Here is a 70,920-nt window from a genome sequence, read left to right as displayed (position 1 = left end):
AAAAAAAAAAAAAAAAAAAAAGAATATTGTCCAAGGTGGTAAAGCTGTGGAGCAGTGGAGCTGAAAGTAAACTCAAACCCCAGAGCTGTTTTCCTTTAAAAAAAAAAAAATTTGCATATGTTTAAAGTGTACATGTTTTGATATACATAGTAAAAAGATTAGGACATGCAGGCAACTTAATATATCCATCACCTACCACTGTTACCTCTTGTTTTGTGTGGTAAAAGCACCTGCATTTACCACACCTGCATTAAAAAATCTCCACTCTGCAAAACTTCAGTATACAATATTAATAACTATAGCTCTGTGGCACATTGGACCTCTAGACTTATTCATCCTACATAACTGCAAGTTTCTACCCTTTGAACTACATCTCCCCATTTCCTCCTCCTCTCTGCCCTTGGTAACTACCATTCTACGATGTGTGTGTGACTCTTTTTCGATCCCATATATAAATGAGATCATGCAATATTTTTCTGTGTCTGGCTTTTTTCACTTAGCATAATGTCCTCCAGTTTAATTCAGGTTTTTGCAAATGGCATATTTCCTCTTTAAGTCCAAATAGCATTCCATTGTATATATAGCACAACTGATCCATTCATCCATCAATGGACACTTAACGCTGTTTCCATATCTTGACTCTTGTGAATAATGCTGCAATTGATGTGGGAGCCCAGACACCTCTGTGGTGCTGATTTTATTTCCTTTGGGTATATACCCAACAGCGGGATTCTCTGGGTCATGTTGGTTCAATATAAATCAATTTGAAAATCAATTCATGTAATTTACCATTTTAACAAACTAAAGAAAAATCACATGATCACATTAATAGATGCAGAAAAAGCATTCGACCAAATATAACACTAAAGGGTTTAGTGAATCTTGGCCTAAACCTTACACATTATACAAAAATCAAAATATCATTTAAATATAAAATGTAAAATTATAAAACCTTTAGAAGATTACGTAGGAGAAAGTCTTTGGACAGTCTTAGTCCATTCAGGCTGCTAGAACAGAATCCCATAGACTGATGGCTTTACAAACAACAGAATTGTATTTTTTACAGTTCTGAAGGCTGGGAAGTCCAAGATCAAGGCATTAGCAGGTTCTTCATCTGGTGAGGGCCTACTTCCTGGTTCATAGAACAGAATAGTGCCTTCTTGCTGTGTCCTTACATGGTGGAAGAAGAAAGGGAACTCTCTGGAGTCTCTCTTGTAAGGGCCCTAATCCCATTCATGAGGACCCCACACTCATGACCTATTCACCTCCCAAAGGCCCCACCTCCTAACACTATCACACCAAAAATTAGGTTTCAACATATGAATTTTGGGGGAAACAAACATTTAACCTACAGCAGGATTGTGGGCCTTGGTGACAACTCAGGTATGACATTAAGAGCATAATCTGTAAAAAAGAAAATAAGTGGGCTTAATCAAAATTTAAAACCTTCCTCTAAGAGATCCTGTTAAGTGGATGAAAAGATAAACTAGAGATTGGAAGAAAATATTTGTAAATCGTATGTCTGACAAAGGACTCATATCGAGAATATATAAAGAACTCTGAAAACTCAACAATTGGCCAGGCATGGTGGCTCACACCTGCAATCCCAGCACTTTGGGAGGCTGAGGTGGGAGGATTGCTTGAGTCCAGGAGTTTGAGACCAAACTTGGCAACGTAGGGAGACTCCATCCTTAACAAAAAAAAAAAAAAATTTTTTTAATTAGCCAGGCGCGGTGGCATGCACCTGTAATCCCAGCTACCTGGGAGGCTGAGGTAGGAAGATCACTTGAGCCTAGAAGGTCGAGGCTGCAGTAAGCTGTGTTCACACCACTTGGGCGACCCCATATCAAAAAACAAAACAAAAAAAAAAAAACCCTCAACAGTTAAAACCAATAATCCAAACAGAAAATGGACAAAAGACATGAAGAGACATTTCACCAAAAAGTATATATGGATGGTAAATAAGAACATGGAAATATATTGAGATAGCCATTAGGGAAATACAAGTTAAGACTGCGATGAGATATCACTATCTACCTATTAGAATACCTAAAAAATAGTGACAACACCAAATGCTAGTGAGGATGTGTAGAAACTGGATTTCTCATACATTGCTGGTAGGCAAGTAAAATGGCATAACCATTTTGGAAAACAGATCGGCAGTTTCTTTAAAAAAAAAAAAAAACAACTAAACGAGCACTTACCATAAAGCCCAGCAATCACACTCCTGGGCATTTATCGGTAGAAAACCCTGTATACAAATAGTCATAACAGCTTTATCTGTAATAGCTAAAAGCCAGAAATAAGCAAAATGTCCTACAATTGGTGAATGGTTAAACTGTGGTACATTCATACTATGGAATACTACACCACGAAAAGGAACAGATAATTGATACAACAACTTGGATGATCTCAAGGGCATTGTAATGAAAACAGTCCATTTTAAAAGGTCATGTATCAGCCAGGCACGGTGGCTCATGCCTGTAATCTCAGCACTTTGGGAAGCTGAGGCAGGTGGATCACTGGAGGCCAGGAGTTTGAGACCAGTTTGGCCAACATGGCGAAACCTTGCCTCTACTAAAAATACGAAAATTAGCTGGGTGTGATGGCACATGCATGTGAACCCAGCTACTTGGGAGGCTGAGGCAGGAGAATCGCTTGAACCTGGGCGACAGAGCAGGACTCTGTCTCAAAAAAAAAAAAAAAAAAAAAAAAAAAGGTCATGTATCACATGATTCCATGTATATAACATTCTCAAAATGGAAAGCTACAGAGGTAGAAAAAAGCTTAGTGGTTGCCACAGGCCTGGGGTGGTGAAGGAGAGGTGGATGAATGTGACTACAAAGAGAGAGATCTGCTCACCTTTTCAGTCATCACTTCTTTTGTTGTGTTGAGTTGCCATTGCCTTATTTGCCTTCCAAATTTTCTGGTTTGGAAATTCCTCAGCTTCCGGTCTGCTGATGGCATCTTCCCTAATGTCCCATGCTGGTATGGATTTCGGGAGTAGGAAAGATGAATGTAATTCTTTGTAATTTGTCTTAACCTACTCTCCCCAAAAACAATTTTCGGCAAGTTCACCAATGGCCTCTATAAAGCTAAATCCAGTGGACAGTTTTCAGTTCTTGTTTTAAAGCAGAAGTCCCCAGCCTTTTTGGCACCAGGGACCAGTTTTGTGGGAGACAGTTTTTCCACAGGACAGGGCAGGGGATGGTTTTGGGATGAAACTGTCAACCTCAGATCATCAGGTATTAGTTAGATTCTCATAAGGAGCATGCAACCTAGATCCCTCCCATGTGCAATTCACAGTAGGGTTCACGCTCCTATGAGAAGCTAGTGCCTCGCTGATCTGACAGGAGGCAGAGCTCGGGGAGTAATGCTGGCTCACCAGCTGCTCACCTTCTGCTGTGTGGCCCTGTTCCTAACAGGCCACAGACCCATAATGGTCCATGACCTGGAAACTGGGGACCCCTGTTTTAAAGGATTCCCTGCTGCATTTGACATAGCTGATGGTATTAGTTTCCTGAGGCCACTGCAACCAATTACCACAGACCTGATGACTTCAAACAACAGAAGTTTATTCTCTTACCATTCTAGAGGCCAGAAATCCAAAACCAGTTTTACCGGGCCAAACCCTACTACAAAGTGTAGTAGGGGTGTGCTCCCTTCAGAGTTTGTAGAGAAGAATCTGCCAGCATTCCTTGGCTTGTGGCTGCACCACCCAATCTCTGCCTCTGTGGTTACATTGCCTCCTTCTCTAATGTATGTATCAAACATTCCTCTGCCTGTGCCTTATAAGGACATTAGTGATGGCATTTAGGGTCTATCTGGATAATCCAGGATAATCTCCCTGTCTCAATATTCTTAATCACATCTGTAAACATTTTCCCATAGAAGGTAATATTCACAGGTTCCAGAGGAAAGAACCAGGTATCTTTGGGTGGCCATTATTCAGCTTGCTACACTGACCGTTCTCATTCTTTCTCAAAACTCCACCCCTCTGAATTCTGGCACATTGTTCTGTACTCTTGTTTTGCTACCTGACAAGTGCATCTTGGCTTCCTTTGTGGGCCCTTCCTTTTCTGTTTAATCCCACATGGGGGCCATCCTTTGCTCACCTAGCACACTTTTCTCATTGGGACAATTTCATGGACTTCTGTGATTCATCACTCCCCCATCTGTATCTTTTTTTTTTTTTCCCCCATCTGTATCTTTTTTTTTTTTTTTTCCTTGACACAGAGTCTCGCTCTGTCGCCCAGGCTGGAGTGCAGTGGTATGATCTTGGCTCACTGGCGCAAGCTCCGCCTCCGGAGTTCACACCATTCTCCTGCCTCAGCCTCCCAAGTAGCTGGGACTACAGGCTCCCACCATCACGCCCGGCTGATTTTTTGTATTATCAGTAGAGACAGGCTTTCACCGTGTTAGCCAGGATGGTCTCGATCTCCTGACCTCGTGATATGCCCACCTCGGCCTCCCAAAGTGCTAGGATTACAGGCATGAGCCACCACACCCATCCCCCCCATCTCTATCTTTAGCCCTGATTGCTCCCCGTAATTATCAGACTCAGTCTGTAGCTGGTCAGATGCTTACCAAAAATATATCTATCTGGATGTTCCTCAAGTCCCTCACACTTAATAATCTTCTAAAATGAAATTCATGTTCTCCCTCTCACCAAAAGCAGAAGTGTAACTAGGTTCTCACACTGTGGAGCAAACATGTACAAAAGGAATTCCCCTGAATGGATATGGGGGGATCTAGGGGCAGGGAAGGGCCCATACTAATCACTGACAGAGGGCCTCTCACATAAAAAAGCGATGTCCCTTTTACTGCCTTCTCCACCATCTCCCACATGGACTCACCATTGTGTCTCAGTTAAGTAGTAAACTGACAAATTGTGATTTTCTCACTTTAGTAGGCATCACTATGAGATACACACTTTTTGCTAGGCCCAGTGCAAAATGGAAATGCAGAACCTCTTGTTCAAAGATTAGCAGGAATTTCAAGAGTAGCAAAAGCTGAGTATTAAGCCCTTCTATGCCCAGGACCCTGTATGACTACACAGGTCACATGCCTATAAAGTTGGCCCTGCCTGGAAGTCATTTCTTCTCTCTCTTCCCAATGCCTGGATCTAACCAGTCTCCAAGACCTGCCATGCTATTCCTCAAATGTCTCCTGATTCTGTTCTTTCTCATTCTCTTCCATCATTGCCTTAGTGCAACCCCTCATTCCCTCCACTTGTTCTTTCTGGGTCAGGTCTTTAGATCCAGATGAATCATCTAAAAATGTAAATCTAGTCAGGTCGCTCCCCAGCCTGAAATGCTCCAGTGGCCTCTCGTAACCATGAGGATAAAGTCCCAGGTACTTAGTAAGGTCCACCATGGTGAACTCAAAGTGACGATAATATCAAACCTCTTTTAGTGCTTGTGTATGTCATAGTGTGACACATCTCTGTGCCTTTCCTATTCTGCTACTCCCACTCTTTACCTGGACAATGTATTCTTTTGAGTCTCACAGCTCAACTAATTGTGCGTGTGTGAATGTGTGTACATAAACATTTTTATAACAGTGCCTGGAATATAATTAGCACAGTACGTATTAGCTATTATTATTATTCCAAGAAACTCTCTTAGACAAATTGGGCTGAAAAGACTTCTTTCATGTCACCATAGCACACTGTGTATATTTTATCTTACCACATTATAGTGAAGATGTGTCTCCTCTGTCTGCCTCCACAGCTACAGTGCAAGCTCCTTGAGGCAGGGACCATGTCTTACTCATCCTTTCATCCTAGTGCCAAAGTGGTATAGTGTCCTGTGCATCTTATGCATTCAAAAATTCTTTGTGTATTCAACTGATCCCCAGCATACCTTCCAATCATTTTTAGTCCTAGAGGGGTTTCTTAAAAAGCATTTTCATCAGATGAGACCCCACCCCTGAGGGGACAAGGAGAAAGAGAAGGAGTGTTTTCAGCCACCACCTGAGGCCACCATGTTCTTCCTCTCTTACACATCTAGTACATACCCCCTTAGGTTTCCCATAAACCCTGTCTTCCCTGTGGACAATTTCTTCAATCATTAGTGGTGTGTTTCTTCTTTCTCTCTCTCTCTCTCTTTATTTTATTTTATTTTATTTTTTTGAGACGGAGTCCCACTGTGTCACCCAGGCTGGAGTGCAGTGGTGTAATCTCAGCTCACTGCAACCTCAGCCTCCCAGGTTCAAGCAATTCTCCAGCCTCAGCCTCTCAAGTAGCTGGGATTACAGGCATGTACCACCACGTCCAGCTATCATTAGTGGTGTGTTTCTCCAATGATGTCCCTAAATCTTCTTCCCTGGGGCCTGCGCCTCCCTTGAACCTCCCCATTCTACACCTAGTGCATGCTTTGCCAGGGTAATTCCAAAAGAGTCTGGGGGTCGGGGCTGGTGGTAGAAATCCTACATGTCATGGCTCGATCTTTCCTGGAAGTCTGGGTTGGAACAGGTATTAAAGAGGCCACTCTGAATGTATAAATCTAACTAAAAATGTATGTGATTGGTGGGCATTTTTTCCAACCTAATAAAGTCCCTTTCCATCTCCCAGCTCTTTGTATTTTAAAAGCCAGGTCACTAGATTTGATAATTCTGGAGAGAACTGACTGAAAAGAGTTGGTTTGATTAGAAATAGAGGTTCAACACTTTTACACTGTTGGTGGGAATGTAAATTAGTTCAACCATTGTGGAAGACAATGTGGTGAATCCTCAAAGACCGAAAACCAGAAATACCATTTGACCCAGCAATCCCATTACTGGGTACATACCCAGAGGAACATAAATCATTTTATTACAAAGATACATGCACGCATATGTTCATTACAGTACTATTCACAATAGCAAAGACATAGAAACCACCCAAATGCCCATCAATGATAGACTGGATTAAAAAAATGTGGTGCATATACACCATAGAATACTATATAGCCATAAAAAGGAACGAGTTAACGTCCTTTGCAGGGACATGGATGGAACTGGAAGCCATTATCTTCAGCAAATTAACACAGAAACAGAAAACCAAATACTGCGTATTCTCCCTTATAAGTAGGAGCTGAACAATGAGAACACATGGGCACAGGGAGGGGAACAACACACACTGGGGCCTGTAGGGGGAGGAGCTGGGGGGAAGGAGAGCATTGGGAAGAATAGCTTAATAGATGCAGGGCTTAATGGGTTGATAGGCGTAGCAAACCACCATGGCACACGTTTACCTATGTAACAAAACTGCACATCCTGCAAATGTACCCTGGAACAAAATAAATAAAATAAAATAAAATAAAGAGGTCTGAGTCTTTCCTGGTAAGCTTATTTATGCTCTATCACAGACGGTTCAGCCTTGGGGCAAGATAGTCTTTCTCCTAATTTTTGTAGTTTTGAACATTCTAAAGTTTTTGTTGTTGCTGTTGCTTTCCCTGAGGACAGAGGCAACTTCGGGGAAGTACTCTGTGGGGTAGGATGGAATTTGGGGCCTTTAGTATTCCTTCCAAGAGCCCGTAGGAGGTTTTGGGTGCCTTCTCAATGCTGGCATGAGAAAATATAAAGCAGATGGACGAGGGCCGGGCGTAGTGGCTCACGCCTGTAATCCCAGCACTTTAGGAGGCCAAGGCGGGCGAATCACGAGGTCAGGAGATCGAGACCATCCTGGCTAAGACGGTGAAACCCCGTCTCTACTAAAAATACAAAAAAATTGGCCGGGCGTGGTAGCGGGCGCCTATAGTCCCAGCTACTCGGGGGGCTGAGGCAGGAGAATGGCGTGAACCCGGGAGGCGGAGCTTGCAGTGAGCGGAGATCGCGCCACTGCACTCCAGCCTGGGCGACAGAGAAAGACGGTGAACTTTAGTATATTCACTGCTTATAAATGTTATGTGGAAAAACATAAGCTGTTTGCTATGTTTACAATTGGTTTGCTGTATTTTGTGCATGTGGACAAAAATGGGGGAAAAAAATGAACGATGTGTTAGGATAATGAGTATACGGCTGAATTTTCCAGGAATTTCTATAGTAATACCAAATCGCATGTTTTAATGCCCACCGTGAACAAAAGAAGACCGGAACCCTCGCGACTCATTTTGACGTTTTCTGGTCGGCGGTAAAAGCTCGGTTCCCGGCCCTCCCGGAAGTTGTTGCACAGTTGTTTCCGGGAAGCGGGACTCCAAATGGGTCGCAGTCGTAGCCGCTCCCCACGGAGGGGTGAGTCCTGTAGCATTTCGGAGGATGTGGGGCTCTGTTGGAGGCCCGTCCCTTTTGTTTTATTTTGTTTTGTTTTTGGTAGCCGGGTAGCAGAGAGGCGGGCTCTTTTCCCCAGGAGGAGAGCGAGGGGTGGATAAAGGAACGTAGACCTGGGCCCTGCCCTCTTCAGCCCACCCTCTCCGGTTTGAAGGCAGTGTCTCTGAATTCGTTTCATTAAGTCTTTGTCACCTTCATACAATAACCTTTATTACACTGTGGCCGGTGGGTTTAGAATTAGGCCTCAGTTCCTTTGCTGAATTTCTGGGCGACGGTGGGCAAGTCACTACTCAGCCTTTCTGAATCGAATTCCCAGAATTAGTCATTGAGGGTACTATTGCCAGCTTTTAAAAACTGATGTGATCATTAATGTCACATCCCATAAGATACAGTATGTGATTCTGCCTAGTTCTTAAATACTTAATAAATGTTAGATTCCTGCCCAAGTCATGACAGGGAAATCGATGTTAAGAATTTTGAGTCCTGGGAGCTCACTTCGTAATGTTTTCTGGCTCCTGGCCCCATAAATGAGGCAGCGCGATGTAAAGAAAGCTGGACTTCCATCAGGAGATCTAACTTAGACCCTCGGTTCTGCCCCTGATTCGTTTGTTTGTTTGTTTGTTTGTTTGTTTATCAATTTATTTACTTTTAATGAGACAGAGTCTCGTTCTGTCGCCCGCCCAGGCTGGAGTGCAGTGGCCGATCTCAGCTCACTGCAACCTCCACCTGCCGGGGTCAAGCGATTCTTCTGCCTCAGCCTTCCTAGTAGCTGGGATTACCCGTCCATGCCACTACGCCTGGCTAATTTTTGTATTTTTATTAGAGACGGGGTTTCGCCGCATTGGCCAGGCTGGTCTTGAACTCCTGACCTTGTGATCCGCCCGCCTGGGCTTCACAAAGTGCTGGGATTAAAGGCGTGAGCCACCGCGCCCGGCCTCTTTTTACCTTTTTAATGTGACTAGTAATGGTATGCATTATTTTTCTACTGGACGGCGCAGCTCTAGATATTTGAGGTAATTTTCAGTTCTGCAATTTGTGTGCGATTCCATTAGAACGTAGGCGTTCCCGGTCCACATCCCGGGAGAGAGAACGCAGGCGCCGAGAAAGGTCCAGGTCTCGGGAGAGAGATCGGAGAAGGAGCCGTTCGCGATCCCCGCACCGAAGACGCTCCCGGTAAGGGTAGAAAATAAACCAAGAGCTTTATTTACCGAAAGTCCCTAAGAAACTGGTCGCTGCTCTTAACTTTGTTTTGATCGCTTATAAGGGGATTTACAGTTTCCTGAAATGGAGGAAACTTAATCCAACCTTATTCTAAAGCTAACATTCAGCTTGGTTAAATGGGATTAACAGTACTCTACATCGCAAAATTGTCTTGAGGAGTAAATAAGAAATAATGCATGCAAACCCCAGAGCATGGTGCTTGGCAAGAAGAAGAAGTAAGTATTTTGCATTTTTGTTTCTTTCTTTTTTTTTTTTTTTTTTTTTGAGATGGAGTCTCACTCTGTCACCCATGCTGGAGTGCAGCGGCGCAATATGGCTCACTGCAACCTCTGCCTCCCCTGGTTCAAGCGATTCTCCTGCCTCAGCCTCCCGAGTAGTGGGGACTACAGGCATGTGCCACCACACCCGGCTATTTATTTATTTATTTTTTTTGTATTTTTAGTAGAGACGGGGTTTCAACGTGTTAGCCGGAATGGTCTTAATCTCCTGACCTCGTGATCCACCCACCTCGGCCTCCCAGAGTGCTGGGATTACAGATGTGAGCCACTGCACCCAGCCTTTTGTTTCTTTTTTATTAACTTTTGGTGATAATGATTTATTCAAGTATGTGATCAAGAATGGATGATCTTGAAAGAACTTCAGAAATGGGTTCTGAGTCTTTTTTTGTTTTTGTTTTTGTTTTTTTTTGAGAGAGAGAGAGAGAGCGTCTCCCTGTGTTGCCCAGGCTGGTCTTAAATTCCTAGGCTCAAGCCATCCTCCTGCCTCAGCTTTCCAAAGTGCTGGATTTACATTTTTCTGCCTTCCAGAAAGCTTTCTAGCTCTAACTGTACTGAAGGCAACTGATGATTAAGCAGTAAACTACATTTAAAATTTTTTTTGTTAACAAGGCCTTGGCAGAACCTTTTTCCTCACTTTGCCATAGGGAATGACTGGTGGTTCTGTGGAGCTCGGCTCCTGTATATCTGTGCTGATTGATACAAAGTTGATATGTCTGTTTCTAACATCTTTACTTGTAAATGTTAGATCTCCAAGACGACATAGATCCACATCTCCTTCCCCTTCTCGACTGAAAGAAAGAAGAGATGAGGAAAAGAAAGAAACAAAAGAAACAAAGAGCAAAGAACGGCAGATTACTGGTAATGTTATTAGATAAATAACTGTAGTAAAAGTACAGTGATGATCAAATTATAAAAGTTTCATTTTGAACATTTAAATGTTAAGCCTTTTATAATGTTCATTGCATATGGTTTTGAGTTTTTTGTTTTTTTTTTTTTGAGATAGAGTTTCATTCTTGTCACTCAGACTGGAGTACAATGGCACGATCTTGGCTCACTGCAACTGCCACCTCCTGGGTTCAAGCAATTCTCGTGCCTCAGCCTCCCAGAGTAGTTGGGATTACAGGCACCCGCCGCTATGCCAGCTAATTTTTGTACTTTTAGTAGAAACGAGTTCTCACCATTTTGGCCAGGCTGGTCTCAAACTCCTGACCTCAGATGATCCTCCCACCTGGGCCTGCCAAAGTGCTAGGATTATAGGCATGAACCATCGTGCCCAGCGTGAGATTTCGTTTTAATTACACCCTAGCAAGTTGCTGGTTATCTGTGGTGCTCCTGATATAGAAGGGTAGTTACAAACATGAGAATATTCTATTTTGGAAGTATCTTGATAGTGTCATGCCTGATATTAAAGGTAGTCCTTAATATGAAACCCAGATTTTTTTTAAAAAGGTAATCCTGTCTAAAGGCTTCAAGGAGAGGACTTTTTCTTTGTGCCATAAGTTACATTCTGTCCAAATGTAAGAGGAATTTTTTCATTAGACGCATCTTCAGCTAATTGTTTTGTGTATTCTCTGCTAGTGAGGTGGAATGATAATTAATCTGTTACCACCTCTCTTTTTGTTTTTGTATATATATGAAATGATAGAGAGGTCACAAAATTATTCATTTTTGCAGAGGAAGACTTAGAGGGCAAAACAGAGGAAGAAATAGAAATGATGAAGTTAATGGGATTTGCCTCCTTTGACTCCACAAAAGTAAGTAAAACGTGCAACATTCTGATTTGAATTAATCTGTTATGACTGTCCTGTCTTTCCATGTTCTTTTCCATTTATACAAATGTGTTGGATTATAAGACAATAACTATCTGTTTGAAGGACTTTGAGAATACAGAGGAGGAAATAGTGAACTGCCATTGGAATTCGGGGAGTGGTTGCCAGGGACGATGTTTGAGTTAGATCTTAAAGGGCAAGTAGAAGTGATCAGACAAAAAGAGGAAGATGATTATTTCAGGTAGAGGGAAGAGCTCATGAAAATGCCATGTAGCTGTAAAGGAGCACAGTGTATTGTGGGAATTTCAAATTCTGCCAAGGATAAAGGGGTGCTGATGGGCTAGTGACTTAGACTAGAAATAGAGGTAGGAGGCAAATCACAGAGGGCTTTTGATGCCCTTAGTCATGGTAAGGAATTCAGAGTTGATTCTTTAGGTGTTGAGGAGAGGAAGTAGTGATTTTTAAATAAGGGAGTGGCATGATTATATGTGTGTTTTAGAACAATAACTCTGGGGGCAGCATGGAGGACAGATGGGAGGTGGGTTAGATTGGAGGCAGGGAGAACTGCTGATTTGTGCAAGTGAAAGATGATGAAGGCCTGAACTGAGTTGAGAACGATTCAGGAGCTGGGGGAATTGGGAGTGAGTAGTTAGTAATGCCTCTCAGGTGTCAGGCTGGGCCCCTGAGTGATACAGTTAACCCGGAACAGAGTTTCTGGAAGGGGAACTGCTGGGAAATGGAAGAAGAAAATCCAGCTGCCAGATAGAGATGACATTGGGCAGCTGCATACATGTCTCACAGCTTAGAAGTAGGGTGGATAGGGGAGTGAATGCTGTCTAGCCTTCATAATAGCAGAGAGATGAGGGAAGAGGAGAAAGAGGGAGGGATTAGGTAGAGGAGGGAGAGCATAGAGAGAGAGATGGGGGAAGAGAGAGAGAGGTATAGAGAGAGGAAAGAGGAGAGGAGATGGAGAGAGGGAGGGTGTGTGGAAAGAAAAATATATTTTCAAAATCTCTTTTCTAGAATTTTAAGTCTTTCTATTTAGTTTTGCAAATGGAAATAGAGATATCTGAGAAAAAATTGTCAAAAATAATCCACTTTCCCAAGTCTTGTGTTCCATGGAGTTGCTAATGGAGTGGGGTAATCGCAGTTGCTGTAAGACTTTCTTTCTAACTAATGTGACTGTGTAGGGCTCACATGTTTTAAAATGACAGTGTGTAACTTAGGAGTACTGAGGCATGACTGTTTTGAGGTGAGAAATTAAGAACAAGCTCTCGTTCTTGCAATGGTTATGTGAACTCTGTTTTGGAATTCAATGAAGTTTATTTATCAGCTTTTTTTCCCTTGAATGCCCTAAATCCTTATTTGTTTTCCAAAGAGTATTTTATAAATGAAAATTTATTAATATATATGTTGGGTGAATAAAATACATTAAAAGTAAAGCAACTATAGTTTTATTGTCTTTAGAAGAATGGGGAGGGAACTTTTCCCTAAAGAAAATGGAATTATTTTCTTTGTTTTTTGGTTTTCCTGTTGTTTGATGTCAGATTTGAAGTTCCTGAAAGTCAGATCTAAGGGTGGTGCCACCCATCACTTAAATGTAGTCAGTGTTGAGGATGTTTGCTTATAAAGGAAAAATTAGGTGAAAAGTCATAGATCTTATAAAAATTATGGAGTACCGTCACACTAATTGATGTCAGTTTTTAAAATGACATCTACAAGGATGTTAATTTAGCTTATATGCAGTTGGCTTCATGGCTATCAGTTATAAAGTCAGCTCATTTGTGTTTTTAAGTAATGTGTATCTTGTGATGTTTCATCATTGATCTATTGTGGGACCTCTTCATATGGCAGTGTAGTCACCCATTTTCCTTTCTATTTGGTTGTATTTTCATTTTTTTATTTTATTTTATTTTATTTTATTTTATTTTATTTTATTTTATTTTATTTTTTGAGACAGAGTGTCACTCTGTCATCCAGGCTGGAGTGCAGCGGGCGCCATCTCAGCTCACTGCTACCTCCACCTCCCAGGTTCAACCAATTCCCCTGCCTCGGCCTCCCAAGTTTCTGGGATTACAGGTGCCTGCCACCATGCCTGGCTAATTTTCGTATTTTTAGTAGAGATGGGATTTCGCCATGTTGGCCAGGCTGGTCTCGAACGCCTGGCCTCAAGGGATCCACCTGCCTTGGCCTCCCAAAGTGCTAGGATTACAGGAATGAGCCACTGCGCCCAGCCTCATTTTTTAGTTTTTTAGACAGGTTCTTGTTTTGTCACCCATACTGGAGATCATGGCTCACTGCAGCATGACCTCCTGGGCTGAAGCAATTTCCCCGCCTTAGCCTCTGGAGTAGCTGAGAGTATAGGCACATGCTGCCACGCCAGGATAATTTTTTTAATTTTTTCAGAGATAGAGTCTTGCTGTGCTGCCTAGGTTGGTCTTGAACTCATGACCTCAAGAAATCCTCCTGCCTCAGTCCATTTTTTTTTTTTTTATTACTTTTGAAGAGACGGAGTCTTCCTATGTTGCCCAGGCTATTCTCAAACTCCTTGGCTCAAGAAATCCTCTTGCCTCAGCCTTCCAAGTAGCTGGGACTATAGCCTCACAACAATGTGCTTGGCTTTTCCCTTTCATTTTATTAGATTGGTGCAAATGTAATTACAGTTTTTGCCATTGAAAATGATAGCCAAAACTGCAATTATTTCGATAACATTCTTCTAGGAAGTTTCAAAGTTTGGTTTTGTTTATTAATGGATAATTTTCTATGCCAGCATGTAAATAAATGAGGATAGAGCTAATAATATGCAACTCTGCAAATAGTTGCCAGAAATCAGTTAACCTTTAGGAATCGAACTTGGTAAAAAGGTTATCACCATTTACTTTTTTGTGCCCAAGACCAGTTTCTCAGTCATGCTTACTTCCTATTATTGGGAGTTCAAAATCATATACCTCAAGTAATTTGTTGAGGACTCACCCTCCACCCCCCAAAAAATACATGAAAATAGGTATAGAAAAGTAAGACCAAATACATTTATTTTAGCCCCATTTCAATTATATATAAATCTGTGTATGCCTTTTGGCCAGTGGGTCAGAATCGGTTTTTGCCCTGACACCAATATCTAATTAAGTACACTACACAGATAGGCTACTCTTGCATAGGTAGTAATGGGAGAGGGAGGCGGTGGGGGTCACTTGTGTGTGTCATGACATTAACTAATGATACTCATCTAAGTCATTTTCTGAATACCTGGGAGTGCAGTTACCTAGGATGTAAGAATGCAAAGGTGACTCTCAGACATATCCCTCCATCAAGAAGCTTGCAGTCTCATAGGGAAAATAACTTTATGATGTACGTCATGGTTTTATAGGGCAAAAAATAGAAGGTACTGGGCTGGGTGTGGTAGCTCATGCCTGTAATCCCAGCACTTTGGGAGGTGGCGGGGTGGGATCACGAGGTCAAGAGATCAAGACCACCCTGGCCAACATGGTGAAACCCCATCTCTACTTAAAATACAAAAATTAGCTGGGCGTGGTGGCGCATGCCTTTAGTCCCAGCTACTCGGTAGGCTGAGCAGGAGAATCGCTTGAACCCCGGGAGGCGGAGTTTGCAGTGAGCCGAGATCACACCACCGCACTCCAGCCTGGTGACAAAGCAAGTCTCCATCTCAAAAAAAAAAAAAAAAAAAAAAAAAAAAAAAAAAAAAAAAAAGGGGACTGTGAGGAAAGCACAGTTAACGTTTTTCTGCAGTTAGAGAAGATGGCACTTCCTAGCAACTGGAATGCTTGAATTGGGCCTTGAACAATAGATAATAACCAGATAGTTCAAGTTAGAGGTGGGGAAGGCAATTCAGGCATGAGGAACAACATGGGGGAAAGTGGGTATGTTGAGTTGACTTGGCTGGATTAGAAGACCTGAACAAGAATTTGTGAAAAAGAGAATGGGTGCTACATTCAGAAAGGTCAAGACAGAGTGACACATAACCTAGCATTTGTGTCTGTTATTCTGTTCTGATTCTTGATTTAAAGATCAAAATTGGGCTGGGCACAATGGCTCATGCCTGGGATTCCAGTACTTTGGGAGGCCAATGCAGGAGAATTGCTTGAGACCAAGAGTTCAAGACCAGCCTGGGCAACATAGTGAGAGCCCATCTCTACAGGAAAAAAAAGTTCAAAATTAGCCCAGATTGGTGGCATGTGCCTGTAGTCCCAGCTACTCGGGAGCTGAGGCAGGAAGATCACTTGAGCCCAGAAGTTTGAGGCTGCAGTGAGCTATGATCACGCCACTGCACTCCAACCTGGCGACAGCGAGACCCTGTGTCTAAAAAATAATAATTTTTAAAATGAACAAAAAATTGCAAGGGCAACCATTCCAGCCATGATATGAGAATATTATTAGCCAACGTTGTAAGTTAAATTTTGTGTGAATGTCAGTTTTTCTGGAGATTATGCCTTTTATCTGGTTTCAAAGTATTCTTTGACCAGAAAAGATTAGATTCTGCTACCCTACTTTCTCAGCATGCCTTGCACATAGTACATACACTGTGAATGTTTGTTGGTTTGAATATTAATTGCTTATGTACAATTGTAAAAGTGTGAGCAGAGAGTTGTACCGCTTGGGAGTTCATAGGATCTGGAAATTATCTCTCCCTCATTGGACTCTCCTCCTCCTCCTCCTCCTTCCTCCTTCCTTCTTCCTTCCTTTATTCTCCTTCCTTCTCCTCCTCCTTCCTCTTCCGCTGCTGCTGCTGCTCTTGCTGCTGCTGCTTCTGCTTCTGTTTCTGCTGCTGCTTCTTGTGCTGCTGCTGCTCTTGGCTTCTTCTGCTGCTGCTGCTGCTTCTGCTGCTGCTGCTCTTGCTTCTGCTTCTGCTGCTGCTGCTGCTGTTTCTGCTTCTTCCACTGCTGCTGCCGCTTCTTCTGCTACTTTTCCTTCTCTTCCTCCTCCCCCTCCTCCCCCCTTCTCCCCCACTTCCTTCTTCCTTCCTCCTTCTTTCTTCTTCTTCTTTTTTTTTTTTTTTTTGAGACTGGATCATGCTCAGTTGCCCAGGCTGGAGTGCATTGGATTGGTGTGATCATGGCTCCTTGCAGTCCCAAACTCCTGGATTCAAGCAATCCTCCCACCTTAGCCTGTCCCCAAGTAGCTGGGAGTACAGGTACATGCCACTGCCACCACACCTGCTTTCATGTATCCTGATTTAATGTATCCTCCCTGGTTTTTTGTTTGTTGTTTGTTTATTGTTTTTCTTCAGGGTAAGAAGGTGGATGGCTCTGTAAATGCCTATGCCATAAATGTCTCTCAGAAGAGGAAGTACCGGTATGCATGGCCCCCATTATTATGTTTGAACTAATAAATCAGTTTTGTACTTAGAACTTTATTATGGGATAATCATATTTGTAGGAAATGTAGCAGTTTTCCATACAGTTCCTTGTTTGAATGAAATATTATCTTCATTGCTTATATTCTGGCGTGTTAAAATTGTTTTCCCATTTACATGTGAGCTAATAGCTATTAGAGAGAGAGGGTAGTTGGCTTAAATATTTTAGGACTGTAGATAGTAATTTCCTCAGAAAAGCATAATTTCAAGTCTATGGGCTTTGATTTCATTATAATTTAGGTATAAAATAGATCCCTCCTGAACTAGATTGATTATGTAATGATTTCAACTGTAAATATATTCTTCTGTTACGTATAGGGATATTTTATTTGTACCACAGTTTTGGAACAAACCAATCCATACATGAATTCTTAATGAAAAAGTCAAGATATTTTCAAATATTGCCTTTCTCTCTAACTTTATCACTGATAAAAGATTAATAGTCCAGTTAATTTAGATTATGAATCATGTGATTGAAAATGCTATAAGCTAAGGTACTAGAATCATTTTGGACAATCTTTTGTAAAATTACCTTCCAATAAGGTCTTATGGGGAGAATCATTACAGTGTGCAATTGAATTGGCTCAACGGGTGCCTGTTTGGAACTCTTCTCTATTTCTAAATTACATGTTTCTTATTACCTAACATAAATAAGGATTTTCAATTGATTTTTTTTAAGTCCGTAGAATCTTCTCAAATAATTTCAAAATTAAACTTCCATACCACTATTTGGAGTTAAAAGAAATCTGAAAGTCTTTGGTTTATTTTGAAAGTAAAATAATCTCTAAATATACATTAAATTACTTTGAATAGTTTCTACCCTCGACTTTGCTATTATATAGATGGTTTATAGGTTTAATCTCTGAAGCATGCTATTTTTTTTTTATAAGAGGAGTATAGGATTAAAAAAATAAACAATGAATTTTCTCTTCTCATCACAGGCAGTACATGAATCGAAAAGGTGGATTCAACAGACCTTTGGATTTCATTGCATGAGAATTGAAATGTTGAAGAATGATTTTTTTCCCCCTCATCTTGGTCAGAGAGTGGATTTTGTATTTTGTATTTAACTTGCATTCAAAAAACAGGATCTCAGTTCTCCCTTCTTGTAAAGTAAGAAAATCTTATTTATGATGTATGCAGTTAACTTATCTTGCCTCAACAGAAGAAAGGTTAAATATTACATTTTTTTCTTTTAGGAAATATCATTTGTGGCAGGCGTCAGCCCCATTTTATTTGTCCTTATTCCTGTGGAAGCAGTATATGTTTTCTTCTTGAATGCTCATTAGGACTTCTTAAAAAACATGAAAGTAATTTGGAAGTAAGTTTATCCAATAAAGCAGTATTTCTACCCTTTTAGATTTGATAAATATTTTTTATTACTAAAGAATCTGCCTAGACATTTTCTTTTTTTTTTCATGCATAGATTTAAGTATATTGATTATTAGTAGTTTAAAAATAGGAAGAATGAAAAAGCGTAACTAGATTTTTCTATCTTCTATAGTCCCCCCCAAAAAAATGCCATTTAGGGTTCTCTCCCCAAGTATAAAAAGCGTTACATGCCAAAAAAAAAGATCTGAGAGAAACCAAAAAGTAAAAGAAAAGCAGAAAATCACCTGTTATCTACTCCCAGAAAAAATCAATTTCAACATTTTGGTATATGTCTTTCCAGACTTCTTTGGATTGATCCCATCTATGAGATCAGAATATGTATGCAGTTCTTTCTTTAACCCTTTTTTCTCCCATGTACTGTGAACATTTAAAAAGTATTTTTAAATATTCTTTGGAAATTTAGCTTTTAGTAGCTACTTGGTTGTATCATAATTTATTAACTAATGTTTTATTGGTAAACATTGGCTTGCCTCCCATGACTTGCCATTATAATTAAAACTGTGACTACTCTATCTCCATTACATACATATTTTTGTATGTTTCATTATTTCCTCAGGCTCCATACTTAGACGTGGCATTGCTGAGTGAGATTAAAAGGGCTATGTATACATATTTTAAGATGTTTGATATCTCTGGCTAGAAGGTAACAACCAACTCTATCCAGTAAAGTATGAGCATTCTTGTTTCAGACACATGTACAAATATTAAGTGTAAAATTTGTTTTAAAGTTTCCTACCTGATGGGTAAAATAATGGTACTATTTGGTTTTGTGTTTTTGTTTCGTTTCTAGGGAGGATGAATATTTTTTAAATGTATTAGCCATATTTCTTTTGTGACATGCTAATTTTAAATCTTGGATCTATTAATATTTGTCTTTTGTCAAGCTTTTCTTTTTTTCATTTGAAGAACACTCTTTTTATATTGAAGATAATAACCATCACCCATTCTGTTGTAGACTTTGCTGGTAGTTGAGGCTGGCTGGCTAGATTTTAACTTATTTTTCTGAGTAAGTACTACAAACGTGGAACAATTCAGATGATACAAAGGATATCTAGTGATGCATTAATTGTATATCCTTTCAGAGATATTCCACATATACACAACCATATATTTTTATATATATATATCTTATACATATAGATAGAAGCAAACTCTTCCTACTGTTCTGCACCTAGTCTTTGTTTACGTACATCTTATACATCTTATGATGGTTTCTTATTGGTACTTGTAAAATTGTGTTGCTAGAGATTTGACTTGAAATCCTTAAGGCAGCATACTTTGCAGATAAATAATCTGAGAGAATCTAGTAGGTCAACAGATCTGCTCCCTCTGAGCTAACACTAAAGAAATAGAGGAAGAGGAAATCTTTGAAAAATCAAGAAAAGATACCTTTGATCCCAAAAGTCTTGGTTTGAAGGAACTTTTATCCATTAGATCATCTAATTCTGGAAGAATAACCAAAGTGCAGCATCCTTGTATTCTTCCTCTAAGAGGGTCATCCTCATAGGGGATGTAAATTGAGCCAGATTTTCTAAGTGTCTAAATGTTAAGTGCTTCAGGGCTTAGTCCTTGAACTCTCCAATCTCTTCTTTGGTGAACTGTTAATTTGTGTGGCTTCAAACACCTTCTGCCATGGCTCTCAAATTTATACTCTTCCAGTCGGACCATTTTACTGAATTACAATCACATGTATGCAGCTAGACTATTAGGCACCTCAAATTTAAGATTAACTGAACTGAACTCTGCCCAGTCTTCTTTTTTGAGGCTTCCCCATCACAGTAAATGGCCCTTTCATTCACTCCTTTGCTCAGACCATGGTCCTTGGAGTTGTCTTTGACTCCTTTATTTTATGCCTTACATCTGATTCATTAGCTGATTCTTTTGGCTTTAACATCAGAGTACATTTTGAATTTGACCACTTTTCACCACCTATGCTAACCTAAGCCATCTCTCTTGCCTGGACTACTGCAGTAGCCTCCTAACAAGTCTCCCTCCTTCCACTCTTGGTGCTGTTTATTCTTCACCCAGTGTCAGAGAGGAACCTTTTAAAATGTACATCAAGGCTGGGTCTGGTGGCTCATGCCTGTAATCCCAGCTCTTTGTGAGACTGAGACCGGCAGATCACTTGAGGTCAGGAGTTTGAGACCAGTCTGGCCAATGTGGTGAAACCCTGTCTCTACTAAATATTCAAAAATTAGCTGGGCGTGGTGGCATGCACCTGTAATCCCAGCTACTCGGGAGGCTGGGGCAGGAGAATTGCTTGAACTCTGGAGGCAGAGGCTGCAGCAAGCCAAGATCTTACCACTGCATTCCAGCCTGGGCAACAGCAAGATTTTGTCTCTAAATTAATTAATTAATTAAATATGCAACTAGTCATATTTCTCCTGGCTCCAGTGATTTTTTTTTTAATCATTTAGAATAAAGTCCAGTCCTCAGTGTGGTCTACAGGGCCTCCACATGACCTAGACCCTGGCTTTCTACAGCCTCACTCCCTTGCTCACTGCACTGAGCTACACTGGCCGGCCTCCTTGCTGTTCTTTCAAAACAGGCATATGTCTACTCCCAGAGTCTTCTCACTTGCTCTTTCTTCCTTCTGAAATGTTCCCCCACCTCCTTGATTTGCACAAGTAGCTTCTTTACATTGTTCAGATCGCTGCTCAAACTAAGGTCATTCCTGACCACCGTATCCAAAATAGCAAACTTTCTTCCCTATCTCTGCACTCTGTTTTACTTTTTTTTTTTCTTAACCTTTAAAAAGTTGAGATTAAATTTATATACCATAAAATTTACCCTTCTAAAGTTTACAATTCAGTGATTTTTAATATACTCAGAGTTACGCATCCATCATTCCTAATTCCAGAATGTTTTCATAACTCCAGAAAGAAACCTCATATCCATTAATAATCACTCCTCATCCCCCTCTCACCACTAGAATCCACTAATGTATTTCCTGTCTCTACAGATGTACCTATTTTGAACATTTCATATAAATGGAATAATACAATATGTAGCCTTTTGTGTCTGGCTTCTCTCATTTAGCATAGTGTTTTCAAAGTTCCTCTGTGTTGTAGCATGTATCAGTATATCCATCATTTTTTTGTCTCCAAATAATATTCCATTCTCTATTTATACCACATTTTGGTTTATAATTCATCAGTTGATGGGCATGTGAGTTGTTTTCACTTAGTGACTATTAAGAAATAATGGTGCCATGACCGGGCGCAGTGGCTTACACCAGTAATCCCAGCACTTTGGGAGGCCGAGGTGGGCAGATCACTTGAGGTCAGGAGTTCAAGACCAGCCTGGCCAACATGGTGAAACCCCGTCTCTACTAAAATACAAAAATTAGCCAGACATGGTGGCATGTGCCTGTAATCCCAGCTACTTGGGAGGCTGAGGCAGCAGAATTGCTTGAACCCGGGAGGCAGAGGTTGCAGTAAGCAGAGATCACACCATTGCACTCCAGCCTGGGCTACAGAGTGAGACTCCATCTCAGAAAAAAAAAAAAAAGAGAAAGAAATGGTGCCAGAACATTTGTATACAAGTTTTAGAATGAACATATTTTCAGTTCTCTTGGGAGTATGCTTAGGCGTGGAATTACCAAGTCATATGGAAACTATGTTTGACTTAAACATAAAGCACTGTCAAACTGTCTTTCAAAGCTGCTGCACTATTTTATAGTCCCATTTACAATATATGAGGGTTCCAGTTTCTCCATGTGGCTCTCCAAACCCTCCTTTACTTATCTTCACTGTATTTATCACTGCCTGACATACTCTATATTCTTTTATTATTGTCTGGTTCTTCCATTAGACAGCAAGCTCGGAGAAGTGGGGCATCTGTCTGGTTAGCTCTGCAGCCCCAGCACCGCACAGTGGCTGGCACAGAGTACAACACTCAATGCGTGTCTTGAATTTGTGAATATAGTTCTGTAACCTTTTTTCACTAACCGAGTCCCCTGATCTTCAGTTTACATCTGATTACCTTTAGTTACCCAAGGACTTTATTTTGTATATAACTTGCATTCAAAACACAGGATCTCAGTTCTTCTTTCCTGTAAAGTAAGAAAATCTTATTTTTGATATATGCAGTTCACTTATCTTGCTTCAACAGAAGAAAAGTTAAATATTACATTTTTTTCTTTTAGGAAATATCATTGTGGGAAGCCTCTTTCTTGTAACAGTCTTAAAACATTGTGACAAAGCCTTTCGAACAGTACTCAGAATGATATTGCCCATTCTTATTGCTGATCCTTTGCTTTGTATCCTTTGTCCATGCCTCTATGTATATAACAGAGTAGGAAATTGGGAAAATACATAGTTTGGGCCTTTAAAAAGAAAATGCTGTAAGGGTTATTTTACAATGTATTTACTCAACACTGTGCCTTGGGGATCTTTTCTTGCCAGTATATGTAAATCTACCTTTTAAAAAGCTGCTGCATAGTGTTTTGTGTGATGTACATATGACAGTTTAGCCATTGCTTTTTTTTTTTTTAACCGCTCTGGCTGGAGTGCTGTGTGGTGCGATCATGGCTCACTGGAGCCTCAACTTCCTGGGCTCAAACAGTCCTCCTGCCTCAGCCTCCCAAGTAGCTGGGACTACAGGCTGCACCACCACACCCAGCTAATTTATTTTCTGAGTAGAGATGAGGTCTCACTATGTTGTCCAGTCTGGTCTCAAACTCCTGAGCTCAAGTGATCCTCCCATTTCAGCCTCCCAAAGTGCTGGGATTACAGACATGAGTCACGGTCCCTGGCCATTGCCTCATTTTCTAAATCACAGATTTGTACAGTGACTAATTTTTGCAAAGCAGCGTTTTTAAAATTTAATATTATGATGTTAGGTATCATATTAGTGTGTCCAAAGTAGCCACAAAGAAAGAGATGATACTATTGAAGCAGAAACTTGAAATCCTGATTTACACTTCAAGGGACAAAATCAATTCCTCAAAACCTTATGAGGCAAAATTTATTTTAATGTCATAGTAGTTAGGTATCAAACTCAGTTATAAATAAGGGGCTTTAATTCTCATAGTGATAGAACTTTTTAGGCACTTCAGGATTATAATACAGTAACAGTTGTCTTCCCTGCCACTCTGGGGTGCTCTCTGAAGCGGCATCTCCGGCAAAGAACTCCATAGTGTGTGATGAGCCTGCTGCTTGTTCAGTATTGGCATTTACCTCTTAATATACTGTCCTGTGCCCATCTGGAGTATAAGCCCCCCAGAGGAGACTGGGCAGAGATTTACTTGGCAGTAAAGATTATCTGACAAGTCTAATATTTTAGGTCTTTGTAATTCCCCATTTTCAAGGTATATCTCAATTAGTTTATCTTGATATATGCTCAGAGATATAAACTATTGTCATCCCATGTTTATGCTATTACACATAGCTTTTTATTTAAAGTTCTGGTCATAATACTCAGGTTCAAATATCCTAGAATTCACAACTTCTATGTGTGGAGTTGTGACTCTCAGTCAGTCAATGCTTGTATCATGCCTTTGAGGCACTAGGTATTGAAAGTCATCACTTCTTCATTATCTTAGGATTCTCAGTTCTTTCTTCAAGACTTATACTTTCAGGTTTTCTTAATTAACTGGTCATCCCAAACATTTGTGTAAAATAATTTCTAGGAAACTCCGAATCTCAAAACCTTTGCTTTATACTTACTACTTCATTTCCAGTAGATGGCACCAAATACCCTTTGAAGGTCTTCGTTATACAGATTCCTAGTTGGTGTTGCTGGCTAATTGATAATTGCGTCCACCACCAAGGAACGAACATGGTCTATTCTTTAGTCTGATTCTCTAATTTTTATATAATGTAGTATTTTTGTTTGGAGTCTAAGCTAGACTTGTTGGCATTTAAATTATTTGCTGTTTCTGGGTCAGATTTCAACCTTTTTCCCCCCTTTTTAAGACAAAAATAAGTGTGACTTTCCAGTCAGGGTGATTGTAGAGGAAGGGTCATGATATTGAAATAGGACTTGGTTAAAATAAAGAGTTGAGAGTAAAATAATAAAGACATATGCCAAATGTTTGTAATAAAATCAAAGAGAAAATATAAATATACACAAAATCCAAAATGTTAGGATAAAGAAATCAAAGCATTTTTAGTATTATTGCTTTGGGTACTTTAGTAGAATTGCATTCGTTTATGATTTTCAAGTTTGTTTTACAAATAACATGCAGTTTAAAATACTCTTTAAAACTGTTAGATCCTTTTGTAGTTCATAAATACAGTAATTAGGTGTTCCCATTCATGTGTGAGACGTGCCCCCCCAAAGAGCTTGTTACAGCGTTGGCACATTACCTGTCTGATGGGGAGAGAAAAAAAGTTATATTTCTACCTTCATTTCCAACTTTGTATTGTGCTTTGAAAACCTTTACCTACGGTATGTGTATTTCATTAGTATTTTCCTAAAGAATCAGTTTTTAGATCCAGTTAACCACTGAAACCAGAATATGCCTATATGTCAGGCATGATTTACTACATGTTTATTCTATTTATTGAGTTGATTTAATTTTAGTGGGTTTGTGGACCATTAAAAAATACATGTTTAATATTTCCTACCATAATTACATTTACACCTTTGCCTTTCTTTTCTTCAGTACTTGAGTTGTCAGTGTTTTGTGACTCAGTCTGGAAATCTGTTTAAACCACCTTGTCTTTATACAACTACCAACAGGAGGATTGGTAATTTGGGCTCTGGGTGAGATAGACCTAGATTCAGTTTCCATGTCTGCAGCTGAATGCATGACAAGGAAAATCATTTAGCTTCCCTGGGCCTCAGTTTCTTCACTTGCAAAATGTAATTAACACAACCTACCTCATGGGGCTATGTTGAAGATTAGAGATAATGTAGGTATGATGCCTACACATAGTAAGCTATTATATATTGGCAACAATAATAAACTTAAAAAAAAAAGAAATATGTTCATGCTTTACTCATTTGTATTTTGGGGACTCAACCTACCAAGAACTTTATTTCTACTTTTAAAATTGGAGATGTCTGTCAGTACATTGGCAGTGTAGCTTGGTTTGCCATATAGCTTTCATCTCAAAAATTTTGATAGGTTTAGGGAACGATCTTTAACTTTTTAGTTTTCTATACATAACATTCTATTAAGCATTTATATTGGTACCACCCCATGCGGAAACACACCATTTGCAGACATCTTAAAGAGTATTCTTGGCCAGGCGCGGTGGCTCAGGCCTGAAATCCCAGCACTTTGGGAGGCCGAGGCTGGTGGGTCACCTGAGGTCAGGAGTTCGAGACCAGCCTGGGCAACATAGTGAAACCCCGTCTCTACTAAAATACAAAACAAGCTGGGCGTGGTGGTGGGCACCTGTAATCCCAGCTACTCAGGAGATTGAGGCAGGAGAATCGCTTGAACCGGGAGAAGCAGGTTGCCGTGAGCCGAGATTGCGCCATTGCACTCCAGCCTGGGCGACAAGAGCAAAACTCCCTTTCAAAACAAAAAACAAACAAAAAAACCCCAATAATCTTGTGAGTGTCTTCATCTAGAATTAAAGGGAGGGGAAAACCCTAAAAGAGATTTAAGTCAAAGAATCTTAGCGTTTAATGCCATCCTGTAGGTTCAGGAAGTCTCTGAGCTTTAAAAACCCACTCGCGTGAAAGTAATTAATTATTCCATCACTTCCCGGGGATGGAGAGGGGTGCGGAAAAGGCGCATGAGCTCAATGCTGTATACTGGAGCCCGATTCCAGCTCTTTCTTGAGGGCAGAAAAAACGCCAGGCGGCAAGCATTTAACAACGGCCAGGCTTTTCTTCTCAAGCCCCGCAGCAGCCACGTGGCGCCTGCCCGAGCTCCCGGCTCACCGGCCACTATCCTGCACCGCTCTACGGGATGATTCGCGGCTGGGCCCTCGCCAGCCGGAGTTCCGCGAAGCCCGGAACCTCCAGGGCCGCGACCACCAGACCCAGGGCTCCGGCCCCGAACCCAAGCGGGGCAGAGCGCCCAGGCGACGCGAGGTGCCAGCCTTCCATTCGAGAGACGCCTGGCAGGTCCCCGGAAGTTTTCCCCGGGGACAGGTCTTGGCAACAGGTCCGAGGCGAGGCCGGGTGGAGCCGAGCTCCGCGGCTGCCGGTGAATCAGCGCCGCCCAGCGCCGGACCGGCCCTCCCAGCCAATGCCACACCTGGTGAGGAGCAGGCAAGCCGCTGACCATCAGCCACTTAGGGCTCGCCTGGACTGGAGAAAGGTGACATCATCGTAGCTGGGAGGTTTCCGAAGGCTTCACCAATGGGAGACCGGCGAGGTTCTTGCCTGCTACAGCTCTTGGCCAATACTAACAAAGCAAAAGGGGGCCCGGGTTGTTGGTATAGAACCAATGGGAAACAAGGAAGGAGCACGAGGCGGAGTTGCGAATCCTGTCACCAATTGGGAAGAGGGGGTGGAGCCCGGGCCTTGTCAAGCGTGACCAACCAGCGAGAGGAGCGGACTTTGAGGGATGGAGCCGTGAAGCCCTCTCCCAATCGCACAAGCTTGGGGGCGGGGCATTCTTTGGGGGGCCCAATGAGGAACGCGGCCGAAGCTGGCCTGTCAAGAGAAGGGGCTGGGGGCGGGGAGATGGTGAGTCGGGGATAAACACTCCGCGGCGGTGGCGGCTGCTTCTGCTCCGGGTTCTGTCACGGTGTCGGCGGTGCCCAGCTCACTGGCCCCCCTCCCTCTCTTGTCGAGCGTGGTTGCCAGAGAGGCTCCCTCAGCCCTGCTTCGCGGTGTCCACAGCGGGCTCCATAGCGGTCCGGCGGCGGCAGCGAGCCCGTGGGCAGTGGGGGTTGGTCCCGTGGCTCCGGCCCCCGGTGCAGAATGGCGGCGGCGGTTCGGATGAACATCCAGATGCTGCTGGAGGCGGCCGACTATCTGGAGCGGCGGGAGAGAGGTGCACGGGGACGGGAAGGGGTCCACTCGAACCGAGGCCGGGGGTCCTGTGGGGCCAGCCTCAGGTCCGGCCGCCCAGCCGCTCCGGGGGTGGTTGGAGGCAGGGAGACCGCGAGCGCTCCCAACCCCTCCGGCTCTCCCCACGCGCGGTCCGAAGGGAGGCCGCCGCTGCCCCCAGAGCAATGAATGGGATGGAGAAGGGGCTATCGCCCGCCAGAGTCCCGAACGCCGCCCCTTCCCCAGTCCCTCCCGAGTGGGCGGCCGGGGCCCCCTCCGATAGCCTCCCTGGTTTACCTCACCCGGGCTGGTCCCGGCCGGCCCCCAGGTGGGTCCAGCGCCCCAGTCTCCTGGGCAGAGGAGCAGCGCCTCACGGTGCTTGCCCCGCACCTTCGCCTGAGGCTGGTTCCACTTAACCCGCACCAACCTGCTGGACGTTGCCAGTGGGAAACCCAGGCTGCGTGAGCTTAGCCACTACTGTGTCGTTCTCAACAATGAGCAGCTGGAATCCTCTTTACACCTGCTCCGAACTGAGGGTATTCACACTATTTTTTTTTTTTTTAATCATTGTTCTCAGAATTCCTCCTTACTCCATTTAATTATTTCCACAATATTCTTTTAAAGATAAATAAAGGAAAAAGGAAATACTGTAGAGAGGAGAGAGTATTAAATATTCTGGGCCCATTCATTAACTGGATCCTCCTGTTTTCTAGAAGCTGAACATGGTTATGCCTCCATGTTACCATACAATAACAAGGACAGAGATGCCTTAAAACGGAGGAACAAATCCAAAAAGAATAACAGCAGTAGCAGGTAATTTGGTAAATACTTCTTTCTGTCTTTTAGATTATATTGTAGGTGACACAAACTGCTGAATGTAAGTTGCCTGTTGTGATTATAACCCTATAAAATTACATTGTGGCCGTCATGATTCAGTAATGTACACATGGACTTAAGACATTGTAGGAAGCTGTTTCTGTTTGGGTTGAGGGAACTGAAAAGAAAAATAGAAATGTTTTACATTTTTTATGAACTTTATTCAAAATTTAATTTCGCTTTTCTTCCCTTTTGGAACAGAAAAAATCTGTGAAAGCTTCAAGTGAGATTAGCAATGGTGACAATATTTTCCCTTAAGAAGTTGCAGATCAGGGCAAGTTTTCTATAAGTCAAAATGCTGGACATTATCCATTTCTTTTACTTTTCGTTGTAATGATTTTATAAACACATTAAAGTACCTGATTCGGCATAAGTGTTAGGAGCTCATACTTGAATTGACATGTAAATTAAATACAGTGGTTTGTTTGATACTCTAATTTGTCACCTCTATTTGTAATGGCAAAGAGGAATGATTGAGGTTGAAATGTACCTCTTTAGTGATAGAGGAATATATAATACTGAAATATTAATATGCTACAACCTTTCCATGTTAGTCTTGTAAATTGTCTCATACCATAATTCTTAAAAGCTGTGATTCTCACTGGAGATTTGGTTAATGGTCAGTTAAATCACATATTAAAGTACTGTGCATAGTTTCTGGTACATATAAATAGTCCATCAATGTTACTGCCCTTTTTCTCCCTTCTTTGCCCTTAAAATGTAGTTGGCTAGGATATTCGTTTTATTAGATCCCTTCAACTATACCTTTCCTGCCAGTAAATTAAAAGCATTGAATTTTTCGTCACTGGTTTAGAATCCTCAACCCTCCCTCACCCTCATGAATAACTCCTTGCAAGTGTCTGTTTGATATCCTCTGTGGCTTAATACAGACCAGGAATTTCCCACTTAAACCTAAAAACCACTTGTTCACTTGTTCTTGCTGCGTCTTCTGTATTTGGTTCACCTCATTAGTATCGGTGGTGGAACCACAGGATGTGAGCAGCATTACTTGTGCCATGCCCTTGAATAAAAATGGCACATGAAGAATCAACCTGATAATTACTTGGTGGGTTTTGCTTGTCCTCTAATCTTAGCATTACCTGAAGGTGGTAGCCTGTAGTTTTGTGCATGGATATGAAGGCACTTTAAGAAGGATGTTAATACTGACTTGTAATATGCAATGGTATAAAAACAATTAAGCAGTGTTGCATTTTATTACAGTAATTTTTTAAAATTTGTTTAGAAGAATTTTGAGGCCTTTCAGTTAATTTTTCTGGAAAAGCATAGTCCATTTTGGCTTTTATTATTGTCCACTAATGATTTGAGAGGAATTGTCCGTGTTACTTACTGAGGCTTAATACCTTAACACTTTATTTTTTTCCTTAGTTTCACAGGAAGGTTGTAGGGGATGTTCACTAGTGGGGATAAAAAAAATGAGATGTTGAAGTGGTTTGGTCCCAAAAGGTGATTAGGAAAGAAAAATAATAGTAGTTAAGAATCTTAAGCCAAGAAATGGATTCTTTCTAGTATCTTCTCTTTAATAATCAGTACTATGCCAAAAAAAAAAAAAAAGGCTACAAATTCTTCTGTTAGTGGGTTGGTTTGCTTTCCATGGTTAGACACAGGGGATTATCACAGTTGTCCATATACTTGACTGATAGTGAGTTAGTGTAATATATTCAGTGGTGTAAGGATTTCTGAGAGACCATGATTAAACCTAGAGGTAGCACTAGGCAAACGTGTGAGGCAGGAGCAGGTAGTTTTTTTTCAGTGTGATCATTTCCTTCATGAACCATTTGGAATAGCTCCTTTTTTGAGGAACAAGCAATCATAACGGAGAAAGCAGCTTGACCCCATGGTTTGAATCGGCTTTATATCCTCAGCCATGTATGGTCAGAATTTTGAACTGAGGTAAAGGATAGGGAGAGATTACTGCTGGTTTACATAACCCTTGGATAACAGTTTACTCTTGTTCATACAGGTTGAAATGCTGTGCTTTTTGCTTGTAGAGTCTGGGGAGGTACTTTTCCTTGGACAATAAAAGATAAGATTTAGCCACATAGGAAACTTCTTGGGAACTGAAAATGCAGATCTTATTCACGTTTCTCTGGTTGCTTATTAAAACAACAAAAACGAAAATGAAATTGTGAATATCAGTTGTTTTTGAAACTATCCGTAGGAAGATGGAAGTTTCTTTCCTACTGATTTTTGAAGTCAATTACTAATTATTTAGAATTGAAATCTAGAACTTTTTTAAAGTGTGTTTTGTTCAATGAGTAAAGCAAGCTTTGGCACTCATATGAAAGAGGAAGTTCAGGACTTGCCACCCAGTTGTTTTATAAGATAGTGGCTAGAGTGACCTGACATGAGGAGTCTTTTTGAACCCAAGGATTTTTCCTGGTTATCTCAGATACGCCATAATTTGACTTAGTTATTTTTTTATTAGAGTGTATTTTTAAATGGTGAAATTTGACCTTTATCAGTGATTCCAGAGTTATCCATTGTTTTCCATAATCACATGGAAAATAGTTTTGACACAAGGTATCAATGTGTTCTTATAATGCTTTAATTAAAAATGTAAATGTTTACCCATCAATGGAGGTGGCTGGCATCTCGGAACTGATCATTTTGAAAGGGCTGCTTTTATTAATAACTCAGTTTCAGTAAACTGGATACCCTTCAGTAATGCTCTAGCCATTAGCTATAAGTCCCCTTGAAAAGCACCACGTGTTTAACACTCTCAAGTAATCAAAGAAAATCTGTAGTTTTAAAATTTTGTTCAAATTTTGGAAGAAGTTGTGCTTCCTATGGAGTTTGTTTAAAAGTTTATTTTGGGGATTCAAAATTTTACATAAGTATATAACTCTATTTATTAGTTTATCTATATATTTTCAAAGAATCCAGAAATATTTTGGTAAGAATTTCCTGTATGCTGTTATTTTCTACTGTCTTCTCAACCTATTCACTTTCTTCTCCTCCACCTACAAGGGATGGTCCTTGTCTACAGTGAAAGAGGGTAATCTGAACCAACTGTTGGCATATACTTTCATCCATTTTATTTTGTTTATTTATTTATTTATTAATTTTTTTTAGACAGAGTCTTGCTCTGTTGCCTAGGCTAGAATGCAGTGGCACCATCTCAGCTTACTACAGCTTCTGCCTCCCGGATTCAAGTGATTCTCCTGCCTCAGCTCCCGAGTAGCTGGGATTACAGGCGTATGTGACCATGCCCTGCTAATTTTTGTATTTTTAGTAAGGAAGGGGTTTCGCCATGTTGGCCAGGCTGGTCTCGATCTCCTGACCTCAAGTGATCCACCCACCTCAGCCTCCCAAAGTGCTGGGATTATAGGTGTGAGCCACCGTGCCCATCTACTTTCATCCATTTAAAAAAATCTGTCAGACTTTGAATTTACTAGTCCTGGTTAAAGTTAAAATGCCACGTGCTTTAGAGCCAAAGGTTTGCAGTATATGCCAGATACTTGTTAACTATAGTATCCTGTTGGCCACTGAAGGCAATAAACCTTCAGAACAATGTGACTGGAGAATGCTGAGGGATAACCAAGTGAATCAATGTAAAGCTTTTATTTCTTTTTAATTGAGATGGGCTCTTGCTGTGTTGCCCACACTGGTCTCCAACTCCTGAGCTCAAGCAGTTCTCCTGCCTCAGCCTCCCAAAGTGCTGAGATTACAGGTCTGAGCCACCATGTCTGACAATTTTAAAGTTTTGTTTTGTTTTGTTTTTGGGACGGAGTCTCCCTCTGTTGCTAGGCTGGATTGCAGTGGCACGATCTCAGCTCACTGCAACCTCTGACTCTCTCGTTCAAGCGAGTAGCTGGGATTATAGGGGCCCACCACCACGCACAGCTAATTTTTGTATTTTTAGTAGAGATAGGGTTTCATCAGTTGGCCAGAATGGTCTCAATTTCCTGACCTTGTGATCCGCCCACCTCAGCCTCCCAAAGTGTTGGGATTACAGGCATGAGCCACCACGCCCAGCCTAAAACTTTTAAGTTAACCAATTTTGGATTGGTTTGAATACATGAGGTCCATGTGTTATTTACCTAGAAAACAAATATTCTAAACTTAAAATACTGTCATTTTCTCATTTATTTTTTCTTTGTGAATAAAAATTGATTCCCAAGGTCCTTGTGGAAGAGAAGTTTAATGCTAGGTTGGAAATTTCTCATTTCAAGACAACCTCCTCATTTCCGCTGCCATCCCCCCACATTCGCTGTCCTTACCCCCATTCTCTGATGAGTGAACTTGGTGGTGGTGCCCCTGATGTAAATAAGTGGCTGAGCACTCTTGAGGTGGTATTCCTCCACGATTGCTGTGAGAATTTATTTCCTAAGCCCAGTAAGGTGCTGATTATGGATGGCCCAACAGAATTCATGAGCCGAAGCAGGGAGTAAACTCCTGAGCTGGTTAAACTCCGGAGAATTTTCATAAGAAAGGTCAAGATTCAGCTCCTTTATAATGCTGGTAGCTTCTTCCAAATTTATAACTGGTTAGGAAGGAGTTGTGTGAGGAGGACACTAAAAGGGCCACATTGACTTCTTATAACTTGGTGGTAACTTGTCCATAAAGTCTTAGGCCAGACCTTGTCTTTAAGGTCAGCCATAAATACACTAATCATATGGTTTCATATCTATCACACCGTTCATCCAAGGCTCTCTGATCAGTTTTACAGTTGCTACCTCATTGGCCTATACTTGTTCAGTAAATAATTGGTAATTATTTTTATTCTCATCTTACAGACAGGTTAACCAGTGACAGGACAGTAAAGAATTTTATTTATTCCACAGCATATCAGTAGCAAAGCTGGACTTCACATTTCACTAACTTCTGCTTTAACCAACCTATCATCTTTATGTTGAGCTGAGCTTTGGAAACCCCTTCCTAAAAGCATTTGGTTGCTATTTAACAGTAGCATCTTGTACATGATAGTTACTTCAGGGAGTCAGAAGATTGGGGAAGAGGGTTATTTTACTATTTATAGCATAGTCAAGCAACTTTACACAAAGTTTTGGTGTATGCTACCCCTAGGGAAAACTGCAGGGGTGGGGTAGGGATGCTACCTCCATTGTTCTACCCTTAGCCTAAAGAAGGCTTTGTCGTATTATGTAACGCAAATTCACATTGCTTTGTGCAGCTGTTTTTGTGTAAATAGACCCCTTTTCTTCCTTGTCTTAAAATGGATTATTTTTCCACTAGAGAAGGCATGCTTCTTGGTTTGTCTCTTTACCTTGAACTCTATTTTAGGTATTTATATTTATCTAACTCTTCAAATGGACTAATTTTTTTAGTAAAGCCCAGTGAATTTTTCTCACTTTCTACATCTCTCCTATCAACTTCGGAGAGAAAGAAGTTAAAAGAATTGTGTTGGTGTTGAAGTAGTTCTTTAAGACAAAAATATCTTATTCTTCTCTTATTGTTCCCTCTTTCAGATCAACTCACAATGAAATGGAGAAGAATAGGTGAGTTGGGGATTTGGGAGGTGGAATGCGGGGAGCTTTGTTGCGTTCTCTGTTCATGAAGTTCAAACTTGGTTGCTCTTTTTGACTCTTCCCATTAATAGCACCTGATTTCAGAATTCACCCAGGGCCCTCTAAGCAGCATTGCTCATAAATTACTTAGGTAGATATAGAGCTTGCCAGTTAAAAGACTACACCCCTAACCCTCACCCCCACCAGCCCACTCCTGAAGAAAGCCTTTTGACTTTCCACAGACCAAAGCATTTTAGTAAGAGGCAATATTTCCACAAATAGTGTTTTTTAAAAATTACATGCTACTGAATATAATTGGCAATGTTATCTAAAATATGTATACATAAATATATATACACAAACATAATATATGTGTGTATATATTAACACTTGTGTATTAACATGTGTATGTATGTGTATTTGCAGTTTACTTGTGAATGAAGAGTCTCAAAATTCAGGCAAATGTATGCATGGCAGAAATTGGAGATGGTGCCTAACTAGAGGAGGCCTACCACCCTCACTGGGCTCCAGCTTGCCACAGCCTGAGTGGAATCTCTCTCACCTGGATTGCCTCTTGCTGCTTACTTAAATCTTTATTTTCCAAATCAAGTTGCCCCTCCTTCAGTGAGGCCGCCGAGTGCTTCTCAACTCTGGTTGCACATTAGATTCACTTGCAAAGCTTTCTGTGTATTTTAAACATATTTTATATTAAACACATTATACACATACACTTGTAGATTTTTCTGGTGAAGGTAGAGAACAAAGTTTTATTTCTGCTGATTCTATAAAATAACTTTTTATTATAGAAAATTTCAAATCTGGCCAGGTACAGTGGCTCACACCTGTTATCCCAGCACTTTGGGAGGCCAAAGTGGGTGGATCACCTGAGGTCAGGAGTTTGAGACCAGCCTGCCCAACATGGCAAAACCCTGTGTCAACTGATAATACAAAAATTAGCCAGGTGTGGTGGCACGTGCCTGTAATCCCAGCTACTAGGGAAGCTGAGACAGGAGAATCCCTTGAACCCTAGAGGCGGAGGTTGCAGTGAGCCAAGATCCCACCACTGCACTCCGGCCTGGGCAACAGAGTGAGACTCTGTCTTAAAAAAAAAAAAAAAAAGAAAAAAAAAAAAAATTTCAAATCTACAAAAGTAGAGTGACTAATGTAATCAACTCCTATGTATCCATTACCCAGCTTCAGTAATTATCAGCATTTTGCCAGTTTTCTATAAGCAAAACCACCTCTCCCCGTGGAGTATTTTAAAGCAAATTTTCTTGTATCTCTAGTAAACACCAAAAAAAAGCCACAAAATACCCAAAACAACAACAACAAAGAAAAAACACTTGGTTTTACCATACTGAAAAAAAATTAATGATAACTTTCTGTGGAGCTTTTAAAAGCCAACAAACAGACAAACAAAATAATGCCCAGACCTTACCCTTAGCAATTCTGATTTAACTGGTTTGGGTTGAGGCTCTGCACTCATATGTTTCAAAAGCTCCTCAGGTGATTCTCATGTGCAGCCATGGCGGAGAACCATTGAACTAGCCTCATTCTCTGAGCTCCCATCAATTTGAAATGCGGGCTACCCATCCAAATTGAGTGCTTTCTCAGTGCCCTGCATGAACAAGAAAAGGATGTGTAATGATGGCTCTGTAAAGACGTGGTTATTTCCTGCCAACCTTCTTTGAAAAAGGAGCCTGACTCTGAAAGTCAGGATCTGAATTATATTTATGTTTCATCAGTGAAAGGGCAGACCAAACCCTTCCCAGGCAGGCAGAATTCTAGAAGAGGGCGGTTAGCTTTACTCCACTATGGAATTTCGTGTGTGTGTGTGTGTGTGTGTGATGGTGAGTGTGCCTCACTGCACATATGCTTCTGCTCATCCCTTTGTCTTCCCTTTTAATTGTTCTATGATCGTGACTGACCATGTTTTAAGTTGGAGCTTCCTTTATGCTTTAGCTATTTACATATCATGAACTAGAAACTCAAAAGTATCTCTTAAAGTGGAAAGGTAGTCAGTGTGGCTTCTCTTTCTCATCTTTAGATTTTCTCTTCAGATTCTCTCCCTTCTTCCTGCCTTTGCAGTGATGTGGGTAAACCGGCACTATTTCTACTAAAAAGTCTTCTAGTTCTTCGCCCCTCTAATACTTTACTTTGCTATTTATTATTATTATTATTATTAAAATTTGATCCCTTCACATAAAGACTTACTAAAACTTCGTGACTTTTGCCTCTGCAGGAATGCCACAGAATGTCAATTGTATTGTTTATTTTAGCACCTCAGGGATGTTTATTTTTTGTCTGTGATGGCCCCAGAACTTGTGCGTGTTACTGGGTATTAAATGCGTTCATAGTAGGGTATTAAATCAGCAAGGTCCTCATCCAAGATAAATGTGCAGTTTGTCCAATGGTAAAGATGCAGAGACAGTTTCAGTTAATATACTAAGTGCTAAGATTGAGGTGTGCACAAGAATCTGGAGGTAAAAATTCTAGAAGAGTGGACGTGAAGTCACCACTAGGCAAGCTGCCTATAATTGAGCTTGCTTCCATATGACCAGTCAGTTTTGCTTGTTGAAGGGTTAGTTATCTAGTTTCCTTCTTTTCTTTTTTGGAATTTGGTCTTTAAAGGTCTTGATAATCTTTGTAGTCTAGAGCATGTGAACAGAAGAGAAGGAAAATCAGGACTCAGTTTACTTAATTTAAGCAAGCATTGGTTGCTGCAGTTCAGGGGAGGTTAAAGTTGCTGGGCTCCCCTCTCTTATTAGTGTGGATGTTTACGAACTTCAGGGTTTGGAGGTCAGTTGAACAGCTGTTTTTGTACTCTTCCTAGTTTTAGTAGCTGAGTTCTATAAAAGAATACCACTCTGGTAAATGCTAATACACTTTAGCCATTTTTTACCTGATAACATTGCATAAAAAGATCATCATGGCTTTCATTGCTTCTCGGCCTTTTGGCTAAAATCAAGTGTAAAAAGATTGCTATGGGTCTCAAAAAAAAAAAAAGAAGAAGAAGAAAAGGCAACTTAGGAAAAGAACTTCTAACAATGGGATTTTCCCTTTTGATATTGCAGAGCTGATTATACTTGGGTTAGTTTTCTTGAATGGAAACCTTTTCTATGGCACTTTAGAGATCCTAAATAATTAGTGTTACTCTATGTTACCAGGACTCAACTGTAAGGATATTATACCCAACACCAACACTTTGAAGTATCTTCGCATTGGTGGGACAATAAATGAAAAGACTTCTAGAATGGTGGTGGTAGTATTCTCTACTCAACAGAATAGGTATTGAGCACCTAAGATGCCATGTAGTAGGTGCTGGGACTGCAGAATCCAGTAAAGGCTACTCACTGCTGTGGAGGAGCTCAGATTAATATCACTCTACAGAGGGTTTGTCAGTCAGCACATGGCCTGTGTTTCTCTGCATTTTAACTAATTTTCTGGGTCTGAGCTCCTAAGAAAACACCCTTGGGGGTGTGGGGTGTGTGTGTGTGTGTGTGTGTGTGTGTGTGTGTGTGTGTGGTTTTTCTTTTTTTAAACTAATCTTGCAGAAAATTTTGAGAAATATAGAAAACAATACTAAAAATTTAAATCATCCATGGTTCTGGCACTCAGAGAAAACCAATGGAACTTGGAAATATATCTTTCCAATTGTTTTGGAAAAGAACTGAAAATATAGTTTTGTGTGGAAAGTTAGAAAATTCAGAAAAGCACAAAGAATATAAAATCACCTGTAATAGGCCTCTCAGAGGTAACACCTGCTAACATTTGTTCTATATCCATCTAGACTTTTGTGTACAGTTTTTTTTAACCAACATGGGATCATATGGTAATAATTTGTAGCATCTTTTCCAGTTATAAACATTTTCCAGAGTCATTAAATCTCCTTTTCCAACATTACTTAATGCCCAGTATTATATTATATGAATACATTAAACCTCAGGTAATCAGTCCCCTACTTTGGATTCTTCCAGAACCTAAACAATGCTTTCTTAAACCACCTGTAGAAAAATCTCTGTCCAACATCATAATTATTTCCTTAGGATAAATTTATAGCTGTGGAATTGGTGGTGAACACGTTTTTAGGATTGCTGGATTGTCCACCAGGCAGGTTATAGGCAGTATTTTCCCTACACTTCACAAGTTGATGTTATAACTTAAAACCTTTATGAGTTTGATAAACAAAAAATAAAAAAAAACACCCACACAGGCAACTTGTTTTAATTTGCATTTCTTGTACTACTAGCATAGTTGAGCAGTGTTGATGTCTTTGACTCTGTGCGTCTCTTTGTGCAAATTGTCTATTCAATAGCCTTTGCCCAATTTTCTACTGAAGAATTTATCTTTTTCTTTATTTTAAAAAGTTTCCGTAATATAAAGGACGTATGTGAAAGATATTGACACTTTTTCTATCACGTAACTGTCCAGTTTGTCATTTAGCTTTACAGAATCAGTCTTCCCTCACTGATTCAAGTTGCTGCCTTTGGTGTATACTTAATTTTTGTTTATGGCTAGGTCTCTTTCTAGACTTATTCTTCCAGTCCTTTGATCCATCTCTTCTTCCTATGCCAATACATACCGTTGCATTCTCCTTTTTTTATTTTTCCATACTCTTATCTATTTTCACCAGTTTATTTTTCCTGGAAAAAACTTTAATCTATGAATTCCCCAACCCCTAAATTCTTTTGGGAGTTTAAAAATTAACATTGCATAATTCCAATATAAATTAACCTTGAAAAGTTCATACTTATATATTAGATCTTTTCATCCAGGATTTGGTGTGTGTCTTTACTGAGATCTCTCTTTATTCAGATCTGTCTCTAAGCAAAGTTTTGTAGCGAAGTTTTCCACACAGGTCTTATACATGTCCTGTAAAAGGTATTCCTGGATTTGTGTGTTTTTAGATTGCTATTGGTTTCCCATTTTAGTTAACTAATTGATTATTGTTGGAATATAAAAATATTTAAATATTTTGTTGTTGATGATAATTCTGCTATATCTTTCTCTTAACTGAGAATTCCTCCACTTTAAAATAAAGCCTTTCAATGAGCCCCTCAGCAAATGGAGACTGAGCGAACACGTGTAAGCTACAGCCAATAGGTCAGGAGCCAGGTGGTAGAATGGACTCTTTTTTCTTTTTTTTTTTTTGAGACAGAGTCTTGCTCTGTCACCCAGGCTGGAGTGCAGTGGCCGGATCTCAGCTCACTGCAAGCTCCTCCTCTCGGGTTCATGCCATTCTCCTGCCTCAGCCTCCCGAGTAGCTGGGACTACAGGCACCCGCCACCTCGCCCGGCTAGTTTTTTTGTATTTTTTAGTAGAGACGGGGTTTCACCATGTTAGCCAGGATGGTCTCGATCTCCTGACCTCATGATCCACCCGTCTCGGCCTCCCAAAGTGCTGGGATTACAGGCTTGAGCCACCGCGCCCGGCCCAGAATAGACTCTTTTTTCAAAAGATGGCTCTGGCATCTCCTTTAATAGTAGACATCCATTTTTTCTGGAATGGTGCATATGCAGCTCTTGCTGGAATTAGGTGCCTGGTCTAGAGCTACTACCTCTGCCGGAGTCTTCTGATCCTGGGACAGAAGATTTCTGTGTGGCTCCATGGGGAAGACTCCGCAGCCCAGTCTAAGCTGTTATTTCCATTTGGTCAAACAGTATTTCAGTGGCATCTGGTCTGGCATGAGAAACTAATTCAGTCAGGTCTCTTCTGGAGGAATATTCTAATTGATTACAGGTCCCTGTAGTTGTTCCTTTTGGATTTTGATTTTTCAAATGACCAAGTCCCTTATATCGGAAGGGCTGGGGCCTGACTTTTGCGCTGGGCCTGAGTTGTGGTATGTGTTGCATCACTCTTATTATTTCTGAACTTTCTTGACCACATTCAGATTTCACTCTGGGATGTTGTAACAAGTCCATGTTTGTTGCAACATGGGGTAAGGTTATTACGAAGGAGAGACACAGGGATCAGTGTATAAATCCAGTCTATACTGATGGTCTGGAGAAGAACTCACATTTGTACCACAAGAATCATCTTTCTTGTACTATAACCTTTGAGTAGATGACACCTGCCTTTGGCAAGACTTGGAGGAGAGAGACACGCTGGTCATTTGACCAATTTCCAGTCTCCTACCTGGAACTCTGGGGCTACTCCCTGACTTTTTGTCATAGGCATTAATAGTCAAACAGTGGGATAGAGCCAACAAGTATGATTATAATATATATGTTGCATTTGAAAATTAGGCTCTAAAAAGGAAATATTAATGAGGTGTACTTATGTATTTTATACTTTAAAGAAGTGATCTTATCTCTCCAAAATGTAGCCACTGTGAACTGCTATTTATGTATTATTCACTGAGTATGTTAATATCTTTGTATTTTCTACAAAGATTTATCAACACAACTGTGAGAAATCTTCAAAACCTTTTAGGGTTCCAATTAAGTTGGTAATAATGATGCACTTGGCAATTGTTTATAAAGGGATCATTTTAGAAAAAGAAGGAAAGTATTTTTTCCCTTTTTAAAGCATGACTTGTCATCTTCACCTGGTAGGGCTTTGTTCTCAATGCAGAATCTCTTGTGACCCTTGACACTTTAAGGGATTAATTTTACGAGTCCCATTAATAAGACTTGTTCCTTCTTATTTTTTACTAAATACCTTCTTTTCCTTATTATACAGCTCATACATACCCATATCTAAAATTTTTGTTCAACCTCCAATTATCTTATAGGATTTAAGATGGTATTTAATTGGATAAGTCTGTGTCCACACTGAGATAGGTGATAAAATGGTGAAACCTCAAAATAGGCTACCCTGTTTAGGGTGATCTATTTGGAAAGGAAAAGAAAGTTATGATAGGCTATGAAAACTTGGAAATAAGTTAAGTCAAATGGGATGTTTGAGGGTGAGGAAAAAGAAAGAACATGTTTGGTAAGAACAAAGGGGAGCCCATTCTATAACTTTAGGTGGGAGCTGATATCTGTCAGGGTTTGAATGTAGCTCCTACAAATCATTCTGCAATAATTCATCTACATGTTTGAGCACTCCAACTAAATTTTAATTACCTCAAAGGCAGGGACTTGATCTTACTTAATATTGTATCCCAAGACTAGCTGGGGGCACTGGCTCACACCTGTAATCCCAGCACTTTAGGAGGCCAAGGTGGGAGGATCAGTTGAGCCCAGGAATTCAGGACCAGCCTGGGCAACATAGCGAGACCCATCTGTACCAAAAAAAAAATAATTAATTAATTAGTTGGGCGTGGTGGCGTGCACCTGTAGTCCCAGCTCCTCAGGAGGCTGAGGTGGGAGGATTGCTTGAGTCTATGAAGTTGAGGCTACAGTGAACTGTGATGGCACCAGTACACTCCAGCCTGGTTGACAATGCAGAAAAAAAAAAAAAGAAAATATAGCCTGGGACCTAAGAAAGCAGCAGAACATAACATAATAGTTTTTTTTTTCTTTTTTTGAGACAGAGTCTTGCTCCGTCGCCAGGCTGGAGTGCAGTGGCACAATCTCAGCTCACTGCAACCTCTGACTCCCAGGTTCAAACGATTATCGTACCTCAACCTCCTAAGTAGCTGGGATTACAGATGTGCGCCACCACACCTGGCTAATTTTTGTGTTGTTAGTAGAAATGGGGTTTTGCCATATTGCCCAGGCTGGTCTCGAACTCCTGGCCTCAAGTGATCCACCCACCTCGGCCTCCCAAAGTGATGGGATTACAGGCGTAAGCCACCGCGCCCGGCCCAGCCTGTTACACTTTCAATAAAGAGAAGTAATCACAGATAACAGTGCTTCCCTCAAACACACACACACATACCCACACACCCCTCATTTGGTACCACTTCTGGTCTTGATTACATCCAAGTCAGGAAGAACTTTAAGGATAGTATATTAAGTAAGTACAGGAGGCACTATCTACAGATAGCACCATCTACCTAATAATCCTACTCTGTTGAATCTATTCCCCAATTTGCAGATCTACTAGCCTGAGAGAGATTCATAGATAGAATCAAGGAAGCATGGTCTGTGAAGAGCTACCGTCAGAATTGTCTGAGACACGCAGGTTAGCCCAGGTGCCTTCTATCAGTGCCAAAGCTCTGGTAGGAGCTGGTGCCTCAGACAGCTCGGCACCTTCTTCATTAATAACTTCCTTCACTTGGATATTTACTTTCCGTAATTCATGGCTGGCAAGAGTTAAGGAAGACTAACAACAGAAATATGTGGTATCTGAATATATTTTATATTTAAATCTTTAATCTGTTTGGAATTTATTTTGATGTTAACCTCCTCACTCTTGCCATTTTCTGAGTAATCCATTCTTTCCCCAAGGATTTATGGCGTTATCTCCTTTATGTGCTAAATTCCTGTCTATTCTTAGGTCTGTTTCTGGGGATTTCTATCCTGTTCACTTGATTTGTCTGCCTATTCCTGTATTAGTACTACACTGTTTTTAATTATTGAAGCTTTATAATACAATTTAATATCTGGTACAGCACATTCTTCCTCATTATTCTTCTTTTTCAAAAATTTTGGCAGTGTCTCACACATCTATTCTTCTAGATGAAGTGTAGTCCCAGCATTAAAAAGAACACTGTTGGGAGTTTTTTTCTTGGAATTGTGTTAAATTTGTAAACAAACTTGAGGAACATTGACATTTTTTGTTTGGAGGGTTCATATCCAGGAATCTGCTATTTTTTTCGTTTACTCAAATATTCTTGTGTCTTTCAACAGAAAGTTTTATAGTTTTCTTCTCATAGATCCTTCCCAACCTGTTTTAAATTAGCTCCTCAGTATGTTATACTTTCTTCTTGCTATTGCACGTGAGATGTTTTAAGATCTGTGTGCTTGGACTTCGCAAGTCAATACGTATTTGCCTCTATTTTTATTTTCCTTTGGCCCTTGCAGTAGAGATCAAGGAGGCAGGCCCAGGCTCTTCAGAATGCTTTCTCCTGCAGCAAGCAGAAGTGAGGCAGCTGCCTCTCTCCCAACCTTGGAATCCTTTCTACCCCTGCCTCTCCATGATGTGAATAGGAAATAAAGGAATCTTTTATTTTGCATTCATTGACTTTATAAAACCCTTGCTAATTTTGTAAATGTAAAGAAATAGTACTTTTAGCATAAGCATTTTAGAAAATGGATTAGATTTTCCATTAATTATTTTAATGACAAAAGATGTCCATTTTCTTCAAGGAAGTGTTCAGAAAAGTGGATTTTGCCAGATAGCCTCTGTCTGCCTAGTGAGACATTTTTGAGTTCCTATTGATTATAAAAGGAATATTATAGGGCCATTATTATCTGTGTTTGCTCACAGTAAATCTCCTTCTACAGAGGAAGCTAGGATTGAAAGGATAACTGCTACCACATACAGAGTACTCCCTGTCAGACCCTGACCCAGGGGCTTCCATACCTTGTCTCAGTCAGTACCCACGGCGGCCCTCCCAGGGAGGCGCTTGTCACTCTCTTTCTACTGATAAGGAAACTGAGGCTACACAGAGTTAAGTAATTTGCTCAAGGTCACACAGGGAGTAAGTGGCAGAGCCAGGATCTCAAACATTTACTGGTTTTTTAATACTAATTTTTAATTTTTGTGGCTATGTGGTAGGTGTGTATATTTATGGGGTGCATGAGCTGTTTGATACAGGCATGCAGTGCATAATAACCACATCACATAAAATGTAGTGTTCATCCCCTCAAGCATTTATCCTTTGTGTTACAAACCATCCAGTTCTACTCTTCCAATTATTTAAAAATATACAATTAAATTATTTTGACTATAGTTACCCTGTTGTGCTATCAAATACTAGGTGTTATTCATTCTTTCAAGCTTTTTTTTTTTTTTTAACCCATTAACCATCCCCATCTCCTGTCCACCTCCACTACCTTTCCCAGCTTCTGGTAACCCTCCTACTCTCTAAGTCTTGAGTTCAATTGCTTTGATTTTTACATCCAACAAATAAGTGAAAATATGCAATGTTTGTCTTTCTGTGCCTGGCTTATTTCACTTAACCTAATGATCTCCAATTCTATCCATGTTGTTGCAAATGACAGGATCCCATTCTTTTTATGGCTGAATATTGCTCCATTATGTATATGTACCACATTTCTCCAGGCATTTACTCTTAATCACTGCATTAATGTTTGGTTGCATAGTGACTAAAAGAGTCAGAATATTTTTAAAATTTTAAAATAAAAATCAATAAAATTTGGGATACTTAAAACTTACTGAGGAGAATCTATAGTTGTATCTAAATTCGTTATTACTAGTTATAGGCCATACTTGCTTGGGAGCATGACTTATTATAGTTCAAAGATTGGTTTCTTTATACCGCTGTAGACCAAAGGTATATCAGCCTATTCAGAATAATTAAAGTTATATTTCTGAAGAGTCAGAAGGTGAAGTTTGTTAAAGTTCATGACCTAAGTACAAAGCAGTATGGATCAGTGCTAAAGGAAGAGGCAGCCAGGAAGCTGGGAGGTAGCTCTTGGCAACAGAGTGAAGACTGTCTGAAGAAGATGTGATCGGAGGAGAGCCAACTGCAGGGGTCAGATTGAGGTGTTGGGTGGCTTCCTATTAAGGATATATAGCAAAACCCCTGCTAGTTCCCCAAACGGGAGTTTGACCTTGTTTAAAATGGGACAGCAGGGCAGGGAAGTAGTCAGAACTGAGAAGAGAATGCTGAGATGGGTGTTTGTTCTGCTTGTTTTGGATCTGGGAGCTCCGTGGGTACTTAGGGCTGGCAGAGGGATTCTAGATCCCAGGAGTTTGTGTGTCTATATGTGTGTCTGTTTGTGTGTCTGTGTGTGTGTCAGGGTTGGAGAGCCTTGATAGGAGCTGTATGTAACAGAGGGGTCTGTTTGCTTTTTTTGGTTTGGGGATTGGATTTCACTACTATATGATGGAACTGAGTCTACTTAATATATTTCATTGCTCTCCTGTGGTTGGCCTGGGCACCAGTGTGGGGATGTCTGCAGGCAGTGGCATGTGGGCAGGGGGCAGCCATCAGGCTGCAGCTGTGAGGCGCCAGAGAAGGCCAAGGCAGACCCTGCCAAAGACAGAGTTGGCTTTGGGTCTCTGCAAAAATCCAGAAAGAATTCTAGGTCCTATTTTTGTAGAACTAGGCCAGAAAACACTGAATGAACAAGTATTAGCCTCAGCTGGAATTAGTCAAATGGCTTATTTCTAGTTTCACAACTAGGAGTGTTCTTTGGAAACCCACATTTAGGTAGTGAAAATTGCACTTTCTGGGCAAGACTCCTATAAGGCTAGAAATGACAATGCTTCAAAAGATGACTTTATTATATTTTTATCAGTGAACAAACTTCCTAAAAAAATTCACACACTCATATCTGCATATAAACCAACATCATAAAAATACTAATAATGACAATCATGCAGACTGAATCATGCAGTCTTTGCAAATAACAAGCTGACTGAAAAATATCCAAATATAATTTTAATTTTGAACTTTTCTTCTAATTTGAAAATTAGCTCACACCAGTAATGCCAGCACTTTGGGAGGCTGAGGCAGGTCATCGCTTGAGGTCAGGAGTTCGACACCAGCCTGGCCAACATGGTGAAACCCCATCTCTACTAAAAATACAAAAATTAGCCGGACGTGGTGGCCGGCGCCTGTAATCCCAGCTACTCAGGAGGCTGAGGCAGGAGAATCTGTTGAGCCTGGGAGGCAGAGGTTGCCGTGAGCTGAGATCACGCCACTGTACTCCAGCCTGGGCAACAATAGCGAGAACTCCGTCTCAAAAATAGAAAAAGAAAAAGAAAATTAGTCTATAAGTTTTATGACAAGAAACAAATTAGACAAATTTATAAATGTATAAATTATACTTTCTCATAGTGTTTCTAATAACATCTATTTTCATGGCTCTTGTTTTATAAATGTATAAATTATACTTTCCCATAGTGTTTCTAATAACATCTATTTTCATGGCTCTTGTTGAAGAATATTATCCAAGATTAACAAGTATGTTTTACATACAAGTTTTCTTCCCTTCCCCTCCCCGTCCCCACCTCTTTCAGTAGTGGGAGGAGCAAACCTGTAACGTGAGTCTTTGCTATGACTCTGCCACATGGACAGGTTTTCAGAACAAGTGAAAGACTTACAAAATAGTAAAGCCCTTGTCCCATTACCTCTTCCTAGCTCAGAAATGAATGCTGTACTCCCCAAGCTTGCCAAACCTTAGAGTGCCCTTGGAGAGTTCAGGACTACTTCCTCATGACCTAGAGGAGGCAGGAGGCTCAGAAGGAAGGAAGTCTAATGCCTCGCTTACTAGACCTGTCTTGGGGGAACATCCTGAAGTCTCCCTGGAGAGTGTGAATTGACTTCGTACATTAATATCATGCATATTCACCTGTCCTATAGCTTTCTGAAGCCATTTCCTTTTTTTGATCTACATTTCAACTTTTGCTATTCCAGTACAATTCTTAAGAGGAAAAACGGCAAACCTATAAGGCATTGCATTGTTTCCCAATTCAGCTGGAGGGTAGCCTCCTAGACTCCAGGGAGCTCTGCTCCAAGTAGGTTGTGTGTGGGCAATGAATGTTATCTAAAACCTGAAGACTCTGAGCACTGCTGAAGGTGCAAAGATGCAGTAGAGATGGACTCTGTCCTCTAGAAGCTTAAAGTCTAGTTGAATAGATGACATAATCCATTCAGCAAACACTTACTAAGCACATGTGTGTTTGAGGCACTGTGGCAGCACAGCAATGATTAAGCTGCAGTCCTGACTTTCTAAGGAGACTGCAGTGAATCGTTAAGTAACAATTACAAAACAATTCAGGCAGTACAGTGAACTTCCCAGTGAGTAGTATAAACAAGTGGTGCTCAGAAAATGGAGGAATCACTGTGAGCTAGGATGGCTTGGGAAGGCTTTAAGGAGGTGGTAAGCTTAAGCAAAAACCCCAAATCTCGGCTGTTTCTTACATTCACGAATCTTCCAGGTTCTAGAATAAAGCACAAACCATTTCAAGGAAATGTAAATTTCTAAATTGGAGCAACTCTCGTGCTCTCTCTTCAGTCAGTTCTCATGTCTGCTTCTTCATCTAGCTCTTTTCCCTCTCCCACTCCGTGCTGTTGCATCAGTCTGACATACTCCAAGAACAAAAAGTATAAAAAATGACTCAGTAAAATCCCCCCTCGCTTCCTTCCTTGTCTCTGTCTGACTGTTCCTTGCCTTCTCCCTGCCTAGCCAGTTTCTTATGTGTCGTTCCAGAGTTTGTCTACATACAAGAAAACATGAATATAGATTCTTGTTTTCCTCCGCCTTTAAGATAGCATGGTATACTCACAGTTTGGAATCTTGCTTTTCTCCACTTCACAATATATCTGGAAAATCTTTCCTAATAGGACAGAAAGCACATTCTCATTCTTTTTGATAGCTACATAGTACTTCACGGTGTGGATGTAGCATAATTTATTTAACCAGTTCCCTCCTGGCTGGTCATTTGGGTTGTTTCAATCTTTGCTATTACAAATAAAGCTTCAACAAATAACTCCACAGATATATATGCTCCTTGACTTATGATGGGGTTATGTCTCAAGAAGCCCATCATAAATAAAAAACATCCCAAGTCTAATATGCATTGAATACTTCAATAAACTCATTATAAATTTAAAAAAATTGTAAGTTGAACCATCGTGAATCAGGGATCATTGCTGTATATAGTATTTACACATGTGAATGACCATATAATAGCAGATATTATTCCCTACCCCAACGCTTGTATTATCAACAGACTTAGCTTTGAAAACCTTGGATTTTGCTTCTCATTGGTTTTCACCAGAATTGTCTGGTTCAAAATATGTTTATTCAGCAAGAGGTCATTGGTAGCATTTGCCATAGCAAGGCCTGGGCAACTTCACACTCTTTTAGAACTCATTCTGCCTGGGGTGCTTCTGGCCCACTGTGAAACTCTCAGATGCTACCGTGGTCTTGTTTTCATAGACGGGCTCATCTTCGCTTGTGCCTGGAGAAGCTGAAGGGGCTGGTGCCACTTGGACCCGAATCAAGTCGACACACTACGTTGAGTTTATTAACAAAAGCCAAATTGCACATAAAGGTAAGTGTATTGTTGGGATGCTGCTTTATCCTTACCTGTTCAGTGAGGGTTTGTCTGTTGTTATATCTCCAGGACAGTCCTCTCCCCTGAACTCCTCCAGTCTGGCTATTGGATGAATCACAGGTACCTCAAATGCAACATGTTAAAAACCTAGCTGAGTGTTTCTCACTCCCATGCACCAGAGGTTAAATGGTCCATCCAACTCTCTCCATCCCGTTGTACAAGCCAGTAACTCAGGAGTCCTTGATAGCTCCTGCTCCTTAAACATATATCTAGGCCATCTCCAAGGCCTAAATATTTTACAGCCTGGTCTACTTCCATCTTCATCCCCACTGTCTACTGCAATAAAATCCTCAGAGGTCTCCCTGTATCCCTCTGGGTCCCTCCCGTCTGCTTTCCATGCTTCCTGAGAACAGTCCTTTCAAGGTGCAAATCAACATGTGACCTTGTTTAAAATTCTTCTGTGGCTTAGGACAAGCTCTGTCACCTGGCCTGCCCCAGGCTCTGCCTTGCCTGGTCCTCACCTGCCTCTGCAGCACCATCTTGTACCCCAATTCCCCTTTCTCCAGCTCTTCTTCCAGTCCCTGGCATTGTCATATTGTCTTACTTTAGGGCCTTTGTCCATGCTGTTCCCTTCTACTTATTCTTCAGATCGCAGTGCAAGTCTCTCTAGCTCAGAGAATCCTTCGCTGACTTTCCCGACTCAGTGACCTCCTTCCTGTGACAGGTGGTCCAGGCACTGGGTATCTCTTAGCCCTGTCATAAGTGACATTTGACAGTGGTTTGTGTGACCACTGGGTTGTCTCAGTCCTTAGACTGTATTCTCCACGAGGCAGGGGACTGGATCTTTGTGCTCACCTCGCAGCCCCAGCACCTCCCAGGGTGTTGGGCACAGAGTTGACACTTTCTATGCTGCCTGAATAGCAAAGGGTAAGGGGAGTTGGATTCAAAGTCTGCAGAGCCAAAATGCCTGTTTAGCATGTTCGTATAATCATATTATAGTTGGACAAATGTTACTTTAATTATGGTTAGTAGCCTACATTCATGACAATTCTGGGAGAAAACCTCTATTTAAAGCAAAACAGCTACAATTAAACAATCTTCTTAATTATCTGAAGAATATGAGAAGCTAGGGGGCAGATTTGTAAAAATGAGTGTTATATGGAAATGTGTTTTCTAAAGTCTTCTGTTGGACAAATTAGAATCAGGACATCAAAAGGGACTGTTATTTCCTGCTAACAAACAGAAGTTAATTGAGATTTGGCATGACCCAAAAAAGTGCTTATGTAATTGGGACATGTACTTGAATAAACATAGTTTTAAATGGAAGCATGTTTCTTAAGCTCCCATCACGTGCAGTTTTCTAGTTGAGAGATCAGGTGTTCAGAGGATCGCTACAAACAAGGGAGATCAGGTTGGGGGCTGCTGCCTGCAGTCTTTTTGATACTAAAACTGAGGGCTACCAGGGTGCCACCATGTGTCCCAGAATCCCTGTGACAGGACAAGTACCCCCAGCACTGGCGATGCTGAAGAGTCAGACGAAGCCAGGAGTCACTGGCCAGTCGACTTCTGTCTCAGGGAGAAGCTTGACGAGTGGCACCAGAAGGCGTCTGAAGAAGTTTGGCACATTCTACTACTAGAAAGGAAGACGCGGGGGGCATTGACCATTTAGAAATCTCCTTGTGGGGCCCAACAACTACCCCTTTGACTTGCAGAAACTTGAAGATTGTGACAGAAAAGCCATTCACCAAATAGACCAGCTTCAGCGAGAGCAGCGGCACCTGAAGAGGCAACTGGAGAAACTGGGCATTGAGAGGATCCGGATGGACAGCATCGGCTCCACCGTCTCCTCGGAGCGCTCCGACTCCGACAGGGGTGAGCCCCTCTCTCCTCCTGTCTTCCTTGTCCTCTCCCACTTCCAGAGCAGGGGTTCAGTGCTGCGGACAGGAGGCAGAGTGTAAGAAGAACTAAGACATTGGGTATGATGTAGAGAAGTTGAACAGTGTGACCTCCAGTGACAGGTTCCTCCTCCCTGCTAACAGTTAGGTGACAACCCACAGAAGGGTTTGATTGGGGTTGGTTTTCAGCCTGAGTTTGTTTTGTTTTGTTTTGTTTTGAGACAGAATCTTGCTCTGTCACCCAGGCTGGAATGCAGTGGTGTGATCTTGGCTCACTGCAACCTCTGCCTCCCGGGTTCAAGTGATTCCACTGCCTCAGCCTCCCAAGCAGCTGGGATTACAGGCACACACCACAATGCCTGGCTAACTTTTGTATTTTTGTAGAGATGAGGGTTTCACCATGTTGGCCAGGCTGGTCTCAAACTCGTGACCTCAAGTAATCCACCCACCTTGGCCTCCCAAAGTGCTGGGATTACAGGCGTGAGCCATCACGCCCGGCCAAATTTTTGTATTAGTAGAAACGGGGTTTCACCATGGTGGCCCAGCTGGTCTCAAACTCCTAACCTCAAGTGATCCACCCGCCTCAACCTCCCAAAGTGCTGGGATTACAAGCATGAGCCACTGCGCCTGAGTTTTCTGCAGAGCACTTTCATCAGTGTTCTTCTCTCTTGTCCTCCCTGCAGAAGAAATCGACGTTGACGTGGAGAGCACGGACTATCTCACGGGTGATCTGGACTGGAGCAGCAGCAGCGTGAGCGACTCTGACGAGCAGGGCAGCATGCAGAGCCTCGGCAGTGATGAGGGCTATTCCAGCGCCAGCATCAAGAGAATAAAGCTGCAGGACAGTCACAAGGCATGTCTTGGTCTCTAAGAGAGTGGACACTGTGGCTGCCTCCTTGAAGGTTCTCCCTGTTGGTTCTGATTAGGTAACGTATTGGACCTGCCCACAACTCCCTTGCACGTAAACTGCAGTGTCCCACGTTGAGCAAAATCAGCTTTGTAACTGTTTTCAAGGAAGTGCTTAGGATTGTGGGCTTCTGATTGCATCCACTAGCTTCTCTTTTACTCGCCATAAAAATTTGTCTCTGAGAGACTATACATTCCAATCAATTTGAAGCATCCAAGAATTCTTAGACCGAGTAAGCAATGTCCACATCTCAGCAGTCCCCCTCTTTGCTCTCCTCGTGTCCTCTCCCAGACCTTTCTTCCAGTTTTCTGGCTTACTATGTTACTTGCCTAGGAGGAACGTCCAAGTGTGTCTTGTACTTAGGAAACTGAAGGAAACAAACTTTTGAAATGGAGATCCTGATCTCAGAACTCCAAAGTAAGCTTTGAAAGCGGCATTTAAGAGCACTTAACCATGGACCTCACCACCAGTGAGGAAGTCAGGAATACCTCTAGAAAACACGCCCTTCACACTGCGCACGCTCATTCCCCCGACGCACTGCGTGTGGATGGGAGCAGTATTTCTCACTTTAAAATGGACACCGTGATAGTGTGTCTTTGGGGTTGCACAGCTCATCAAAGTTCCAAATTGTTTGTTCTCACAAACAAAACGGTACAATCTATTTTTGTGCGATGTTCTTGGGACCTCGTTGTGTTCTGCTATCTCGAGGCACATTCTCCCCTCCAACTTTGTTAATGCTACTTGTCTCTGGAACGTTTTTTTTTCCTACCTCAGAGATAAATGAGATCTCCATTTCCCACTTAACACAAAGTGATTATCCTTTTTTTTCCCCCCAAATAAGTGACATTTGGTCCAATTATAATCTATTTTCCTATTGAACTTTCAGCAATAACTGAGCTATGGCACTAGCAGAGCTAGTAGCCATTATCAGTGAAAGAAAAAGTCCACGTTTCTGCTCTGTTGCAGGTGAACAGGAGAGGATGGTACACCGTTACTAGAACTCCTTTCCTTATTGATTATTTTTGGACACACCCAGAAACTTCTTTATGGAGGCTTTTGGGTTGATAGTTTAAAAGGCTGATTTTTCTTTTTGGTTATGATTTCTCCCTTAAGTGATCTCCGACTTTGTAGCATTTTTATTTAAGCTAAAACAGAGCACATGTATATGTACATAAGACACATTAAATCTATAAATACTATTTATTCATTTTATATAAACTAATGTAATGGAAAATAAATTCTTATGACTTTGTGCTTTTATAGATGTTCTAGAAACTTTGTATGTAGGTATCTACAAAATTAGTTCATTCCCCTGAATATTTTGCATTCATATTTTGAGGTCTTGATGTTTTCAGCCTCTGGCAAATCTTTTTCATTGAATTTGAACCATTTGTAAAATCTGTGATGCTGAAGCAGAGTGTGTCACAAAGTGATGAGAACATTCCTAAAATCCATGGACGCACTGCGACCTAAGGGCTCAATGGCTGACTCGGCAGTGGGCAGCCACTCCCCCGCGCGCCTGCTGGCCTGCGGTCACTCGCACACCACAGCCTGAAGCTCCCCCAGCGTCTGCACCTCGCACACAGCTAAGGTCAAAGTTCAAACGCACTCCCCACGGAAGCTCATTCTATGCCCGAAGAGCAATCTCAAAAAGCAAGATTACTTTTATGTGTTTTAAAAAATGATTCTTTAATGTATTTTTCTAAATGTTCTAATTGGAAGTAGTGGATTCTTAAATGATTCCAAAGTCATCTGTAATTCTTCTTTGTTTTTTCTTCATTTCAGCTTTGGCTGGGGGGAGGGGCAGGTGACACAAAGGGTTTTTTTTTTTTTTTAATTTTTGGAATCTTTTCCAACAACCAGCTAAAGATTTGCACTGAAATACAACTTGTATGCCTTTTGCATTTTTAAAGCCTGCTTCCTGGATTTTAAGCAGAGTGATGGTGTTCACAGAGCCAGCTCAGCCTGTAACATGTTTGAAAAAGATATGTCTGCACTTTGAGGTCCCTTTTGAATGCCATTCACTAGACCTCTCAAGCATTTTGTTTCATTGCTACATCCAAGCGCCTCACAAGTCCACGATGCGGGACAGCATCGAAAGCTCAAGACTTTGGAAAAAGCTTGTGGGCTTGCACTGGGGAGGGAAGGGAACAAAATTTGTGTACTTCTTTGTTTAATTTAGAAATAAGGCATCCAAGAGATGCCATTATTTTCTGTGTTTCAATTGTTGTGCCTTTGAGTTAAACTGCATTTTTGTCTTTTGGTTGAAATCTGAAATGTACTGTCCCAATATAAAACAGTAATTATTTGACCTTTGCACTGTTTGTCTGGTCCTTTTCAATTTGATTGCATATAAATGTGGAACTTGATAGATCTCTATATTTTTAATGCACTTGTGATAAACTGACAGCAGGGTTAGACATTACTTTCAAAGCTCGAGGTAGACCGAGTCAGCATGCTAGACAGGCTTCTCTCTCTAACCAAAACTGTAATCTTCAGGACCAGCAAACTCAGCCCAAGGCAGCTAATCCCCGACCCCATCCTCCCCGCCGCTGCTGACCGGCAGCCCTGGTTTGCCAGTCTATCCTCTCTCATTCACTGATCCACCAGCCTGACTGCTAAGAGCTATAGTCTTTTTAGTTGTTTTGTCTTTTTAAGCAAGATGAAAACCTTTCTAGTAGGGATTTGGGGTTGGGAGGGGATGGGCAAAGATATAAACCCCAGCCTTTAAGACTTTGACAATTGTACGTAAATATAGACGTGTATAAATATAGGCACATGCATATTTTTATGTGAAAGTTGATTTTAAAAAACTAAAAAAATCTAAACTGCACTCTTATTGATACCATCATAGTGCAAGTGGGAAAAATAAGAGTACGCAGTCTAATTTAATTTCATTCAGTGAGAAAATATATATGTGTGCTTCTGTAACATCCTGAAAACAGCTTTCCATCCCCTGTTGGCTTTGAATGGTGGGCCGAGCACCCAGGGTGTCTTTATTTTGGTTCTCTTTTGCTAAGCAGAGATCTTGAATTCTTCAAGGTGCTGATAGCAACTGCTGGCTCCTTTCTGTAGTCACACACCTAATGCTAGTTTAGTGATTCAAAATGCATCACATTTTTAGGCAGGACCTAGATTTTCCCGGTCAACCCAAGATGAAAATAATTTCAGTGTTGATTCAGAACTGAACATGAAGTAGGCCCTCATCCTGCAGTTGGCCACTTGAGTGTTTTTTTGTTTTGTTTATTTTGTAAGGTGGGCATTTTCCTTTAACCTCTACTTTTTCAAAAGCAACAAAGGGGCCTTGACCTAGGTTTCCTATGGGCCTCTCTTCTGCATCCCCAAAGTGGCCAAGAGCAAATCCTGGGGGGTAAGAAAAAAGAAAGTATAAACTAGGTAGGACTGTGATGCTCAAAATAACCGTCTCGCAATATCTTAGAGCTTGAGAATGGATTTTGTGGGCTTATTTCTTCTTGCCTCTTCCCCATCCTTTCAAGAGAGAACTTATTTTTGAAAAGTGTCTATACACACACACACACACACACACACACACACACATTATTGTTTAGGTTTTTATACCATACTGTATTGGCAAGAATACCACTATCATTGTCCTTTACAGTCTACTTCTTCCCCCAAGTCTTGGTCTTTTTTTATTTTTTATTTTTTCGTGAACCACACAGGAGACTTTAAAATCCTGGTCTTTTCTGTTTCTTCTTTGTTTCCCCAAGTTTGTCTGCCCCCCTTTGCCTTCCCTGAGTGTTGAACATCAGGTAGTAAAAGGCTAAACGCAATTTCCTGCACGTCAATCTATTCTTTTTCTATGTTTGACTCCAGTGCAGCGTGTTTAGCGTGTCTAGTAGCTGGCTACTCCTATTTAAAAACTCTTCCTGGTAGAAGACAACCCAAAGGCCCTTTTCGATGAGGTGGTTTTCTCATTCTACATCCTCTGATATCTATAGACTGTAGGATGCTTTGCTTTCAAAGATAACTGGGTTAGAGGGTGGGGTGTGCAATAGGTGATTTATCATGATTTTTTTCATTATCAATATTACATGGATGATTTTTCTCAGATTCTTCTGAAAGAAGAAATTGACAGGCACTGCTAGATTCAGCTACTGAATGGCTGAAGAGATTATCTGACCTTCTCTCAAAATCATAAAGTGAGAAATCATAAGGCACCCAATTTTAAGATTTATCCAGATTTTTACATTTTGATTTCTTCTCTCTGGGGGGTGGCAAGTTGAGGGAGTATTCTTCATTTTAGCTTTTACCTGACAACCAAACTTGCCTTTACCCCCATCCCTAGAACTGGTGCTCTTGGAATATTGCTGTTACCATCATTTTGGGGGGGCCATCTTCCTAATGCTACATACAGCCTGACAGGGGAGCAGCAGATGAAAGGGCATGCTATTGTGTTTCCAGATGTTTCTTTATGTAAATATGACGCCAATGTAAATCCTGTGTCAAGACCATAGAGAATGGTGCTTTTTACTACAGTTAGCACATGCATTTTTAGAAACTACATGTTTTAGAGAATCTTTGCTGTGTATATGTAAACTGTATTGTTCAACCGTTAACAAATAATAAATTATTTCATTATTAAAGAAATTGTGGTCTTTCTGATGTTTTATATCCCAGTTTACCCTTTCATGGTTGTCCTTGCAGAACTGCGTTCATCAGATTTCTTTTTTTCTTTTAATTTAAGGGAAACATCACTAGCTAAAAGTTTTCAGCCCTTGGAGCCTGTGATGAGGATTGAGATTGTGTGGCTCCAGTGAGCCCATTTGTTGATCAGAATTAGCCACAGTCCCACCCTCTCCACTGCCCCATCATCCCACCTACTGGTTTCACCTGCTGGTTCACTCGCTGTTGGCTGACTTGCCCTTTGTTTTGGGTGTCTCTGATGATGCAGGCAGTGCACTGGGGCTGTAAGCACTGCCAAGACTTCCGCATCTTTCGAGCAGCCTGTAGCCTGGGAAAGATACGCACACAATTTAATGCGGTGTAATTAGTTGTGGAATAAATTTGTACGGTAAAGCTCCATGAGAAGTCAGAGTTGGTGCATTCGAGCTAGGCCCTGGAGGAAGAGGGAGTGTTTGCTGGGAAAGGAGCATTACTGGGAAGGAGAACATCCAGGGCATTTGAGGCAGGTGCTTAGGCAGGGCCCAGCTTCGTGGGGCTGCGGTGTGGCCTGGAGGCTGGGGCACGTGGAAGGAAAAACCTCGTGGATTGCACAACTCACTGAGAGGAGAGAGGCATTGGCTAAGGATGTTCTTTCTTTTACATACTAACCCATTTGGTTAGTATACATTTATTCATTCACTGAACAAATACGGCTTGAGCACCCGCTCCATATCAGGCTGTGTCCTAAAAGTGAGGACACATCTAAGAACAGCACACAAACCCCCTGCCTCATGCTGCCACCTTTCCAGCGTGAGTCTCACTGGCGCTCAAGTCCTCATCTTGGCAAGTTCGCCAAGTGCAGTGTGTCTTCCTGTTTTTGTTACACCAGGAGAGCACTTTTTCAGAGTCAAGAGGAAGGAAAAGTTGTCTTTCTCCTTGTTGACCAATGTCTTCTTATTCTAAAACCACCTAAAATTTTGAAAGTTTTTTATGGTGCCCTATGAGTTAACTACATTGGCATTGTGCCTGCAGGGCTGATGAAAAAGGAACTTTCTGGTACTGCTACTTTGGAAAGTGGCCTGCCTTGTCTGCTTTCTCCAAAGAGTAGGGGTGGCAGCTGGGCCCTTTTAGTATGTGTGATTCTAGGATCCATCACCGTAGACAAGCTCCAGATGGAACCCACCTAATAGTGCGTTGGTCACAACCTCAACAAAAGCTACATTCTCTACAGCATCAGGATCCCTTGTTTACTGTGGTTGTGGAGAGGAAGCTTTGAAGTGTGGATAATTAGAAAGACAGCTTTCACATAAAATAGCTTCCCCCACAAGATGACAAATCTTATTTCCGAAGTTTCCTGACTTGTTCACAGTAGCTGGATGAAAAAATATCACTTGTTATAATGCTGTAAGGGCCCATGTAATAATGAGGGTCAACCCACATTTACTGAGTGCTAAGGGCTGAGTGCGCCACTGCCTCTGTGAACCTTCACATTGGCCCTGGGAGGGGAGCGCTAGCATTATCCAAACTTGACAGGTGAGGAAGCTGAGGGAGAGAGAAGTGAGGCATTTTCCCCCAAGCCCACAGAGCTAGTGAGGGGTGGGATTGGAAGCCTGGCTGCTGAGTCCCATACTCCTTTGCCCCAATTTTTACAAGAGCTGTGCCAAATTGTCATCAGTCTTCCATATATAGCATCTTTTCCTTTTTAAGCCTTTGAACGAGGCTACCTATTTTCTATGGAGGGGACCTTAGATTCCAGACAGTGGAGCAGAAAACTGGGAATTCACAATGCAATTACTAAGCCATGGCTCTCCCCTCAAACTTAACTTCCCTCTGTGCCTATTGTGAAGAAGGACCTCCTACTACTGATCCTCCTGGGGATCTGGTGGGAATAAACCAGCATGCTCTCAGAGGAAGACACTCTCTCTATCCCATGTCTTCTTGGTGGCGAACCCTGTGACATCGCTTATTTATTCAACCAGTATTTACCATACACGACTTCTACTTAAGCCTTGGAGTCTCCGTTACCCAGTGCAGTTTTGGTCCACCTCTTCTATGTCACTATGACCTAGATGAGAAGGGCCACACCAAGGCTCTCTGCCAAGAGACTATGGAAGGCCCATTGCCCACTTAGGCCTTCCCATCAATAAAGGATACTTAGGCCTGTAGTCCCAGCTACTCTGGAGGCTGAGATGGGAGGATGGGAGCCCAGGAGGTCAAGGCTCCTGTGAGCTATGATTGTACCACTGCACTTCAGCCTGGGTGACAGAGCAAGACCCTGTCTCAAAAAACTAAAAAAACAAACCCTTGTAACCTGCACATGCACCCCCTGAATCTAAAACAAAAGTTGGAATTATTTAAAAATATATATGAAAGGAAAGGACATTCGGCTTCCAGTGGCCAAGGGCCCTACAGGCAGGGTCTCTGCAGGCAGTATTGCTCAGGGCTCAGGCCAAACCAGGTGGCAAGGCAGCTCCCTGCCCACTCTGTTCCATGCAGAATTCTGGAGTCATTGCCTCTGTGAGTTTCTTTGTGGGACTGGATGAAGTAGATGTGGCTGCTGGCTGCTAGCTGGGTTGAACATGTTGCCCAGAGGAAAGGGAAGCTTTATGTTGGGACAGAGTGACTAACCCCCTTTCAGGAAGACGGCAGGGCAGGCTCTAACTGGTTGAAGCTTCCGGGAGCCTCCCGGGCTGTGGGTGAAGGCAGCATGTCTGGTGAAGACAGGCTAAGGATTTAATGGGACAGGCAAACCATCTCATCCAAAGGGATGACCACAGGAAGAGCCAGCACAGAGGCCAAGGGCATGCACCTGAGGCCAGGTCAGAGCGGGTGGACTGGGGTATTGGAGCTGGAGAGGCCCACTCAGGCCCTGGAGAAAAGGGAGGGGGTTTTTCTAGGATGCTCTTGGCCTCGCCTGGGGGCAGAGGTGAGGAAGACGGTCAATGCAGGGAGCTCTGTGTCAGAAACATGTCTGCCTTCAAAGAAAGCAGCCATCCTGGAGGAGAAGGCACCTGGGAGGGCCTGAGGGATAAGGGAAAGAAAGAAAGGCACAGGCCAACCAACCCCATTGGCCAGCCAGATGGCCGGACTGGGTGATACCTGGAGGCAGCCCCCAGCCATGTACAGGGGCCAGTAGGCATGGGAGACCCAGCATCTGCTGGGGAGTCCGTTTAGTTACAAGCAGAACATCCAACACACTCGCCTTGCCACTTACTGTCATCCCCCGGACGGTGGAAAACACCATTGCTGCGAAGCTTTCGAGCCAATAATGACCAACAGAGACGAATAGGCTGGCCAAGTGGAAACAGAAACTCGGGGGGAGTGCCCATGTCCCCTAGGTACCCCGGAAGGTGGTCCTGGGTAATGGTCACATGCACAGACTCTGGTCAAATGGAGCTGAGGGTCGATGCCAACTCCACCCTTACACCCTAGGTGACCCCAAGCAAGTATCTGGGGCTCTACCGACCCAGTCTGTAGAGTGAGGATAATAACAGCACGTACTTCCCAGGGCTGCTGGGGGGATTAAGTAAGGTAAAGTATGCAAACAGCTTTTCCCCGTGCCTGACATGCAGAAAGCATTCAGTACATATGAGCAATTACGATCATTTTCCCAGCCAAGGAGAGAACATTCGAACACTGTCTGGCATGTGACTTGGATTTTCAGAATACGAAATTCCAGCACTCAGAGAAGAAATAAGCTTGGAAGGGAAAATTACATTAGAGGGTGGGGAAGTGTTCAAATATGTCATTCTGACTGTGCTGTTTAGACAACAAACAGTGGGCAGGAAGTGGTTAAACCGAAAGGGGGAGCAGAGGGTGACTCAGGGACAGAATGTGGGCATTGACAGTGGGGGGGGGGGTATTTTCCAGGTGGTACCTCACCTAGGTGCTGTTCGGAAGGTCAAAACGACCCTAAGACCCCTTCAATCCTACAGGGCAGCTCCTCTCATAGAAAGAGAGTCCAGGTCATACAGAGGTGACTCAGAGAAAGAGAGACAGAATGCTAAAATGCCCGTATGTTGCAAGTATCTCGTCAGAAGAGTGCAAGATGACTTCAGTTCCAGCATTCACATGTACCTTTGCACTATGAATTCAGAATAACAGTAGCTAGAGCTCTACCAAGACAGGAACAACTCTACACTTCCAGTGTGACCTCTGAGCAACTGCAGAGGTTGTGACAATTCTTGGCTACTTTGCAGTTAATAACCTTGGTCAAAGAAGCCACCAGTTAATGCAGACTAGCACAGGGCATGGAACAACATGGGGCCCAGAAGAGGTATCAGTGGAAGTGTAAAGAGATAATCAGGATAGAACCTTGCCCTGCTTTCTCGTCACCACATTTTCTAATGTTAGGGAAAAGTATTCTTTTGGGACTAATTGCAGCAATCCCATTGCTTTCCCCTGAAAAACAGGTGTGTTTACCCCAGGGAAACAGTGAATCATGCAATAGATCATCTTTCTCTTCTTCCTTTGGCCGTCAGGAAACTCAGAGCCAAATTCACACTTCACCTTTGGTAATTTTGTGAGAACCTGTAATTTGCATGTTTGTGACCCAGTTTCCCCTTAGTCTCTTCTCTGGCCTTGACTTTTACTCAACATTTTTCCTATTTTAGTATTTGTAATTTTGGAAGTCACTTCTGATCCACCTTTGTAGAGAACAGGAGGATACTGCCATGAGGAATCACTGTGTAAAATAAAAAATGCTTTGCAAGCCGAGGGAAGTGAGGTTGACTAAGCAGGAGTGAGGTTATTGGGGTCAAGGGTGTGGAGAGGGAAGGTGAGTGTGAGGGGTTTTTTGTTTTTTTTGTTTGTTGTTTTGGTTATGGAAACAAACTTGCCAAGGAGTAGGAGGGAGCTGCCCCAGGGCTGGAAATAATCCCTTCTGTCTAGAAGAACTGGGGCTCCTCGGGGGATTTCCAGAGGCCAGAGGCAGTGGCAGTGCTGACCTGGGTCTGAGTCCCCTGTCAGAAACAGGAAGGAATGCCACCCTTTCTCCTCAACTGGAGAAAGTTCATTGGATTGCAAGTAAAGGAGAATAATTGTTCTGTGGAACTAGCTTTGAATCCGCTCTGTTACAGATTTGTTGTTGTTGTTGTTTTGTTTTGTTTTGTTTTTTGAGATGGAGTCTCGCTCTGTCGCCCAGGCTGGAGTGCAGTGGCGCAATCTCGGCTCACTGCCAGCTCCGCCTCCTGGGTTCACGCCATTCTCCTGCCTCAGCCTCCCGAGTAGCTGGGACTACAGGCGCCTGCCACCTCGCCCAGCTAGTTTTTTGTATTTTTAGTGGAGACGGGGTTTCACCGTGTTAGCCAGGATGGCCTGACCTCCTGACCTTGTGATCCTCGGCCTCCCAAAGTGCTGGGATTAGAGGTGTGAGCCACCGAGGCTGGCCACAGATTTTTTAAGAGTAAGCTTGGGAGACAGAGGGAGACCCCATATGTCAAAAAAAAAAAAAAAAAAAATTAGCTGAGGTGGTGGCCTGTGCCTGTGGTCCTAGCTACTTGGGAGGCTGAGGCGGGAGAACTGCTTGAGCCTAGGGAGGTGGAGTCTGCAGTGAGCCACCATTGCACCACTGCACTCCAGCCCGGGCCACAGAGTGAGACCCTGTCTCAAACAAACTATCAAAATTAATAGCTTGCAAATTTCAATATTTTATTACCCCATCCCTCGGCCCCACCAAGGTTAGATTAGCGGAGACAGGTCACTGCAGGAAGCTGTCCAGCAGCATGGAGGGGACACTGTCCTCAGCCTGTTCCAGTCAACGTCAATACAGCCATTTGCAGTCGGGTATGGATGACACATAATCTCTACGTCTAGGAATGACCCCGTGGTTGCCAGACGGCACTTAGGGCCTGACAGAACCAGGATCCAAAAGTGCTTGACAGGCCGCAGCCGGAGCAGCTTGGACCAGATGCCTTTAGGAGGGATCAGTGGAGGCTCAGGGCAGGCTGGGGAGGCTTGCAGCCACGGAGAGCGGTGCTGAATACCGCGGCGCGCCCTGGAGGAAAGGGGGCGGGCTGCTCGGCAGAGTGGAGGCCTTTGGTCTCAGGAAGAGGCCCCGAAGGAGGGGGCTGCCCTGCCCCCGGGGCCACCGGACCCCACAGAAGCCTCCGAGCTCCTCTCCCTGTTTCCCCGCTCTGCCCACGCCCCCCGCCTCCCCTGTAAACCCTGCCCTCCCGCAAATGCCCTCCGGCTGACAGCACTCAGGCCTCCCCAGCGGCGGGTCCCCACCTGATCAGGCCCTGGCCACCCCCCAGCCCTCTCCTCACTCACTCTTCCCTGGATACCTGGGGGCCCCCACTTGGGGCACCTGCCTGGCCGCTCCCCCGGGCACCCTTGCAGCAGACTGCGCTTCAGTCAGGTCTCAGTGCAAACGTCCCCGTGTCCTTGAGGACCCCCGACTCCACCTGTATAAAATCGCAGCTCCCTGGTCACTTTCTATCTGCTGTCCCCGCAGTGATGCATTTCACTTTCTCTTATCGCCACCTGACACCTTATATTTTACCTGTTTGATGTTCACATGGAGCTCTGCCGAAGCAGAGACTGCAGGCCCCCTGCGGCTCTGACCCAGTGCCCAGCCTGTGGGTGCTCAGCAATGACCACTTGTGGATGGATGCGCGAATGAATGAATGAATGAACGAATGAATGCTTTTCAAGAGAGACAGAAGTGAACTTCAGGCTCAAAGCTAAGGCAGGACAAGAGTCTCCAGTATCATATGGCCCCAAGCAGAGGTGGTGAAACACAGCCAGTGAGGTTTTTACTAAAAACTAAGGACTTGATCACCATCAGAGTTGTACAGTACAGTGAGGGCCACAGAAAATGCCTGGGTTTTGGAAGAATCCAGGTGACTGGTTCAAAAACAAAAGCAATCGGACAGAAAACAATTTGGTTGAGAACAAGTTGCAGTGGAAACAATTCAACCCAAAGGACAATTTGGTCTAAAAGTATACCCCACATTACTTTTCAAAAATTAGAATTTTAATGCAGCATGAAGGTGAATTGCATCATTTTGTGCCTTTTCAAGTATTTTGCTTACATTTCGGGATATTTAGTTTTACCCCGTGCTTTAATTTTCTAGTTAATTTTTTAGTTAACTATTTTCATTCTGTTCATTTTTAACGTTTTTTATCATGATTTGGCACATGTATATGTATTTGTTTGTGTTTTGAGACAGAGTCTCACTCTTTCGTCCAGGTTGGAGTGCAATGGCACGATCTCGGCTCACTGCAACCTCTGTCTCCCGGGTTCAAGCAATTCTCCTGTCTCAGTCTCCTGAGTAGCTGGGATTACAGACGTCTGCCACCATGCCCGGTTAATTTTTGTATTTTTAGTAGGGATGGGGTTTTGCCATGTTGGGCAGGCTGGTCTCGAACTCCTGACCTCAGGTGATCCACCGGCCTCAGCCTCCCCAAGTGCTGGGATTACAGGCATGAGCCACCACGCCCAGCCAGCACATATAGATGTAGAAGTGCATAAAACATAAAGGTACTGTTTAATAGTTATAAAGTAAGAACCCACAAAAACACAACTGGTGAAGAGCCAGGACATCACTGGCCCTCAGGTACACCTGAGTGTCCTTCCCAACACAGCACCCTTGTTAGCCCTGAAGGACATAGCCACCCTGCTGCTGGGGTAACTGCGTCCTTTTTGCCTTTGTCCTTTTGCCTCCTAAGAATGCATCTCTGTGGCTGGGCTTTAGGTTTGCCTATCTGTTTGAGAATACTACACAAACAAAATCATATTGTACATATTTTCTGTCTGGCTTCTTTCATTCAACACTGTGACATTCGTTTTTCTTGTGTGGTTGCAGTACACTCCTTTTTGTTACCGTACTGTGAGGTTTATAACAGCAAAACGTTGGAAACAATCTAAATGTTAAAAAATAGGGGAGGCTGGGCACAGTGGCGCATCCCTGTAATCTCAGCACTTTGAGAGGCCAAGTCGGGTGGATCACTTGAGGTCAACGGTTCCAGACCAGCTTGGCCAACATGGTGAGACCCTCGTCTCTACCAAACACACAAAAATTAGCCGGGCATGGTGGCTGGCTCCTGTAGTCCCAGCTATTCCAGAGGCTGAGGCTGGAGAATCACTTGAACCCAGGAGGAGGAGTTTGCAAGTGAGCCAAGATTGTGCCACTGCACTCTAGCATGGGCAACAGAGTAAGACTCTGTCTCAAAAAAAAAAATAAGATAAAATAGAGGATTGGTTTAATAAAGATGAAAGTTTACAAAACAGAAATTACGATGTAATCCTACTTTTGTTAAAAGGGAAGAAAGAAAAGGCAACAATGAGAGAGTGAGAGCGAAAGAGTGAAAGAAAATACATTCATATGAGTGTATATAGAGAAAAGTCTAGAAAAATACACCGTGTTGTACCTAAGCATGGTGAGTGAGTTCAAGGTTCTTACATACGTATATAAAATATGTGAGTGTGTGGCCCGGGCGCAGTGGCTCACGCCTGTAATCCCAACACTTTGGGAGGCCGAGGCAGGCAGATCACAAGGTCAAGAGATCGAGACCATCCTGGCCAACTTGGTGAAACCCCGTCTTTACTGAAAATACAAAAATTAACCGGGCATGATGGCGGGTGCCTGTAGTCCCAGCTACTCGGGAGGCTGAGACAGGAGAATCACTTGAACCCAGGAGGCAGAGCTTGCAGTGAGCCGAGATCGCGCCACTGCACTCCAGCCTGCCGACAGAGCGAGACTCCGTCTCAAAAAAAAAAAAAAAAGTGTGTGTGTGTGTGTGTGTGTGTGTGTGTGTGTGTGTATGATATGTAGATCTAGATATAGATTGACGGAAGTTTCTGCTTTTCCTGCAAGGAAAAAAAATCATCAAACAAGTAGAGGAGACATAATTGGCTAAAAATAAACTGGGAGAGAAAAAACCAAGACCTAGTTGTTGGTTACTTTATCTTTTCAAATTCATTTTTGCCCACCTTGTCTTGCCTTGCTCTGTTTATAATAGATGAAAACAACCTAAATTCATTTTTATAAAATCTTTGTTTGTCCAAACTGTTCCAGCTAACTAAATTGAGTGCTCCAAAGTCAAGCCGGCTTAAATTCCAATCTCAGTTCAGCCCCTTACCATTTGCACAACATTGGGCAAATTAACCTCTCCCAATCTCAATTCCCCCATCTACTAAATGGGGATAAAACCTACTTTGTAGATGTTTTGCAAGAATTAGACATTGCCTGGCTGGGTGCAGTGGCTCACACCTGTACTCCCAGCACTTTGGGCGGAAGGATTGCTTAAGCTCACGAGTTTCAGACCAGTCTGAGCAACATGGCATAACCCCGTCTCTACAAGTAATACAAAGATCAGGCATAGTGGTGCACGTCTATGGTCACAGCTACCCAGGAGGCTGAGGTGAGAGGATTGCTTGGGCCTGGGAGGTCGAGGCCACAATGAACTGTGATCGTGCCACTGTGCTCCAGTCTGGGATGACACAGCAAGATCCTGTAAGAAAATAAAAAGAAAGGAAAAGAAAAGAAGGAAAAGAAAAGGGAAGGGAAGGGAAGAAAAGAAAAGAAAAGAAAAGAAAAAAAGAAAAGAGAAAAGAAATTGCCACATAAGCAAGCTTTGAGTTACTTTATCTGGGGCTGGACAATTCTTTGTTGTGTGGGTTGCTTGATGCATTGTAGGATGTTTTGCAGCCTCTGACCTTTACTTACTAGATGCCAGTAGTCCCCCCCATCCCCCGTCCCCTGGAAAATGTGACAACCAAAAATGTCCCCAGACATTGCCCATACTGCCTTAGACCTGTCCCTCTCTCACCTCCATAACAAATGCCCCTAAGTCCTGTTGGTTCCTCCTTCATGTTACCTTTGGAATCTGTTCCCCTTTCTTACTAGCTGGCTTAGTCCTTCAGTCCTCACCAGGGCAGCACAGAATCCCCAAGGTAGCCTCCCTCCATCAGGCCTTCTGCCCTGCCTCCCTCCAGCGGCTGCACAGAGGGGTGAGACACGAAAACATGAAGGTCTGCTTTTGCTCTTTGATCTTCTCCTGTTTCTCCCAGCTCAGGCAAGTATCCAGGCCTTTCATTTTACTGGGCCAAAAGCCAGTGTCGCGTGTAAGACCCAAGACACTTTTCTTCCCCATCTTCTGTGCCTGCCTAAACCCTGAATGAGTGTATGTCCCAGTGCTCTGGACAGGGAGTTGTGGGTGGTCTCTGAATGAGTAAGGGAATATGCAGAGGGCAGATCAGGCTTGACAGGGGATCAACAGTGGTCAGTCCTGGGGACAACTGGCATCCACACACCTCTCAGGAGCCTCGCTTCAAGCAAGTGGCAGGACATCACAAGGGGTTGGTGCCTGGCATCCCTAGAGAGGGAGGACCTAAGACGGGGCCTCCTTGTGCCCCGTGCATGGCAGAGAAAGCAGCACAACCTTGTGGCCGGAAGGGCTCACATGTGCAGGGACGCTGGGTATTTCCATGGACACAGTGTGACTGCCACTGGGCAGCTTTGACCTGCAGGGTCCCCTTTCTCCAATGCTTCATTGCTGCATAAATTTCTGGGACCTTTCCCCCAATCCACGGTAAAAAGAGCTCACCAAAGTGACTGAGAATGGATTTCTCAAATGCCTGGCTGAATGGGGACTCAGAGTTGGATTTAATTTTCTTTTTTTTTTTTTTTCTTTTTTTTTTTTGAGAGCAAGTCTCACTCTGTTGCCCAGCCTGGAATGCAGTGGCGCCATCTTGGCTCACTGCAACCTCCACCTCCCAGGTTCAAGCGATTCTCCTGCCTCAGCCTCCCAAGTAGCTGGGATTACAGGCACACACCCGCCCATGCCCAGCTAATTTTTTTTGTATTTTCAGTAGAGACAGGTTTCACCATGTTTTCCAGGCTGGTTTTGAACTCCTGACCTCAGGTTATCTGCCTGCCTCTGCCTCCCAAAGTGTTGGGATTACAGGCATGAGCCATTATGCCCGACCAATTCACTTTAATTAAGGAAAACTTTCTTAAATGACATCTCTCACATCAGCATCTATGAGTTTGTAAACTGAGGTTCAGATGCATCTCATGATGCAGAAGCCATCACGTCACTTCCCTGCCTCCAACCCTGCCCTGGCTCCCCATTACTTAAGAATGAAGGTGCCTCATGGTCCACCACAGAGGAAGCAGGGGCTCAGCCTCCACTCCTGCTCCCAGGCCAGACATCACTGATCAATCACAGCATCTCGCTGGCTGTGTCTGAATACCGTCCCAGAATCCTTTGCAGCACTGCCCACTAGGCAGCCTCCTGGGTCTGAGCTGGTCCTTGAGAAGTCAGGTAGTTTCTCTATTTTACCCCCATTTCCCTATTTTACTGCTTCTTAGATCCAGATATACCACTGGCAGATACATTTACATTGCAGAGTGGTTGTTGTTTCCTCCAAAAATATTAATAAACTTAAAACACACTTTTGAATTGAGTGCATTTTAGAGCTGAAATAAAAGCAGCATCTCCCTCCCTGGTCTCCTGGAGTTTCCTCAAAGGCTACATGAGAGGATCCATGCTGGCCCCTGTCTTCTCCTGTCTCCCTTAGCTGACACCAGCAGGCTGGTCCTTGCCTCTCTGTTTTCTTCCCTTTCCTCCCTCTACCCTAAATATTTCTGGGAAGCATCAACTCATTTGTCTTTCAAGACTCACTTAAAGATCTCTAGGGAGCTGTCCCTGACCGCATAATGTCCCACCCAGCACAGGAGTGGGGAGGAGGTCACAGCACAGGGTCACCCTAAGTCCTGCCTACCTCCCTCTCCCAGACTGTCCTAGAGGACAGGGCTCCCTTCACACCCTTCCTAGTGCAGGGAGAGGCTCTGCTAGGAGCTCCTAGAGACAGGAAGAGTACCACATGTGCCTTGGAGAAGTCACCACAGTCCAGCTCAGAGTTAAACAGTTCTCCAGGCTTGGGGCTTACTGACCCACAGTATCAAGCAGTGAAAACTTGAAAGCCAATTGATTAGCCTGCAGTGAAAACATAACAGTCAGGTGGAGTGGATGGTCACAGTGGCCTGACGAGGGTCTGCCCTCCTTGCTACCCAGCCAAGAGGCTTCCTTACCCAAGGTTACTTGGCAACGGTGGAGTCAGTACAGGAGCAGTGACTGATGGGCCTGGAACGTGGGGTGGCGTCAGTTCTGACAGCTGCCCCAGTATCTCCTCAGTGGTAGAGGACCAGGTGGGCGGACCAGGTCACCTCCCTGGAGCATGGAGGCTGGCCCTTCCCTCACATGGCCACAAGGGCAGGACTCATGGCCTTCAGTCTGTAACTCCAGCTGCCCTCCTGATGGACACATCGTGTTCTCAGATAAGGTCACACCTTCGCACTGGTCCTCGAGGCAATCCCTGTACACTTGGGAGGCCTCCAGTCTCCCGCCACCGGCGGCACTCGGCTTCCTCACTTGTCTTTCTCATTTGCTGCCAAGGGCCACCCACGCCTGGCACTGGGTGGGTGACCTGAATGACTGGTGGCTCCCAGGCTTCTTTTTCATAGGTGCATGGGTTAGCAATTCGGAAACTACTTTCTGGGTATTTTAGAACCGGGCAAATAAGTAACCTGGAGCCAGGTGTCTCATTATTAGAGAAAGAAGTTGCAAATCTCAAGGGGAAGGTTACGATCCTTTTGCAGCTTGTAAGCGTGATGATTGGGTGTTTGCAAGAGCGTGTGTGATGTGCCACCCTCACATCTTGTTACATCGGCACATTAGCCGTGTGACATGAGAAATAATAAATAAAGGGGAAGCTTAGACTAAGCCCTAGAGTATGGGGTTGGCATTGGAAGTATCAGCATGAACTCCTATTTTAATATATATAGAGAGGAAGAGATAGAAATATAGAGAAGTGGGCCGGGTGCGGTGGCTCACGCCTGTAATCCCAGTACTTTGGGAGGCCAAGGGGCGGATCACGAGGTCAGGAGATCGAGACCATCCTGGCTAACACGGTGAAACCCCGTCTCTACTAAAAATACAAAAACTAGCCGGGCGAGGTGACGGGCGCCTGTAGTCCCAGCTACTCGGGAGGTTGAGGCAGGAGAATGGCGTGAACCCAGGAGGCAGAGCTTGCAGCGAGCTGAGATCGCGCCACTGCACTCCAGCCTGGGTGACAGAGAGAGACTCCATCTCAGAAAAAAAAAAAAGAAATATAGAGAAGTGTACTCTATGGTTTTCTTCTTAGCTCTGATCACTGAGAGGTCCTAGGAGTGATGACATGCCGGTAGCAAGAAGCACACACACCTGACACCCAGATCCTTGTTTCTGAATATCTGACCCTACTCAAAGGAGCCAGGGCTCCTGGAGAAATGGCTGATCCCAGGGCTGGTACAGGGAAGGGACAAGATGAGCCTGGAACATCTTTTTTTTTTTTTTTTTTTTTTGAGACAGAGTCTCACTCTGTCAGCAGGCTGGAGTGCAGTGGCACGATCTTGGCTCACTGCAACCTCCACCTCCCAGGTTCAAGTGATTCTCCTGCCTCAGCCTCACAAGTAGCTGGGATTACAGGTGTGCACCACCACGCTTGGCTAATTTTTGTAGTTTTAGTAGAGACAGGGTTTCACCATGTTGGCCAGGCTGGTCTCAAACTCCTGACCTCAAGTGATCCACCTACCTCAGCCTCCCAAAGTGCTGGGATTATAGGCATGAGCCACCACGCCCGGCCTGCCTGGAACATCTTGTGCCAGAAAATAAGGAAGGGCCCTGATGATGATGGGGACACGTCCCAAGGAGACAGAAGCCAATGTGAAGCTGCTCCCATCGCCAAATCTAAAAGAATTTCAGCATCCAAATAAATAATGATTGTAAATGAGTATAACTCATAGAAAAATAAAAATCTCTAAGTCCACATGGTATAAATCAACCAATAAATGAGTAGGGAAAGCTCTCCTGTAGAGTTGAGGGCCAGCTAATAGGTATAGAAGGATAGAATTAGTCCTGTAAGCCCAGCTACTTTGGAGGCTGAGTCAGGAGGATCACTTGAGCCCAGGAGTTTGAGACCAGCTAGGGCAAAAAAGCAAGACTCTGTGAAGAAGAAAGAAGAAAGAAGGAGAAGAGGGAGAGGAAGAGGAATAAGAAGGAGGAGGAGGAGGAGGAGGAGATTAGAAAATCACCATCATTTGGTAATTTGGTAACATCACAGTGACAATTCAGGCAAGGACCATCAATGGGTGCTGAGTCTAGTGGTGATAGTCTTATGAGAAACAGGATATTTATATGGCTTCAGAGTGTCTCCCCACAAGACACTTACTCATGACGGGGGTAAAATAGCTATTTATGGAGTAGAAACCTGGCAAACAGCACTTTGACCAAGTGATGAAACAAGCCGGCACCCTGTGCCTCCTGACACGATGTGCTGAGGACACACCATCACCTCTGGGTATGCCTGCCCGAAACACACAGCCCGAATCTCACCACAACTGAACATCAGGTTCTGCCCAACTGAGGAACATTCTACAGAATAACTGGCCAGGTGTCCTCAAAACTGTCAGGGTCATGAAAACAAAGACAGAGGAATTATTCAGATGAAAGGAAATGAAAGAGACACGGCGACTAAAGGCAATATGTAGCTGAATTCGGTCCTGGACCAGAAAATAATTCGGGGGCCAACAATGTTCTTGTTGGGATAATTGGAAACATTGGAGTCAGGTCTGAAGATCAGGTGATAGTGGTAGTTTATCAGTGAACTTCCTGATTTTGATAACTGCATCATGGTTATATAAGAGAATGCCCCCTGTTTGCTGAATCCACACCTTCCTAACTATGGTGCAGCACTCTTCAGCGGCCTCCTGACAAAAGTGTTTCTGTCAAGAAATCTGATGTGGGGGCACGCCCAAGATGACCAAATAAGAACAGCTCCAGCCTCCTGCTCCCAGCGTGAGTGACACAGAAGATGGGTGATTTCTGCATTTTCAACTGAGGTACCAGGTTCATTTCACTGGTGAGTGCCGGACAATCGGTGCTGGTCAGCTGGTGCAGCCCGACCAGCAAGAGCTGAAGCAGGGCGAGGCATCGCCTCACCTGGGAAGCACAAGGGGAAGGGAATCCCTTTTCCTAGCCAAGGGAAACTGAGACACACAACACCTGGAAAATTGGGTAACTCCCACCCTAATACTGCACTTTACCAAGGGTCTTAGCAAACGGCACACCAGGAGATTATATCCCACACCTGGCCCAGAGGGTCCCACACCCACGGAGCCTCCCTTATTGCTAGCACAGTGGTCTGAGATCTAACTGCAAGGTGGCAGCGAGGCTGGGAGAGGGGCGCCCACCATAGCTGAGGCTTAAGAGGGTAAACAAAGCCACCAGGAAGCTCAAATTGGGTGGAGCCCACCGCAGCTCAAGGAGGCTGGCCTGCCTCTGTAGACTCCTCCTCTGGGGACAGGGCATAGCTAAACAAAAAGCAGCAGAAATCTCAGCAGAGGTAAATGCCCCTGTCTGATAGTTTTGAAGAAAGCAGTGGATCTCCCAGCACGGAGGTTGAGATCTGAGAATGGACAGACTGCCTGCTCAAGTGGGTCCCTGACTCCTGAGTAGCCTAACTGGAGACATCCCCCACTAGGTGCAGACCAACACCTCACACCTCACACGGCAGGGTACACACCTGAGACGAGGCTTCCAGAGTGAGAATCAGACAGCAACACTCGCTGTTCAGCAATATTCTATCTTCTGCAGCCTCCACTGCTGATACCCAGGCAAACAGGGTCTGGAGTGGACCTCAAGCAATCTCCAACAGACCTACAGCTGAGGGTCCTGACTGTTAGAAGGAAAACTAACAAACAGAAAGGACACCCACACCAAAACCCCATCACTACGTCACCATCATCAAAGACCAAAGGCAGATAAAACCACAAAGATGGGGAAAAAGCAGTGCAGAAAAGCTGGAAATTCAAAAA

General features: G+C 42.9%; 2 protein-coding genes across 4 annotated transcripts; both read left to right on the top strand.

Moving 5' to 3' along the window:
• Positions 1-8,110: 8,110 nt before the first annotated feature.
• On the top strand, positions 8,111-18,808 carry SNRNP27 (small nuclear ribonucleoprotein U4/U6.U5 subunit 27). 2 transcript variants are annotated; one of them, XR_001881773.1, is made up of 7 exons: positions 8,111-8,214; positions 9,303-9,423; positions 10,495-10,607; positions 11,424-11,503; positions 16,764-16,828; positions 17,831-18,002; positions 18,089-18,808. XR_001881773.1 is itself a non-coding variant. In XM_017853770.1 (6 exons), exons 1-6 carry the CDS (start codon positions 8,181-8,183, stop codon positions 17,883-17,885), a joined length of 468 nt encoding a protein of 155 aa, XP_017709259.1. In that variant the 5' UTR covers positions 8,111-8,180; the 3' UTR covers positions 17,886-18,808. The 2 variants fall into 2 exon arrangements, 1 of the variants encoding a protein (XP_017709259.1); XM_017853770.1 differs by having other exon boundaries at positions 17,831-18,808.
• Positions 18,809-26,665: 7,857 nt separating this feature from the next.
• Positions 26,666-55,042, top strand: MXD1 (MAX dimerization protein 1). Of its 2 annotated transcripts, XR_001881772.1 has the most exons (7): positions 26,666-27,186; positions 27,896-27,995; positions 33,506-33,535; positions 47,512-47,626; positions 49,342-49,501; positions 50,208-50,450; positions 52,345-52,431. XR_001881772.1 is itself a non-coding variant. In XM_017853769.1 (6 exons), exons 1-6 carry the CDS (start codon positions 27,114-27,116, stop codon positions 50,393-50,395), a joined length of 666 nt encoding a protein of 221 aa, XP_017709258.1. In that variant the 5' UTR covers positions 26,666-27,113; the 3' UTR covers positions 50,396-55,042. The 2 variants fall into 2 exon arrangements, 1 of the variants encoding a protein (XP_017709258.1); XM_017853769.1 differs by having other exon boundaries at positions 50,208-55,042.
• The last annotated feature ends 15,878 nt before the right edge of the window (positions 55,043-70,920 follow it).

The sequence above is a fragment of the Rhinopithecus bieti genome, unplaced genomic scaffold (genome assembly GCF_001698545.2).
Source record: "Rhinopithecus bieti isolate Rb0 unplaced genomic scaffold, ASM169854v2 scaffold_36315, whole genome shotgun sequence".
NCBI lineage: Eukaryota > Metazoa > Chordata > Mammalia > Primates > Cercopithecidae > Rhinopithecus > Rhinopithecus bieti.
Note: the sequence above shows the minus strand (reverse complement) of the source record. Positions and strands in the feature narration are given on the sequence as shown.

Bases quoted from the DNA above. Each gene is read 5' to 3' on its own strand.
- SNRNP27 (XM_017853770.1), top strand. From the start codon at position 8,181: ATGGGTCGCAGTCGTAGCCGCTCCCCACGGAGGG. The intron at 8,215-9,302 runs GTGAGTCCTGTA...CGATTCCATTAG, and splicing joins TAGCCGCTCCCCACGGAGGG to AACGTAGGCGTTCCCGGTCC. The intron at 16,829-17,830 runs GTATGCATGGCC...TTCTCATCACAG, and splicing joins TCTCAGAAGAGGAAGTACCG to GCAGTACATGAATCGAAAAG.
- MXD1 (XM_017853769.1), top strand. From the start codon at position 27,114: ATGGCGGCGGCGGTTCGGATGAACATCCAGATGCTGCTGGAGGCGGCC. The intron at 33,536-47,511 runs GTGAGTTGGGGA...TTGTTTTCATAG, and splicing joins AATGAAATGGAGAAGAATAG to ACGGGCTCATCTTCGCTTGT. The intron at 49,502-50,207 runs GTGAGCCCCTCT...TCCTCCCTGCAG, and splicing joins GCGCTCCGACTCCGACAGGG to AAGAAATCGACGTTGACGTG.